This window comes from Podarcis pityusensis (genome assembly GCF_964106645.2).
Source record: "Podarcis pityusensis genome assembly, chromosome: W".
Taxonomy (NCBI): Eukaryota; Metazoa; Chordata; class Lepidosauria; order Squamata; family Lacertidae; genus Podarcis; species Podarcis pityusensis.
This window is the reverse complement of record NC_138045.1, coordinates 32,886,730-32,958,818: the sequence shown is the minus strand read 5'-3', so window position 1 is coordinate 32,958,818 and position 72,089 is coordinate 32,886,730. Positions and strand designations below refer to the sequence as shown.

Genomic DNA, 72,089 nt, shown 5'->3' with positions numbered 1-72,089 from the left:
GAACAAAGGGTTGAGACTCTCGGATATGACACAGAATCTCCCCCCTCCCTACACTCTGAGCTGTTTAACCCTGTAAGCTCAGGTTCTCCTCACACAGGGGACCCAACACGTGGTGCATAAAGGCTTGAAAGCAGGCACTGCCCCCTTGTAATCCAAACGGCATGACAAGATATTCAAATGCCCCCAGGGGGGTGAACATAGTCGTCTTCCATTTGTCTCCCTCTTTCACTCTAATCAGATTGTATGCCCCCCCCCCCCCTGAGGTCCAGCTTGGTAAAAAATTTCCCCTGCCTAACAAGCGTCAGAACATCGGCAATTCTGGGCATGGGAAAGGCTATGGGTTCCGTCATGGAATTGATGATCTGATAATCTGCGACCAAGCAGGGTTGATTAGTCCCCTTCTTGTCCACAAAGAATACTGGGCTTCCCCCTACGGCCTTGGATTCCCTTATAAAACCCCTCTTTAAGTTCTTGTCAATAAACTGCCTCAACTCTTGCATCTCTTGGTCGGACATCGAATACAGCTTACCCACCGGCAGCTTGGCCCCTGGGACCAGGTTACTCTGGCAGTCATAGGGCCTGGGGGGGGGCAGCTTGTCAGCCTCTCTCTTGCTGAACACCTCCTTCAAAACCGCATATTGTGATGGAACGCGCCCCTTCTCCTCCAGAGTCACCCCAGCAACCCTGGCCATAGTCATTCTTGGTTTCTTCCCCCCCAGGCCATGTTCCAAGCAGTGAGCCAACCCAAAGGTGAGGGATCGTTGATGCCACGACACCACTGGGTCATGGAGTGCCAACCAACTCATTCCCAGTATAATGGGGGGTCCCGCCAGTGTGGCCACGTGAAAGGCAATGGTTTCCGTGTGCCTAGAAACCCTCATCCTCATCGGGGGTGTCTGCTGTGTCACTCCCCCCCCCCCAGTAGCTCTCTGCCATCAATGGTGGTCACTTGCAAGGGGAAATCTAGTGGCAACAGGTGTAGCTGGTGCTACAGAGCGAAGTCTCTGCTGAAAAAATTACACGACGCGCCCGAATCCAACAACGCTTGGATTTCTACTGGGTGCCCATTAGGAAGCTCCAGGACCACTTGAACTGCTATGCCTGCCTTGGGAGGGTCTGGTGGGGGCTCTTCTACTGGTCGCCTGCCTGGCTGCTGCCCCTGTTGGTCTGCAACCAGGCTCTTTCGTTTACCTGCACCTGAGCCTTCTCTCCCTCCTCCTCTTTGCCTGCTGCCCCCATCATGCCTTGCCAGGCTTTTTTCTAGGGACAGGCCTTCACGAAATGTCCAGGACGCTGACAGATGAAACATTTTTTGGCAGTTTTCCAGTCCCTCCCCTCTTTCTTCCTGAGCTCACCGGCGTTTGAAAACTTGCACGCGCGGGCTCCATCGATTTCCATTGGCTCGGCTGGCGGCAGACTGTGGGAAGTCCCTGTTGGCATCTCAGGAGTGCAGCCGCCATGGAAACGCTCCCCTCTGGCTTCCTGCCTTTCCTGAGCGTGCACCTCCTGCCGTACCCCAATGGCCAATGCCGCTTTAGTTAACTCATCCATGGAACGCAGGCGGGGGGCTCTGGATAATTCATCTTTTACCTTGGGATTCAAACTTGCCTCAAACAGAGCTTGCAGGGGCTCAGTGTCTAGGTCCCAGCCTAGCTTGTGCACTAGCATCGCGAAACGCGACCAGTAGCTCCTGACGGTCAGGCAAGATCCCTCACTGGTCTTTTCAAAAGCTTTATTATTGGTGCAAAAACCTTTACAATGCAGAACACCTCTATCCCATGTCTTGTTCACTCACTAATCCATCTGCCCTTCCCCCTCTCACCTCTGAGCCGATGGCAGTTCCCTGACACCACCAGACCAAAGGCTTTATATATATCCAATGACATGAGAGTGAGAGGCAAATCTTCCTTTTTCGCTAAATACACCATGCCCATCACCTTCCTGACTGCCTCCACCAAATACTTCTGGGGGCATAAACCCAAATTGCTCTTTCCCCACCAATTGTACGATACATTTTTTTAGCCTTATTGCCATAACTTTAGCAAATATTCTATAATCCATATTAGTAATAGATATTGGCCTATACAAATCCGGCAGGGTTTGATCTTTCCCTGGTTTGGGAATCAATACCAACCTTGACTCCAACCAGGTTGGTGGGGTTGAAGCTCCATTCAAAATTCTTTGGTACAGTACAGTCATATGTGGCACCAATATATTCTTATAATGCTTATAGAACACCACATTGAACCCATCCGGTCCTGGTGCCGATTGCACATTCATAGAGTCGATTGCTGATCTAACTTCCTCCTCTGATATATCCTTATCCAATTCCCTTCTATTTTCTTCATTTAATTCTGGGAGTTCCAATCCTTCACAAAATTGATCCACCTCTTCGTCCTTAATTCCTTTATTTGCATACAATCTATTCTAGAAACCTAAAAAGGTCTCCAATATCTTCTTAGGGTCTGTTTCCAATTCCCCTTTATTAGCTCTAATAGCTCTAATATTTTTCCTTACCTGATAATTCTTAATTTTATTTGCCAATATTTTCCCTCCTTTCCCTTCAAATTCATAATATTTTTGTTTACTGTACCATATCTTTAATGTAGTTCTATTTATATCTAGAACTTTCAACTCTTCTCTCTTTTGGTCTAATTTTTCCTTATCCTTTTGCTTAGAAATCCTAAATTTCTCCTCCAGTATCCTGATCTCCTCTTCTACTTGCCTAATCCTTCTATCTTTCCCTTTTTTTAACATTGACAACTTCTGAATACATTCTCCCCTAATGACTGCCTTCATTGCTTCCCATTTTGTTGTTAATGGGGTATCTGGGTCTTTATTTTCCTCAAAATACCTCTCTAACGCTATTTTAATTTTAACCGTACTCCGCTCATCAGCTATCGACCAAGGGTTAAACCTCCAAGAATAGGACCTATTAAATATGACCTATTTGAAGGAACGCAGATATGGGGGCATGGTCAGTGATCTTAATCATTTAGATATCCATTCCCTTCACCCATTCCCTAGCCTCTTGCGATATTAAGATACCATCCAGTCTTGAGAATGTTCCATATGGGCTAGAATAAAATGAATATGAGTGATCCTTGGGGAACAACTCCATCCATAGTTCCAATAATCCAAACTTTCCGGGCTTCCGGGGTGGCGCCATCGATAATGGCTGCTTCTCTCTAATTCGGAGAGAACTGGCTCTACGGAATCTGGGTCCTGCCGCTACGGCGCAGCGGGGACCCCAAAAAAAAATCACAGGCGGGTGAAGCCTGCGACCGTGGGACTCAGCGGGCACCGTTTGCACCCCCCCAATTGCTAAAGGAGCTCGGCAATGGGCTCCGGAGCGGAGCGGGGGTGGTGTGGTGCTGTGAGCAAACTGCTTCTTCCGTGGAGCGAAGCCGCGAAGCTGTTACCAGAGAGCGCTGCCTTTTTCATGGGATAATCGGACTTTGAAAACAACTACCCGTGAGTAGGATCAAATTGGATCTAAAAGAAAAAAGTTAATTTGGCACGGAGCGGGGAAGGTACAACCAGGAAGTCTGCCTTCCTTGTATTGTAAATAGATCAAAGCAAAGAGACTCTAAAGCGGAAACACAGAAAGTTACTTGAAAAAGAGCTAAATCCTAACATCTTGAAAGTGGTTCCCCATCCGGATTGCAGGAGAGGAGGGGGGAAAAAGACTGAGCTGAATTTCCCTGAAATAAAGAAGGGGAAAGGAAGGAAAAATTTACTGTTTAAGACTTGGAACGGACTGCCTTGAGATAAGGGTTGCATAGTGGAAAGTCTATTTCTGACAGCCAATTCTGCAAAAGGGATACAGTGTTTCTGGACTTCTTTTGGCTTGAAAGTAACTGTTTAAGTGCATTGAGACTGTGGTTTTTTAAAGTAAATTGGGGGACTTATAAAGACTATCTTTGTTTTTAAAAGTTGCAAGTTCTGGCTGTTACTGTGTCCCCCTAGAGGAAGTTGGACATTGTTACAACAACAGTTACAACAACAGTTGGTTTAGAGGAAAATTCCATTCTATTCCAAAACAACTGTTTGACTGTGGGAGCGACCTTGAATTTCTATGAGACTGTTATGGCAGATGATAAAGGGAAGTTAGAGACGCAGGAAAAAACTACTAGGTCTGGCAGACATTATCGGATAGACACTGCGCTGCCGCGAAGGGGCTCAACATCTGGAGCATCTGGAGCATCAGGGGCCGCACTCCCACAGGCTAAACCAAAAGTTATGTCGTCGGAAGAAGTTTTGGCACAGGCACTGGCAAAAATTAATGAATCTTTGGAAAGCTTAAGTAAACAGGTAACTGAGACAAATAGACAAGTAGCTGAGACAAATAGACAAGTAGCTGAGACAAATAGACGAGTTGTGGAAGCATCAAACAAAATTGATTTAAACACTGCAAGTATTAATACCTTGGGGCAGAAGGTGAATGCCAACACAGAGACCATCGAAAAACTACTACAGGAATCTGCCTCGATTCGAAAGACAGCAGAGGAAGCAAAAGATATTGCAACTGTTACTCAAGAGAAAATTCCACCAGTATATAAGAAATTGGAGGACCATGATGTGACATTTTCTATGACTGAACTGAAAGATAGACAAAGAAATTTAAGAATCAGGGCTGTTCCAGAACGGGAGAAAGATAACTTGGCTGACTTTCTTACACAGGAATTTACAGATTTTTGGCAACTGGACCCGGGGAAGGAAGAATTTAAGATAGTGAATGCATTTAGGCTTGGAAGAAGACAAGGTAAGGACAAGGTGAGAGACTGTTTGATTACCTTTCGAACAAAAGAAGAGAGAGATAAAATTCTGAATCTGCACTATCAAAAAACCTTGGAAATTGACGATTCAAGTTTGGTGATCTTTAAGGACATCCCAAAGCATCTGTTGGACTTAAGGTCCAATTACGGAGACCTAGTGACTTTGTTGAAAAGAAATAGAATTCTTTTCAGGTGGGAATTCCCTCAAGGCCTGTCCTTCAAACACAAAGGAAGAAAGATAAAAATAAAATCAGTTGAGGAAAAAGACAGGTTCTTGAAAGACCACGAGGAAGACCTACTGAAAGAAGGGGAATCTGAAGAAGAACCAAAAGGTATATTAGATATATCAAATCTATCCTTTGGACTGCACGGTCCAGAAAAAGTGATACTACCCACAGAACAAGAACTGACACTCGGAGCAGTTGGAGGTAAAGTGAAGTATCTTGGCTCTGCAACTATTAAGCTGGAATTGTAACGGTTTGAATTCTCCTCGGAGGAGAAAAAGTGTGTTTCATTTATTAAAAAAAGAACAATTGGACTTGATTTGTCTACAAGAAACACATATAACAAGGGCACATAGGAAGTTATTGATTAATAAAAGATTGGGACAGGAGTTTGTTTCATCTGACAAAGTTAAAAAAAGAGGAGTTGTGATTTATGTAAAGGAGAGATTTTCACCGAAACTTATCTTTAAAGATGACCAAGGAAGATTTGTGGCAGTTGAAATCCAGGTACAAGGAGAGAAATTTTTGATTGTGGGAATTTATGCACCGAATGAGGGGAAATCTGGATTTTATAAAAAGTTGCATGAGACTTTACTGGATTATTTGGATTGCAATTTGATTTTGATGGGGAACATGAATGGAGTAGTATCTACAAATATGGACAAGGCACAAAGACAGGTAGTTACCAAGGATGGTAGATTACCGAAAACATTCTTTGAGATGACAGACAATATGGACTTAGTGGACATTTGGAGGGTAAAGAACCCCCTGGGAAGAGAGGGAACCTTCTTTTCTGAAGCCAAGATGACATGGACTAGAATTGACCAAATATGGATAACTAGAGGAATGGCACCAAAGATAAAGAAAGTAGAAATCTGCCCAAAAACCTGCTCCGACCACAACGCTGTAAGGATGGAGATGAAACAAATAACAACCGGATCCTTTAGATGGAGGATGAATGACACCTTATTTAGAGATGAAGAAGTCTATAAAAAGGCCCAAAAAACTTTGAGAGATTACTTTGAAATAAACATGAACACCAATGTAGAAAATGGGACGCAAGCAAAGCTGTCATGAGAGGGTTTTTGATACAACAGAATGCAATAAAGAAGAGAAGTCAAAATGAAAAGAAAGACAAAATTTTGGAGAAAATAAAAGAAGGCGAGAAGAAATTGAGAGCAAAACCAAAGTCCCAGGAGATTTTGAGAGAAATAAAATTATATCAAGTACAATATATGGAAATGATGAATCAGGAAATAGAATGGAAAATCAAACAAATGAGACAAAAAACATTTGAATCAGCTAACAAATGTGGGAAATTGTTGGCCTGGCAAATGAAAAAAAGACAAAAATTAGATACCATTACAAATTTAGAAGTGGAAGGAAAGAGTATACATAACCCAATTGAGATCAGAAATTGCTTCCAGAGGTACTTTAAACAATTATACACACAAGGGCCACAGAAGGAAATGGACATAGACCAATTTTTGAAGACAAATGGCCTACAAAAAATCTCTCAAGAAAGTAAATTAATGCTGAACTATAAAATATCTGAACAGGAAGTAGAAGGTGCCATACAAAACATGCAACTGGGCAAATCTCCAGGACCGGATGGGCTGACTTCCAGATACTATAGATCTCTGAAAGAGTGGTTATTGCAACCTTTGAAGGAAGTCTGCAATGAAATATTGGAAGGGAAAAGGGCGCCAGAGTCGTGGAAAGAGGCGTATATTACACTTATACCGAAAACAGAGACTGAAAAGACCCAGCTTAAGAACTACCGCCCTATATCGTTACTTAATGTGGATTACAAATTTTTTGCAGACATTTTGGCCAAGAGATTGAAAAAAGTATTGATGGAAGAGATTCATAAAGACCAAGCGGGCTTTCTCCCGGGAAGACACTTGTCCGATAATTTGAGGAATATAATTGATATTTTGGAAAAACTAGAAGTGAACATAAATACTAAAGCAGTTTTGATATTTGTGGACACGGAGAAAGCTTTTGATAATATCTCTTGGAGTTTTATGAAGAAGAACCTACAGGGGATGGGGGTAGGCCAAGGTTTTGAAAACGGTATAGGTACAATATATTCTGAACAAAAGGCCAAATTAATTGTAAATAATGTGGTCACGGAAGAATTTAAGATAGAAAAAGGGACATGACAGGGGTTCCCAATTTCCCCATTGCTTTTTATATCGGTCCTGGAGGTTCTGCTAAACATGATTAGAAAGGACCGGTTGGTTAAAGGTATACAGGTCGGAGCTAAACAGTACAAACTGAGAGCATTTGCAGATGACTTAGTATTGACGTTACAGGAGCCAGAATCTAGCACTAAAAGAGTTTTAGAATTAATTCAAGAATTTGGTCAGGTGGCAAGCTTTAAATTGAACAAGCTAAAAACTAAGGTTTTAGAGAAAAAATTAACACCGATTGAAAGAGAGAGGTTTCAGAATGAGACAGGATTGACTGTGGTAAAGAAAGTGAAATACCTGGGGATTAATATGACAGCCAAAAATGGGAACTTATTTAAAGATAATTATGAAAAATGTTGGACTGAAGTGAAAAAAGATTTAGAAATCTGGTCAAATTTGAAACTTTCACTGCTGGGCCGTATTGCTGCGATAAAGATGAATGTATTGCCTAGAATGTTGTTTTTGTTTCAGACACTACAAATTGTGGATAAGATGGACTGTTTCAAGAAGTGGCAGAGAGATATTTCCAGATTTGTCTGGCAGGGCAAGAAGCCCAGAATAAAATTTAAGATATTAACTGATGCCAAGGAAAGAGGTGGATTTGCCCTGCCAGACTTTAAACTTTACTATGAATCAGCAGCTTTTTGCTGGCTGAAAGAATGGCTACTTCTTGAAAACACAGACATTTTGGATTTAGAAGGTTTTAACAATGTATTTGGATGGTGTGATGGGACGATGAGCTGCTTGTGTGTAAAATCCAAGTCCCTCAGAGTTTGGTCAAGTTTGCAAACCTCTGTCTGTAACGGAGCCCCTTAAACATGGCTCCGTCAGTCGCTGGCAGATTCCGACAGTGGTTGCTTTCGGAATCGCTTCCAACATAAAAGCTCCTTAACGGAAACACGTCTTCTGGACTCTCTGCGTGACAGTTTCCGGCGAGGAGTGGGTGTCCCTACAGGAGGTCCTGAAACCTCCCCACTGTTTTCGCTGGAAGTGTCTCTGAGCCATCCCTCCAGCTCACTTTCCCTCAGCTCACCTCCTCTCCCCCTACTGGTTCCCTCTTCAGCTGCTGAGTCTCTCCCAACCTGTGTGAGCCCTTTCACCTCCCTTCCTTCCGATGGCAGTTCCCTGACATCCACCTCCCCTCCAGGGCCCCCTTCACCCCCTCCCGCCCCCTCCTCTACGGGCGGTGAGGAGGCAAAACCCCGGAATGAACTTCCTTCATCTTCCGATGTCTCGAACACTTCTCTCCACCTGTTGCGGTTCCTGGTCTCGAAGTACTCCTCCTCCTCAGAGTCCATCTCCCCTTCCCCTTCCGAGTCCGGGAATCCTTCCAACTCCTCCTCCTCATCGGTGGTCCCAAAGTATTCCCTCCGGAACCTCTCCACAGGCTGAGGTTTCCTTGGGAACCTTTGATGGAACGTTTCTATCAATACCTCGTCATTGATATCTTCTGCCATTACCCAAGTGTTTTCTGACTCCGGTTCTCCTTCCCACGCTACCAAATACTCCACCTGATCCCCCTTCCACCTGGCGTCGAGGATTTCTGCCACATGGCTGCTGCATTCCCTTTCTTCTATGACCGGTCCCCGAGTGGCCATCCCTTCTCGTCCCCCCTCATACGGTGACAGTAACGACCTGTGAAATACTGGGTGCAGTTTCATGTGGTTGGGTAACCGGAGCCTGAAAGCCACTGGGTTGACCTGTTGAATGACCTCAAAGGGACCCAATCTCCTGGGTCTTAATTTCTTACAACCTCCTTTGAACGGCAACCCTTGGGTTGACAGCCACACCCTATCTCCCACCCTTATGGTTTCACCTTCCCTTCGGTTCTTGTCTGCCTGCCTCTTGTATTCTTCCTTCGCCCTTTCTAAGTTGAGTTGGAGCTGACGATGGATTGCTTCCATTTCTTCTACAAAATGCTCGGCTGCCGGGACGCTCCATCTCTCCCCTTCTCCCCCTGGGAAAGCCCTGGGATGACACCCATAATTAGCCAAGAAGGGGCTCATCCCTGTGGACACATTCTCGGCATTGTTGTAGGCAAATTCCGCCAGCGCCAACTTTTCTACCCAGTCATTCTCTCTGTCATTGACATAACACCTCAGGTATTGCTGGAGGACACCGTTTGCTCTTTCCGCCTGCCCGTTGGTTTCAGGGTGCCGGGCAGTCGAAAAGTTGACCTCCACCTGCAGTAAGCTCATGAGCTTCCTCCGGAACCTGGAAGTAAATTGTTTTCCTCGGTCTGAGACCACCCTCAATGGCATTCCGTGCAACCTAAAAATGTGTTCTACAAATAACTTCGCTGTCTCTTCCGCCGTGACTGCATGCGAGCAGGCTACAAAGTGGCACATCTTTGTTAGTAGGTCTACCACCACCATGATGGCTGTTTTCCCCTTGGACTTCGGCAGATCAGTCATAAAATCTATCGACACTGCCTCCCAAGGTCGTTCTGGGGTTGGTAAGGGTTCTAATAGCCCCGCAGGCGCCCGCCTCTCCCCTTTGGCTCGCTGGCATTGCTCGCACCCTCTTACATACTCCCGTACATCTTCCCTCACCGTAGGCCACCAAAATTCCCTGGTGACCAACCACATGGTTTTGTGTTGTCCAAAATGCCCCGCCGTGGGGCTGTCGTGCAACTGCTTGAGTACCCTCCCCCTTAAGTCTCCTTCAGGGATATACAGTGCCCCTTTGTAATACAAAGCTCCATTTCTTTCCTCGAAACCCCCTGGTTCCTCTCCCTCACCCCTAAGACCTCTGAGCTTATTCTGGGCGTATTCATCATTCTCTGTTTCCTCTACCAGTTCTCTTTGCCCCACCAATGCCGCCCCACACACCCAGCGGTCCTCTGGGATGACATGTCTCTCTTCGGGTGCCCCCTCCCCTTCCAAATATTCAGGTTTGCGTGAGAGAGCGTCCGCCCTAACATTTTCTGGACCTGGCACATAACAAATCTCAAAGTGGAATTTGGAGAACTCCTGGGCCCATCTCACTTGCCGTTGGTTGAGCACTCGTGCCGTTCTCCAATACTCTAAGTTCTTGTGGTCCGTGCACACTTGCACCTTATGTTGTGCCCCAATTAATAAATGCCTCCATCTCCTGAACGCTTCATGAATGGCTAGTAGTTCTCGGTCATACACCGTGTAGTTCCTCTCAGATTTGTTCAGCTTTCGCGAAAAAAAGGCACACGGTCTCCACTCCGACTCCTCCTTGCCAGGCTGCAGAAGCACCGCCCCCACAGCCCGGTCTGATGCGTCCGTTTCCACTCGCATCGGTTTTTGTAAATCCACATGCAGGAGCTGTTCTTCCGAAGCGAACGCCCTTTTCAGCTCCTCAAAAGCTCGCTCCGCCTCCGCCGTCCAAACGAATTTCCTCTTACTGCTGAGACAGTCCGTAATGGGCGCCGTCAAGTGGGCAAAATTTCTGATGAACTTCCGATAGAAGTTTCCAAATCCAAGGAATCTTTGCACATCCTTCCTTGTTTTCGGTGTTTTCCATTCCAGTACCGCTTGGACCTTGCCAGGATCCATGGCCAATCCCTTGTCCGACAAGCGGTACCCCAGGAATTCCACCTCCTTGGCATGAAACTGACACTTCTCTAGCTTCACCCACAGCTGATTGGCTTGCAGTCTGCCCAACACTTCCCTGACGTCTTTTACATGCTGCTCCTCATTCTCTGAATATACTAACACGTCATCTAAGAAGGCCACACAATTCTTGTAAAGCAAAGGCCCCAGGACGTGGTTCATAAACGATTGAAAGCACGCGGAGCCTGCTTGTAAGCCGAAGGGCATAACTAAATATTCAAATGCCCCCAAAGGGGTGAACATGGTGGTTTTCCATTCATCCCCCTTCCTTATTCGTATCAGGTTGTACGCCCCCCTCAGGTCCAGTTTAGTAAAAATCTTTCCCTTCCTGACCCTTGTCAAAATGTCATCAATTCTGGGCATCGGGAAAGTCACTGGTTCTGACACTGCATTTAAGGCCCTGAAGTCCACTACAAGTCTAGGTTTGTCCGTGTTTTTTTTATCCACAAAAAACACTGGGCTGCCCCCCACCGCCCTGGACTCTCTGATGAACCCTCTCTTCAGGTTCTTGTCAATGAACTCTCTTAGCTCCTGCATCTCTCTGTCTGACATGGCGTACAGCTTGCCTACAGGGAGCTGTGCCCCAGGGAGTAAATTGATTTGACAGTCAAAGGGTCTATGCGGGGGTAGTTTGTCTGCCTCCCTCTCACTGAAGACGTTGCTCAGGTCGGCGTATTGTTGGGGAACCTTCCCCTTCTCTGTTACTTCCGTCCCTGCTAGAGTGGCTCTGGCCCCTCCTTGAGCCTCCCGCTCTTTGCAGTGTTCTAGACAATGTGCTGACCCAAAGGAGACCACTCTCTGATGCCAGCCCACTAGCGGATCATGTAACGCTAGCCAGCTCATCCCCAAAATAATGGGAGCTCCTCCCAAGGTAGCCACATTAAACGCTATTAGCTCAGTGTGTCTTGCTACCCTCATTATCATTGGGACGGTCTGCTGGCTGACTTCTCCTCCCAGCAGCTCCCTTCCATCGATCGTGGTCACCTGCAAAGGGTTACTTAAAGGGATAGTCTGTATCTGGTGCTCAGCAGCAAACTCCTTACTCATGAAATTGCAGGAGCTGCCTGAGTCCAATAGCGCCTTTATCTTTAGTGGGTGTCCGTTAGGCAGCTCTAGTAACACCTCTATCACTAGGGCGGGTTTAGGAGGTTCCGGCGTGGGCACTTTCACTGCTCTTTGGCCTGGCTGCTGTGCCCTGACGGTGGCAGCCAGGCGTTGGCTTTTACTTGCTCCGGTACCTTTTCCTCCCTCTCCCCAACAGCTCCCGCCATTCCTTGCCATTCCTTTCTTTGGGGGCAGACTCTGGCAAAATGACCTGGCTGTTGGCAGAGATAACATTTCTTGGCGCCCTTCCCCTCCTTCTTCCGCTCTTCACTGGGCTTTGAAACTGCGCGCGCGCGCGCTGTTCCAATTTCCATCGGCTCTCCCGGCGGGAACGGTGGCTCTGGAATCTCTGGAATGCGAAGCTCCCTCCAACGTTCCCCCTTCCCTTCCCGCCTCTCCAAGGCTCTCGCCTCTTGGCGCGCTCCTATGGTCAGCGCTGATTTGGTCAGCTGGTCCATAGACTCCGCCCTGGGCGCCCGGGAAAGTTTGTCTTTCACAGCCGAAGAAAGCCCTTCTTCAAAGAGCATTTGAATGGGTTCCGCCGATAGATCCCACCCCAATTTATGGATCAACATGGTAAACTCAGTCCAGTACTCACGAACAGATCGGCTCCCCTGTTTGCACACCATTAACTGTCTGCGTACCACTCCCTGCTCAATATCGCTGGAAAACATCAGATCCATGGCACGAAAAAACTTCCTCGTGTCCTTCAGGATGTCATTATTCGTTGCCATCAGGGGCCTCACCCAGTCTTTCGCCCCCTTTTCGAGATGCCCAATCACAAAAGCCACCCGCGATTCCTCGTCGGGAAAGTCATCAAACTGCAGATTAAGGGCATATTGCATCTCTGTCCTAAAGGCATGATAGTTCTTGGGCTCCCCCCCCCCCGAACTTCTGTACCAATCCTGGCAACTTTCTGGCGAGCGGGGTGGTTTTCCCCTTCTCTGCATCTTGAGCCCTCCTCTCCTCGAGCCTCGCCGTCTTCAGCGCTAGCTGGACCTCCAACGCCCGGTACCTTTCTTCCAGGCTTGGACCCGCTCCAGCTCCTGCTTCTCCGGTTCCGGCTGGGTTGCTCATGATGCCTTCTCCTGCACAAGCTGCTCACGGAGACTGTCGGAATGCTGTGATGGGACGATGAGCTGCTTGTGTGTAAAATCCAAGTCCCTCAGAGTTTGGTCAAGTTTGCAAACCTCTGTCTGTAACGGAGCCCCTTAAACATGGCTCCGTCAGTCGCTAGCAGATTCCGACAGTGGTTGCTTTCGGAATCGCTTCCAACATAAAAGCTCCTTAACGGAAACACGTCTTCTGGACTCTCTGCGTGACAGTTTCCGGCGAGGAGTGGGTGTCCCTACAGGAGGTCCTGAAACCTCCCCACTGTTTTCGCTGGAAGTGTCTCTGAGCCATCCCTCCAGCTCACTTTCCCTCAGCTCACCTCCTCTCCCCCTACTGGTTCCCTCTTCAGCTGCTGAGTCTCTCCCAACCTGTGTGAGCCCTTTCACCTCCCTTCCTTCCGATGGCAGTTCCCTGACAGTTCCCCTCCCCCTGTTTTTTTCCAGAAAAAATAGAAATTTTGGGAAAATTGAAAAAATGTTCAGTGTGGAGTAGTTTTACAAATTGCATGAAATGCAATGTATGTAAAAGTATTATGCTTGCAATGAAACAGGTAACCACCCCACTTTCCCTCAAAAGCAACAAAAAAAAGCAAGAAACCATCAACATAAAAAATAATCAGATTTGCCCCTTAGCACCAACAGCAAATGAAGTTAAGGTCCACCTCAATATTTAAGCTCCATAGAAGGTCTACCCTTTGAGTAGTGCTTAAAAAAGAAAAGAAACAGAAGACACAACATATACATGCAGTTTCTTCTATCTCATTGTCTGAACTACTGCTATCATTTCCATTTCTTCTTCCTCTTTGTCATTTTTCTCATGGACTTCTAAAAAACAGCTTTCAATTTTTTTGCATGCCAGGCCCAGAAGTGTTGCACTAAGGCTCAAACTCTGTTTGAAAGGAAAAGGAGTGTGTGGGGTTTTTTAAATTGAATTTGTTATTATATATTATAAACTGCATGATAGTAAGACAGCTTCTAAACAGTTAACAAAAATATACAACAGAACATTAAAATGATTGATAAAACACAGTTAAAAGCAGGTATTTAAGAGTATTCAAAAGATGATTAAAGTCAGCAGTGGTTAAAAGGAAGTAAATCGCATGCAGCTTCTATGTGTTCAGATGGGCTGTTTACAACAGCCCTAACGAAAATGTTTTGAGCAGTTGCCGGAAAGAGTACAGTGAGAGCACCTGCCTCATGGTGTCAGTGGGGGGGGAATTGAAAAATTGGGGGGGGGGGACCAAGCTTTTTTCTGTTTTTTCCCAAAGCCATTTTTTTCAAGAAAAAATGAAAAAAAAAGTGTAGAATATTCAAACTATATTAAACTATTTTTAAAAAAAAAATCCGGGGGAAAAGAGTTTTGGGGAAAAACAGAAAAAAACCTGGGGGTTTTTTTCCAATTTTTCCGGGGGGTTTTCCAGGCCTTCCCATCTCTAGGTATCAGGGTGGTTATAGGTTATCCCACTTTCAGGACGGTTTGCCCCTGCAAAAGTTTCAGGGAGCACAACTGGTGCAGGCCCCATAACTTCCTGCTGAAATCCTATAACATTTCATACCAGAAATGTGAGGGCTATTGTGTGGAGCAGTGGGCTGGGGCGTCTTTTCATTCAGCATCTGTTGCACAAGAGTTGCTCCTTCAGATAGCAATAGCACAATAACACTGCAGAACAACTAATAAAGCAGAATGATATTTGGACAGTCTGGTGCAACTCCACCATGAACGAGCTCTTATTGTGTCAGTGAAATGCTGCAAAATAGAACCCACACACCAGTCTGGAGGGAGAGCCCAGACGCTGCAATTGTCCAATCTATCGGCAGGAGGCGGGGAGTGGGGTGGAGGGGGTCTTTGCTTCTACCACCAAGGCACTTTCCTGCCCTCTCCAATTATTTCAGAGTCACTTTTGCAAAACATTTTCCATCTCCCACAGTTTGAACACAACACCACTCCCCGCCCCCGTGTTGTCTCATCAATTCACAGCACTGATCACTTGCACAGTACTAATATCTTCAAATGTTTTATCTTTTTTTTATTACAGTGGACACTCGGGTTGCAAACGTGATCTGTGCGGGAAGCACGTTCACAACCCGCAGCATCCACAACCCGCAGCACCGTGTCTGCGCACGCATGGGTCGCAATTCGGCACTTCTGCACATGCGCAAAGCGCAATTTAGTGCTTCTGCACAAGTGCTGAAACCCAGAAATAACCTGTTCCGGTACTTCCAGGTTCGGCGCGGTGCGCAACCTGAAGCGTCTGCAACCCGAGGTATGACTGTATTATTAGCATTAGCATTAGCATTAGCATTAGCATTAGCATTAGCATTTATATCCCAGCTTTCCCCCCCAAGGAGCTCAAAGTGCTGTACATGGTTTTCTCCCCTTCCTCATTCAATTCCCACGACAACCCTGTGAGGTGGGTTAGGCTGAGAGAGGCAGTGAATGGACCAAGGTCACATCCAGTGAGCTTCATGGCAGCCAGGTGGGGATTTGAACCCTGGTCTCTCCCAGGTCTTAGTCTGACACTCTTAATGACTACACCACACTGGTTCTTCCTTGTAGCCAGCCTCAGATTTCTCCATCCACACCCTGCTGGCCATTCAAATACAAATCACAAGACCTCAGCCCAGATCAAGCCACAGCACCCATCCCGTCAGAGTCCCATTGCTTGGAGCCACCCTCAAGCCTCCCATCACCAGGAGAAATCCATCTCTAGATAATTTATTAAATTATAGGTTGTCACTGGAAGAGGACAGAAGAGCCCAAACCCAGGAAAAACCCCAGGAGCAATCTATTCCACCTCCCTGCCCAGAGGTGAGGGCCTAAGGCACGCCCCCTATCGGTGACCCCGGGGGAGTTCCTAGTTGATGTGCATCAGCAGGACTCCCCCTACTGGTGGTTAACCCTTCCCGGACTTCAAGCGGATGGGCTGAAGCCAGATATAGTCGGTTAGGACCAATGCCTAAGCCAATACTGTTCATCACCTGTAACCAATAAAGTTGTGGCCTTATTTAGCCCATTAACCTTAATAATTGTGTCATGTGTCTTTATTTCCACTGGGGGGGGGCAGGAACTCGCCACGCAAGCAGGACATTTGCGGGGTGTGTGTGTTAGCAGTTCTCTCCCACTGTTGAGCCCCAGGCAACTAGTATTCACTCTGGAGGTGCCATCATGACTAGTAGCCACTGTTCACCTTACACCCCACGCATTTGCCTAACCCTCCTTTTACTGTTATATCACATTTATATTCTACCTTGGCCTCCCCTCTATTTTATCCTCAAAACTACCGGTATGCTGTGAGGTACACACTGGTGTTAAGTTCGTTATCATTTCAGGACAGACTGCTAAGAGAATTTTGCTCCCAATCTACTGTTAACTTTTTCCTAGTCTGACACTCTAACCATTGAGCTCTGCACGTGCTCAAAGCAGGCCTCGCTTCAGCCAGCTCCAGCCACAGTTCAACCTTCCTCCTCACCACCCACCCCCACCCCCGGGACCAAACAAAGCAACCGCTGGAAACATGTCCAAGTCGGGGAGATGTAGGTCGTGGGAAGCCATTTCCTCTCAGGGTTCATCCCCCGCCCCGCGAAAAGCAACAGCCCCCCCCTCACCTCCAGCTCTTTGAAGAAGATGCAGCTGCGTGCCCACTCCACGATGGCGAAGAGGGTCTGATCTGCCATCTTACACATGAGGCCAAAGGCGCTGAGCTTGGGAAAAAATCTTGGAGAAAATAAAGGATGGAGAAAAGAGACTGAGGACGAAACCGAATTCACAGGAGATCTTAAAAGAGATAAAGCTACATCAAGTACAATATATGAAACTGACAAATCAGGAAATAGAATGGAAGATTAAACAGATGAGACAAAAGACATTTGAATCAGCGAACAAGTGTGGGAAACTGCTGGCATGGCAAATGAAAAAAAGACAAAAACTTAATACTATTACGAATTTGGTAGTAGAGGGAAAGAACATACAGAACCCTGCGGAGATTAGAAAGTGTTTTCAGAAGTATTTTAAACAGTTATACACGCAGGAGACTCAGGAAGAAATAGATATTGATCGGTTTTTGAGAACAAATGGATTACAAAAAATCTCTCAAGAGAGTAAATCAATGCTAAATTGTATAATAACTGACCAAGAGGTGGAAGGAGCCATTCAGAATATGAAATTGGGCAAATCTCCAGGGCCAGATGGTTTGACTGCAAAGTACTATAAATCTTTGAAAGAATGGTTAATACAACCTTTGAAAGAAGTTTGCAATGAAATATTAGGGGGGGGGGGGGGAAAGGCACCCGAGTCGTGGAAAGAAGCTTATATTACACTTATACCGAAAACAGAAGCGGAAAAGACACAGCTTAAGAACTACCGTCCCATATCTCTACTTAATGTGGATTACAAAATTTTTGCGGAAATTATGGCTAAAAGACTGAAAAAGGTATTGGTGGAAGAAATTCATAAGGACCAAGCGGGCTTTCTCCCGGGGAGGCATTTGTCAGATAATACAAGGAATATAATTAGCATTTTAGAAAAATTACAAGTTAATATTAACACTAAAGCAGTTCTAATATTTGTGGATGCGGAGAAAGCCTTTGATAATATTTCTTGGAGTTTTATGAAGAAAATTTTACAGGGAATGGGGGTAGGCCAAGGTTTTGAAAACGGTATAGGTGCAATTTACTCAGAACAAAAAGCTAAGTTGATTGTTAACAACGTAGTTACAGAAGAGTTTAAGATTGAGAAAGGAACAAGACAGGGTTGCCCAATCTCCCCATTGCTTTTTATATCGGTCCTGGAGGTTTTGCTTAACATGATCAGGAAAGACCAATTGGTTAAAGGTATACAACTCGGAGCTAAACAGTATAAATTGAAAGCTTTTGCTGATGATTTGGTTTTGACATTACAGGAGCCAGAATCCAGTACCAAAAGAGTATTGCAATTAATTCAAGAATTTGGTCAAGTAGCAGGATTTAAGTTGAATAAGGTGAAAACCAAGGTGTTAGAGAAAAATCTTACAGAGATTGAGAAAGAGAGGTTTCAGAAGGAGACAGGATTAATATTGGTTAAGAAAGTGAAATATCTAGGGGTTCATATGACTGCTAAAAATGTGAATTTATTTAAAGATAATTATGAAAAATGCTGGATGGAAGTGAAAAAGGATTTGGAAATATGGTCAAAATTGAAGTTATCATTGTTGGGCTGAATTGCTGTGATAAAGATGAATGTACTGCCTAGGATGTTGTTTTTGTTTTAAACATTGCAAATTTTGGACAAGATGGACTGTTTCAAGAAATGGCAGAGAGATATTTCGAGATTTGTCTGGCAGGGCAAGAAGCCCAGAATAAAATTTAAGATTTTAACTGATGCTAAAGAAAGAGGTGGATTTGCCCTGCCAGATCTTAAACTTTATTATGAATCAGCCGCATTCTGCTGGCTGAAAGATTGGCTGCTTCTTGAAAACACGGACATTTTGGATCTAGAAGGTTTTAACAATGTCTTTGGATGGCATGCATATTTATGGTATGACAAGGTTAAAGCACATAAGGCCTTTAAGAACCATATTGTTAGGAAAGCATTGTTTAATGTCTGGGTGAGATATAAGGATTTGTTGGAAAGTAAAACACCAAGGTGGCTGTCACCAATAGAGGCTAAGGCTCTGAAAAAAAATCAATATGGAGACAAATTGGCCAAATTACTGTGAAATTTTAGAACAAGATGGAGATAGATTAAAGCTGCAGAGCTTTGACAAATTAAAAACTAAAGTTTGAGACTGGCTTCATTATTATCAAATAAGGGAGGCTTATAATTTAGATAAGAAGATTGGTTTCCAGGAGGAAAAATCAAAATTGGAAACAGAATTGTTAGATCCTAAAACTAAGAATTTATCAAGAATGTATAACTTGCTGTTGAAATGGAATACACAGGATGAAACGGTTAAATCTGTTATGATTAAATGGGCACAAGATTTTGGACATAACATTATGTTTGCTGACTGGGAACAGTTATGGACCACAGGTATGAAATTTACGGCTTGTAATGCCTTAAGAGAAAATATAATGAAAATGATTTACAGGTGGTACTTAACCCCAGCCAAGCTAGCAAAAATCTACCATTTGTCAGATAGTAAATGTTGGAAATGTAAAGAGACTGAGGGCACATTTTTTCACCTTTGGTGGACATGCCCAAGGATTAAGGCTTTCTGGGAAATGATATATAATGAATTGAAAAAGGTATTTAAATATACCTTTCTGAAGAAACCAGAGGCCTTTCTTCTGGGCATGGTCGGCCAATTGGTGTGAAGGGAGGATAGAACTTTTTTTATGTATGCTACAACAGCAGCAAGAATACTCATCGGAAAGTACTGGAAGACACAAGAATTACCCACCCGAGAAGAATGGCAGATGAAAGTGATGGACTACATGGAATTGGCTGAGATGACTGGCAGAATTCGAGACCAGGGAGAAGGGTCGATGGAAGAAGATTGGAAAAAAATTAAAATATACCTTCAAAAATATTGTAATATAAAAGACTGTTAGAAAGATGTTGGAAAAAGAAAATTAGGTCGTTTTGGTAGATATGATATAAAGGATTAAGCAAAAATGAGTTGATGAAATTGATGAAACAGAGGATGTTTAATTACATTATTTTAAATTAAAATACGTAAATGAAAATAAGGTTAGAAGGATTTGCTGGAAATACGATCTGAACTAGAATACAAAATTGGGAGGTGAGAGGAGGTCATGGAAATAAGTAAAGGGAAAAGGTTATGTAAAGGTTTAATCTGTTTTTGTTCTATTCTAACTCAATGCATTTTTATATTTTTTGTTTCGTCTTCTCTTTTATTCTATTTTATTGTTCACTTTTTTCTTGTTATTTCTCGCTTTGTTATGCTTAATTTTTTCTTTGTATTTTGTATTGTTTTTCTTTTTTCTTTTTGTAATTTTAAACTTGGAATAAATATCATTTAAAAATAAAAATAAAAATAAAAAAAGGCGCTGAACTTGTTGTGGAGGCCCTTGCTCTGCTCCTCCTGCAGGCAGGACAGGATGCAGGCCTTGACTTGCGCCTCGTCGGGCTCCTGCTCCAGCACCTTCATGATCACGTCGGGCATGTCGGCCCCAGTGGCTGGGGAGCCGCCGCTGGGGTAGACCTCTGGGTAGGGGTACGGCGGGGCTGCCTCGTTTGGATGCATCACGTATGGGTCCGGGAACTCGGACTTGATGGCCCAGCTGGCGAAGGGCGGGTAGTGGTAACCCGAGAGCAGCCTGTGACCCGAGGGCACCGGCATGGCCAGTGCGGGCATCCCATAGGAGCTGCACTCATAGTCGATGGGCGTCATGGCAGTGGAGCTGCTTATCCCGCTGCCACCGCCACCGCTGCCACTGCTGGAGCTGCTGCTGCTGGGCGGGGGTAGCCCCTTTGCCACCTCAGGCTGGTGGTGTTGGCTCAGGCCGTGCAGCAAGGCTGACAGCCCGCCGGACTCCTCCGCCGCCTGCACCGGGGAAACGATGGGCGGCTGGGCCGCCGTCTCCAGTTTGAAGCTGTTGGCGTGGATCAGCGCCTTCTTCTGCTGTTTCATGGCTCGGTCCTGCTTGTACACGGGCCTGAACCTGTTCCAGCCACCCCGCATGCGGTTGGCACGCACGGCTGGAGGGAGGAGGGAGGGAGGAGAAGAAGGGGCCAAGGGAGAGAAAGCGGGGAAAAGGCGTCAGACAAAATCCGGCCAGGAAGTCCCAGTGTTATGTATTGAAGTTCTCCCCTGGCCAACAGGGGTATTGTGTATATAGTTTTCACTCAGGTCCACATAAGTTAATTTAGGCGGGAAACCCTGGGCTGTTGTTGTTACAGTGTTGACAGCCGGCTGCCTATAAAAGCAGGCCGGCTGAGCTGTTTGCTGTTCAGTTCAGTTCCAGCTTACTTATAAAGAACTACTTGGAGAAATCTCTGTGTTGTCTGCTATGTCCACCCACTATTTAATACTGGCGACGGAGATGGGATCAGATGGACATCAGAGCACAGCCACATTTGGACACTCACTGAGCAAAATCACTGAACAGAACCCAATTCAGAGCTGACCATACTGGCTAGAGCACTGTGTTCCATCCATCGCCCACCACGTCGGCATCGGAACCATGGCTTCACTCGTGCCTCTACTGCCATTTGCCCCAGCCTCTGAATCATGGGACTCCTATCTTGCTCGGTTCGGCTGCTGCCTCCAAGCAAACGAGCTGACGGAAGGGTCAGAGGAGCGTAAGTGGGGCCTATTCCTCAGCCTCTGCGAGCCCGAGGTGTTCGAGACGGCCCAAGTTTTGGTCGCGCCACTAGCAGTCCAGGCAGCGCCATGGGACGTGCTAAAAGAGAAGCTAAAAAACACCTACGCCCCGAAGCCATCCAAAATTGCTGTCATAGTGGCATAGTGATTAGTTTACTAGGACCTGGGAGAGACCTGGGTTCAAATCCTCCCACTCGGCCTCGAAGCTCCCTGGGTGTGGCATTAGAGGCCAGCCCATAGAAACCAACTCCTAAGGGTCGAGGTCCCTTTGCCCACCCCCTAACAAAATATTTGAGGGGGACAGTCCCCCCCCCGGTTGATGGGCATTGCTACTCAAGTGATGTGATGTGTGTGCAGGAAGGGGCTTACCTGCCCTCCCACAATATTTCATACAAGTTTGCCCCCTGGACCAGTCACTGCTTGTCACCCTAGCCTACCTCACAGGGTTGTCGTTGGGATTAGATTGCGCCACTCTGGATGCTACATGGATGTCACATTGAGCTTCTCCGAGGAAAAGAGGAGATATAAATGCAAGTAATGAATGAAAAAATAGCATCCAACCAGGGAGTTGTGTTGGAATGTGTGCCCCTCCTTCTCTTTCGTTCCCTTTTTCATGCACCCATTTGCTCCACGCAGAATAATAGAAGAACATAAGAACGTGGGGCAGTTGCCTTTTGCCAAGTCAGAGACTCCTGGTCTATAGAGCTCGGAATTGTCTACACTGACTGGCAGCATCTCCTCATGAGTCTTCTCCCAGCCCTGGTTCCTGGAGATGTCCCTGGGGACTAAGCCTGGGACCTTCTGAACTATAGCCCTTCTCCCCCCTTCACGGCGACCCCTGGTGGATAAAGCCACGTGAAGGCCAGTCGCAAGGCATCGAAGGGTATGGGCACTCTGCATGCACTCAAAGGCACTGCAATGGCATTGCAAGAGAGTGTTGCGATGGGATTCAATCGGGAAGGGAGAACCCTGTACCTCTGCCACCTTAAGCTCCTTGGAGAACGAGGTGGGATATAAATGCAAACAAAGAAATATTTTGGACTACAACTCCCATCAACCACCATCAGCTGGGGCTGATGGGAATTGTAGCTCAGAAACCTCCAGGATGAGGCCCAAGGTTTCATCACACCTGCTCCGCCAAGGCACAGAACAGAAGAATCTGGCGGACACTGGTGGGGGTTCTAGCTAAGGGTCCATCTAACCCACCGGTATTGTCTGCTGTGCTGGCAGCAGCTCTCCGGCCAAGGGTCCTTTTAAGGGGGGGGGTGCCAGGGATTGAACCTGGAGCCTTTGGCATGCAAAGTGGGGGCACTTCAGCACCGAGCAGATCTCTCCCCCCCCCCCATGGCGCCTGCTATCAGAGGGGTTCCAGCCAGCCAGGTTCTGCACAATGGGCGTGCCCAAGGGACTCCAGTGAGTCGGGACCGTGGCCGAGACACTCGGTACTGCTCAGGATAGGAGGCTATTTCCTTGCAATGGTAGAAAAAACTGAGCACCTGCCGGAATAAATGTCCGGACTGCTGGAAGTTAAACAAGAAACAAATCTTAATATTATTTTTATTCCTTTCCCCTGGGATCTTTGGAAAGGGAAGTGTCCGCTAGGGTTAGAACTTTTTTACAACCTCATGTTCCTGTAGCTTAGTTAGATGAACTTTTGCCTAAAAACAAAGGAATGAACTGTCATTTCCAAACCTTTTGAAAAAAGGTCACCCTGAAATCAATACATCGATTTTTGTATATGTAACTGTATAATGTATTACGCATAGCATGTATACAGGAAAAATAGAGCTTGCAAATTTTCTAATACATGTACAATGTTTCATACATGGTTGTAATGGTTCTAGGGGTTGCTCGTGCGTAAGCCGGTGCAAACACCTGGCTGGATTGCCTGAGTGAACCTTTTCTGTCCGGACAGCCACTCACCCGTGACTGTCTCAATCGCTGGCAGAATCCGTTAGTGGGCGTTTCTTAAACTTCTTCCATCAAAGAAGCTCTTTGACGCCTAGTCTCCTCCTACTTTCTCTGCGCGAAAGCCTTCTGCGCAAGGAGGGCGTAGGCAGCGGAGGACCTCTACTCTCCCCGCTGGTCCCCGGCAAGGAGTCGTGGGACCGCCTCGCCGCTTCCCCCATCTGCCCCCCCTTCTCCACTGGTGCTACGCTGATTCTCTTCCCCAGAAGATGGGCTGCCTCTCCCAATCCCGGGACGCTCTCCGGAATCCCTCTGGATTTTGCTCTCTCCCTCCGGCACTGATGGCAGTTCCCTGACAATGGTTCATCACTTCTATTGCTGAGAATAAATTGAGGATCTTGTGCGACATTGTAATGATTATGATTATGATTATGATTATGATTATGATTATGATTATGATTATGATTATGATTATGATTATATTTATACCCTGCCCATCCAGCTGGGTTTCTCCAACCACAATTGTATATTGCCACAGAAAGAAATATTAAAAATTAAGAAGTTTAGTTGTTTGCCCAAAAATCTTTCCCTATAGACCAATATTTGGATTCTTCTTGAACATTCACCACAGTTTTAGGAAGTTCCAGGCAGCTGTAAAAGTTATAAACAGTTCCATGAAGTTTTTAAAAGTGCTGATAGTTATGAGTAGTAACTTTACATATACAGTGTTTCCAACTTTTCATTTCAGGGCAACCTTTTTCCATAACTGAGAATAATTAGTCCCTTTTTCAGTGTTTTTAAGCAAAAGTGCATCCCATTATGATACAGGAAATTGGTATACCCCTAGTGCCCAAACAAACACACAGACACGCCTTCTTGGCACTGCCTGCTTTCATCCACATGCCGTGGGATATGTGTAGAGGGTGCTTCTGAGCATGTACAAAGTATCTCCCGCACACATACACGAAAACCCTATCTCCACTGGCTTATCACACAGCTCACCCATAAGCATGTCTGAGTCTGTATGTGCAACTGGAGATGGTGAAGGGACAATCACCCTTAACAAAATTTGAAAATTACAATGGGTAGAGCAGGGAAAGGATTAGATTTTAATTATACTCTATAAGAAGAAGAAGAGAAGAGTTTGGATTTGATATCCTGCTTTATCACTACCCTAGGGAGTCTCAAAGCGGCTAACAATCTCTTTTTCCCTTCCTCCCCCACAACAAACACTCTGTGAGGTGAGTGAGGCTGAGAGACTTCAAAGAAGTGTGACTAGCCCAAGGTCACCCAGCAGCTGCATGTGGAGGAGTGGGGAAGCGAACCCGGTTCACCAGATTATGAGTCCACCGCTCTTAACCACTACACCACACTGGCTATATTGCTTAATGTAGGTGTCAGGGCTGCCTCAAGTCTCAGCTCACAAAAGACCAACGCCTTTCTTTTCTTATATACAAAAGTGTTTATTGCAGTTCATTGTTTGCTTCAGATCCGAGGCGCGCAGCCCTACGTCTGTTAGGCTTAGACCGCTGAAGTCCCTTCTGAATCCGTCCCTCCCCTGCACCAGTTTAAGAGGCTTGCGCTGCTCCACCTCTTTCTCTCTTTCCTTTTCCGCAGGGTCTTTCTGCCCGCTGGGGTTTCGCCCCTCCTGGATTCCTCCGATGCGGAATCAGACTGCTCTTGCCCCCTCCTGCGGGCTTTGGGACCTGGCCCCTCCTCCGGGCTCCCTGTACTTCCGCGCGCCTCTACATTTGAACTTGGCGCGCGCCCCCAACCCCTAACTTTCCTTTTGACAGCTACGCTACTCCCTTCACCACTCCCCTCCCCTTCCGGGAGGGTGGCTTGCTCCGACCTCCCTCCTTTCTCTACTGCCGGAGCCGCCTCCCCTGATACACTGGAACCTCCACCCCCTTCGCTGCACTCTGGCGGGGAGGCTGGTCCTGACGCCCAGCTGCCACTTTGGGATCCCCCGCTGGCCCCCTGCTCCTGACACGTCCCCCCTGGGGCTCCCCTGGCCTTGACCACCGGCGCCCCCTTCTGGGAATCCTCTGATTCGCTGGAAAGACTCATGGAATCTCTAGAGTCATTGTCATCCTCTTCCTCGCTGTCCTGGGATTCATCCCCATCGCTCTCCATCTCCTGCCTACCCTGTGCCTCTGTCCCTGAACCCCTGACATCCATCCCCCCCTCGAAGCCCCCCCTTCCCCCCTCCCGCTGCTCGGGCGCAGGTTCCGGGAGCTCCGTTGTAGCGGGGGTAGATGCTGGATACAGTTCATCGACGTCGATCTCCTCTGCTTCCAGTTCAGTGTATGCGTGCTCGAAACCGGGGTCCTCCCCCAACACATCCAAACCCTTCCCTCCCCCTGTTACTTCAGGCGATGCTGCTTGCCAAGGCCCCCTTCGCCACCCCACTTCTGGTTGATCGTCCCACCAATAAGAGCGGTCTGTGTCCACCCCCGAGCACGATCCCCTTGGAGGGCTCGATTCCGGTGTGGTCTCCTCTGCGGAGGAGAACCCCCGGAAGGTGCTGCCTGAAAGTGTGGGCGTAAAAAGCCAGTCGTCAAAATACTCCTCTGGCATGGGCCTGTGTGGGAAGAGTGCATGGAACTCGTCTTTAAGAAGAGGTTCCTCCAGAGCATAATCTGGCACCCAACTGTTGGCGCTGGCCGGGGTACCTTCCCTGGCGAGGAGGTATTCCACTCCCTCCTCCCCCCATCTCGAGTCCAGAATTTCCGTGACCTCGTTGAGTGTCGGGGTCCTCGGTGACTTCCCCCCCCCCCGGTGACTCTCTACGTGGGTCTGGTGCCGTCCCTGGCTGCTGAAATCTGTGTGGGGCCTTGTAGGGTGTAAGCACCGACCTATGAAAGACCGGGTGCATTCGGGAACCTTCTGGGAGGGTCAACCGAAAAGCTACGGGATTGATCCTGCCCTCAACTTGGTATGGCCCTAGCTGTTTGTGTCCTAGCTTCTTCTTAGCTAACGACTTGGCCGGCACCGCCTGGGCTGCTAACCATACCCAGTCCCCCACCTGGATGTCTTCTCCTGCCCTCCTGTGCCTGTCTGCCTGCACTTTGTAGGCGTGTTTAGCTAGTTCCAAGTGCCGTCGTAGCTCCTCGTGGACCTCCTGCAATTCTGCTGCTAAATGCTCAGCTCCCTGCGACTCCCCCTGCGTCGTTGTCTCCAACGCCGGGAAGGTTCTGGGATGTCGCCCATTGTTGGCGAAGAACGGTGTCACCCCCGTTGACGCGTGCTTCGTGTTGTTGTAGGCAAACTCGGCCATCGGTAAGTAGTCCACCCAAGTTGCAGGCTTTTGATTGGCGTAACATCGCAGGTACTGCTGCATGATGGCGTTGACCCTCTCCGCTTGGCCGTTGGTTTGCGGGTGTCTCGCCGACGCTAAGCTGATCTTGACATTCAGGATGCCCAGGAGCTTCTGCCAGAAACTGGAAATGAATTGGCGACCCCGGTCGGACAGGATGGACCGCGGTAAGCCGTGCACCCGGAACACGTGGTCTATGAACAGCTTGGCGGTCTGTTCCGCTGTTGCCACCTTCGCGCAAGGAATGAAGTGCGCCATCTTGGTGAACAGGTCTACAACCACAAGCACCGCCGTCTTGCCCCGCGAACTGGGCAGATCAGTAACAAAGTCCAGCGCCACCCGTTCCCACGGCTGTAGTGGCGTCTCCAGCGGTTCCAGCAATCCCGCTGGCTTCTTGTGCACTGGCTTGGACCTCTGACAAGTGTCACACCTGGCGCCGTAATCCGCGACCTCTCCCCGCATCTGGGGCCACCAAAAGTCTCTGGCTACTAAGTCCGCCGTCTTTTCTTTGCCGAAGTGACCCGCGCTGGGTGCGTCGTGTAACTGCTGTAAAACCTTCGCGCGGAGATCGTCTCCCGGCACGTAGAGAGCACCTTTGCGGGTCAGCAGGCCGTCGCGTATCTGGAATTCGCCGTCCTTTGCTGTCCCTCTTCGCACCTCCTCCATCTTGGATTGTGCGAACGGATCCGTCTGTAGCGCACGTCGTACCGCGTCCAGGTCCACGGCGGCGGAAGCGCACGCCCACGCTTGCGGTGCGAAAATGTGCCTGGCTGCCACTGGTGCCGCTTCCTCGAGATACTGCGGTTTCCTGGAGAGCGCATCCGCTATGACGTTGTTGTCTCCCGGGATATACTCTATCCGGAAATCGAAATCCGCAAAGAACTCCGCCCATCTCATGTGCCTCTGGCTCTGGAGCTTCGCCGTGCGCCAATACTCTAGGTTCTTGTGGTCCGTGCGGACCTGCACGGTGTGCTTGGCTCCGATAAGGAAGTGCCGCCACGCCTTGAAAGCCGCGTGGATGGCCAACAACTCCCTGTCCCAGATGGTGTAGTTCTGTTCCGACTTGCTGAGCTTCCGGGAATAGAAAGCGCAGGGCCTCCAGTTCCCTTGCGGATCTTCCTGCAAGAGGACGGCCCCCACTGCTCTGTCAGATGCGTCAGTCTCAACCCGCATGGGCCTGCCGGGATTCACGTGTAGCAGCTGGTCTTCGGACGCGAAGAGACTCTTAAGTCTCCTGAAGGACTGCTCCGCCTGGTCCGTCCAGGTGAACTTTTTCTTCTTGGAACTGAGGGTGTCCGTGATAGCTGCCGTCTCTTTCGCGAAACCCCTGATGAACTTGCGGTAAAAGTTGGCGAAGCCGACGAACCTCTGGACCTCCTTCCGATTGCGCGGGCTATTCCAGTCCAACACCGCGCGGACTTTGGCGCTGTCCATGGCTACTCCCTTGTCGGACAGCCGGTAGCCCAGGAAATCCACCTCCGTCACGTCGAACTGGCACTTCTCCAGTTTGGCGTAGAGTCTGTGCTCCCGTAGCCTCTGCAGGACCTCCTTTACGTCTCTCTCGTGAGTCTCCTGCGATTCTGAGAAGATCAGAATGTCGTCGAGGAAGCATACGCACTTCTTGTAGAGGAGTCCTGCTAGCACGTGGTGCATGAATGCTTGGAAACAGTGGGAGCCATTTTGGAGACCAAACGGCATAACTCTGTATTCATAGGTGCCCAGCGGCGTGAACATGGCCGTCTTCCACTCGTCACCTTCCCTCATGCGTATTAGATTGTATGCTCCGCGTAGATCCAACTTGGTGAAGATCCTCCCCTTCCTCACCGTCGCGAGCAGGTCGTCAATCTTGGGCATGGGGAAGGCCTTGGGCTTTGTCATCGAGTTGATGGCCCTATAGTCCACAATGAGCCCTTTTTGGGGCGTGTCCTTCTTCTTCACGAAAAACACAGGACTGCCCCCCACGGCCTTGGATTCTCGGATGAATCCCCGCTTCAAATTGTGATCTATGAACTCCCGGAGTTCCTGCATCTCATCTTCAGACATGGAATACAGCTTCGCAGTCGGCAGCGTCGCCCCTGGTAAGAGGTCAATTGCACAGTCGTAGGGCCGGTGGGGTGGTAATTGGTCAGCTTCCTTTTCGCAGAAGACCTCCAAAAACCCCTTGTACTTGTGGGGCACTGCCTGCACCATGCCTAGATGCAACTGTTGCCCTTCCTCCTGGCCCTCCTCCTCCTGGCCGGTCTGGATGCAATGTTGTGCGCAGTAGGACGAGCCAAAGGTGAGCTGCCGCTGGTACCACGCTAATGATGGGCTGTGTCTATCCAGCCAACTCATGCCTAACACTATAGGCGTGTCTGACAGTTGGGTGACATTGAAACTGATGACCTCGCGATGATTCCCAATTTTCAGCAGCATGGGTGGCGTCTGTTGTACCACTTGCCCACCCAGCAACTTTCTGCCATCTACCGTGACGACGTTCAGAGGCAGCGTGGCTGGTAGTAGCGCTATGCGATGCTGCTTGATGAACTGCATCCCCACGAAGTCTGCGTTGCTCCCTGAGTCAATCGTAATGGGGACTTCCAGGGTGAGTCCATTAGGTAGCTGGAGAGTAGCAGTGAGCTGCACCACTGGCTTGGGTGGTAAGGGGTCTGTAGGCTGCAAAAGCGCTGGGGACTGCTTCACTGACTTGCCTGGCGGAGCCCCAGCATCTCTGCTTCCAGCCAGGCATTCTCGTTTCCCTGAAACTGTTCTCCTTGGAACGCTTCCCCTGTTACCGTTGCTAAGGCTGCAGTGTGCTTCTGGAGCCTCTGGGGACACTCTTTAGCCATGTGCTGTGCACTGTCACAGATGTAACACTTCCTGGTCCCTCTAGGAGGCTTCGCCTTGACTGCTCCGGACGCTGAGGCTCCGGCAGCTGGCTGAGCCTTTGCAACACCCAGATCCATTGGTTCCTCCCCTCCCTTCAGCATAGGCGAGGGATTTGTACATCCCAGGTCCCTGGGAAGAAGAAAAGGAGGCGCTCTAGCTGGTGGGCGGACGTGACGCCCCTCCTCACTGTGCCAAGGGCGTTCTTCGTGGCGCACCCCTATCGTGAGTGCCCTCTGCACGACGTCTGCTAGGGTTTGAGGTCTGTCTCCCCTAGCCAGCTCATCTTTTACTGAGCCATGAAGCCCCTCCCAGAACAAGTCTCTCACTGCCAGGGAGTCCTTTTCCCAGCCCAGCACATTCAGCAATGCAAAAAAGCGAGAATGGTACTGACGCACTGTAGCCTTGCCCTGCCGCAATCCATGCATCTCCTGGCGCGCCACATCAACGTCAACGGTAGATTGGAAGCAAGCGTCCATGGCTTTGATAAATTCGTCAGAGTCCCTGCGGGCAAGACCATCTTCGCGCCACAAATTGCGTAACCAGGTTCTAGCTTCCCCATGCAAATGGGACACAATAAAGCCTACTTTCTCCTCCTCATCTTTGAAGTCTTTTCGAAGCAAATGCAGCGCGTATAGGACGTCTGCTCTGAAATTGGGATAATGCTTCAGGTTCCCATCGAAGTGGGCTACTAAATTGCCCCCCCCCCTCCGTCCGAGACCGATTCCCTCTGATCTGGACCACGGGAACCCCTGTTTGCACGCCTGATCCCACCTGGCTTGCAGATCCTGGCATCGCGCTTCTGCTTCGGCAACTGTCTTCTGAGAGACCCGTACTGCAACGGAGAGTTCAGCGACTGCGTTTTGCAGGGTCGTTATCTGCTCCTCAGTAGTCATGTCTGCCAAACTTCGTGAGCTTTGCAAAAAAAAATTTTTTGCAGTTATTGAGAAGGGACTTACTGTCAGGGCTGCCTCAAGTCTCAGCTCACAAAAGACCAACGCCTTTCTTTTCTTATATACAAAAGTGTTTATTGCAGTTCATTGTTTGCTTCAGATCCGAGGCGCGCAGCCCTACGTCTGTTAGGCTTAGACCGCTGAAGTCCCTTCTGAATCCGTCCCTCCCCTGCACCAGTTTAAGAGGCTTGCGCTGCTCCACCTCTTTCTCTCTTTCCTTTTCCGCAGGGTCTTTCTGCCCGCTGGGGTTTCGCCCCTCCTGGATTCCTCCGACGCGGAATCAGACTGCTCTTGCCCCCTCCTGCGGGCTTTGGGACCTGGCCCCTCCTCCGGGCTCCCTGTACTTCCGCGCGCCTCTACATTTGAACTTGGCGCGCGCCCCCAACCCCTAACTTTCCTTTTGACAGCTACGCTACTCCCTTCACTACTCCCCTCCCCTTCCGGGAGGGTGGCTTGCTCCGACCTTCCTCCTTTCTCTACTGCCGGAGCCGCCTCCCCTGATACACTGGAACCTCCACCCCCTTCGCTGCACTCTGGCGGGGAGGCTGGTCCTGACGCCCAGCTGCCACTTTGGGATCCCCCGCTGGCCCCCTGCTCCTGACACGTCCCCCCTGGGGCTCCCCTGGCCTTGACCACCGGCGCCCCCTTCTGGGAATCCTCTGATTCGCTGGAAAGACTCATGGAATCTCTAGAGTCATTGTCATCCTCTTCCTCGCTGTCCTGGGATTCATCCCCATCGCTCTCCATCTCCTGCCTACCCTGTGCCTCTGTCCCTGAACCCCTGACAGTAGGTTATCAATGGATCTATGGAACCCCTCAAAAAGATATGGGAACTATATATTTGCACACAAATATGGGGATATTTTTTGGGAAGGATGGGAATAAAATTTGGGAATCACAGTTCTTAAAATCTGCTTCCAGATTTCTTTGGGAAAACTCCTTGAAATTATTTCACAGATGGTATTGCACTCCTTTGCAAATGTCAAAAGTATTTCCTTCTTTATCACCTACTAGTTGGAGGGACTGCAATAAACTTTGTACATATTATCATTTACTGTAATTTGGTGCAAGATTTTTGGAATTTATTCTTGACATGAATGATAAATATTGCTAAAGAAACTATTATTCGTTGCCCAAAATTAATGTTACTGAATATTTTTGATGATACAAATGTAAATATATTGTCAAAAGAATTGGTCTTATATATGACCTTGGCAGCATGAATAAGACAGTTTGAGCATATAATGACAACTGTGGCTCAACTGGCTGCCACTTAGTTTTCAGGCCCAATTCAGTGCTGGTTTTGACCTATAAAGCCTTAAGTGGCTCAGGAGCACCACTCCTCAAGGACCGCTTCTATCCATAAGCTCTGAGGCCCTTTTTCATGTGGCCCCTCCACGAGAGATCCAGAGGGCGGCAAGATGAGAAGCGGCCTTTCCTGTGGTGGCTCCCCACTTGTGGGATACTCTCCCCATGGGGGGCTAGCCTGGTGCCATCTCTACATATCTTTAAGTGCCAGGCAAAAACATTCCTCTTCAGCCAGGCCTTTGGCTAATTTTATTATGTTTTTAGATATGCCTTCAGCCACCCAAAGTGGCTGGGGAAACCAAACCAGATGGGTGGGGTATAATTATCATCATCATCTGTGGCCTTTTAAACTGTGGGGGGACATTGTTTTTTAATTGTTACTAAGGGATGTATTTTTTGTGATTTTATATTGTACACTGCCCTGTGATCCTCGGATGAAGGGCAGTCTAGAAATGTAATTAATTAATAAATAAATATTAATAATAATAATTGCAACTCAGTGGAACACAGCCCAAAATGTTACACTGGACACTTTGTGCCACACACTCTGGAATACAGCTTTAATGGAGAGAAGCACACATATCTGAGATTTTGAAGACAAGTAGAACCTCCGGACACTTTATATGATTTGGCATTCCTTTATGACATAGGCAACAGAACCATCATTTTCAAGACAACCCTCATCGCAAGCCTGGCAACTATGCTGTCGAACAGCTTTGGCTGTCAGAAATTTCTTCCTGATGCTGAGTCTGAATGAATCTCCTTTCTTGTCGCTTGAAACCATGGGTTCGGGTCCTAACCTCCAGAGCAGGAGAAAACAAGCATGGTCCATTTTCCATGCGACAGCCCTTTATGTATTTGAAGATGGCTCTCATATGATCTCTCTGTGTGTTTATTTTTATCTTGTTTTTATTATTTGAAACCCCAATTGGTTCCCGGAGACACGTGTCCTTCCAGACCTAGACTACTATGCTGTGGAGCAGCCTCCCGCGGGACCAGCGCCCAGCCTCGCCTCCTCCTGACAGTAAGAGCTGTTCGACAGTGGAATTTGCTGCCAAGGAGTGTGGTGGAGTCTCCTTCTTTGGAGGTCTTTAAGCAGAGGCTTGACAACCATATGTCAGGAGTGCTCTGATGGTGTTTCCTGCTTGGCAGGGGGTTGGACTCGATGGCCCTTGTGGTCTCTTCCAACTCTATGATTCTATGATTCTATGATTCTATGATTCTATGATTCTTTCCACCCCATGGAGGAATTTGCTTTCACTTTATGTCGTTCAAAGCCGCTGCCCATCCTGCTCTCCAGGCTGCCACGCCGCTGCAAGCTACAGGCAGCCCTCAGCTCTCCAAGGCAGGAAGGTCCCCACGAACAAGACAGCAACCCGCAGCGGCAGCGGCAGCGGAAACAGAGCTGGAAAGTCGGGTTTTAAACTGGGAGTACCAGCAAATAGTGTGCATTGAATCGGTACTGCGGCTTTTTAATTGCTAGACTCTAAATGGGAAATATACCAATCTTCAGCTCACTCAGTGGAAACAGAGCTGGAAAGTCGGGTTTTAAAAGCAATATAAAAATAAATGCGGGTTTTTTCAGGACTTCTCCAGCAAAGCGCACCGAGCATCAGGAATTGGGCCTGGGCAATGAGACGTGGGGAGGGACTCCTGTCAGATTTAATTATCGCCCTATTGCTAGCCCTTTCTCAAAGAGTCAGCATTATGACGCAGGTGGGGCGGCGGGCACGAAACGCTCTTTGGACATAAGAGCGTCAGAAGAGGCTGCACAGGCATTTTGCCTCAAGAACATAAGAGGAGCCCAAGCGGGGAGGGGGGGCACCCAGCCCCGCATCCTGTTCTCACAGTGGCCACCCAGATACCCCCATGGGAAACATGCAAGCAGGATCTGAGCACGTCTGAAAGCATTGCTGCCATTGATAGCCTAATCATCCTGCATGAATTCGTCCAATCCTCTTTTAAAGCCTTCCAGGTACTGGGATACTGCCAGGGAGATAAAGTCCATCATGGCCCCCAAGCCGTCTGCCGGACGATCCCTCGACCTCCCGTAGGCACGCAGTATCAGCAATTAGCGACATGAGTTTCTAGAAAATATCTTGCCACATTCCAGAGCTCATGCACACTCTATCAGCAGATAATGCACAGCCAAAGTCGCACTCAGGAGAGCATTATTTACAAGTTTATTCAGCGTTGATCAGAACACAGAAAAACATGACTGCCTGCTTTAGTGTCTCCGACACAGAGAGAGAAACGAAAGCAACAGAAAACATAAACATCCTGTGAACAGGAAATACGCAGACTCTGTGACTCACAGCCCGCTCCCTTTTAAGGTGGAACGGAAATATCCTAACACCAGGTTGGTTACCATCACTGGCTCCTGAGGAACCACAAGAATACTGTCATCATTATCCGACTTTCCCAATGATAACGGCCTTAGGGGGCCTCCACTCAAATGGAACACTGAATTAATAGTAATAAGGATATTGTGGCTTGCAACTAAGCTTGACAGCATACACAGAAAAAGCACTCAGCTCCTTTACATTTTACATGGTCTCACTTCCAAGAGTCCTTGCAGGGTAAGGTCCCTGCCCTTCTTCTAGAGACCCACACGGGACCCATGGAAACCCAGCAGAAGGAGAAGGGGGGATTACTAGGGGACGGGGTGGATAGAGGGGAAAGAGGCTAAAGATATAAAGGAAGCAGATCTAGAAGATCTCAAAAAGTCTCTTTTAAACCACCTGGCACTGTTGTTTGGGTGGACGCTGTGTGTGGAGGCGCGCTCTTTTCAAAAACACATGTCCTGGCCAGGGAAGGTTTTGCCTTCTAGGCAAGAAATGCATGTATACCTATATGTTTTGCTTCCCCGCCCCCTCAGAGGTAGAAAAGCAACGGGGGTTAAGAGGGGGAACGAGGAAGAAAATGGCTGGTAGGAGTCAAGTCACCAGTCCTTCCACCCACTCCCGCCCACGTCAAGTCTCACGTCCCCACATCTTGTTTAGGCTGGAGCAGAAGCCCTCCTGGCCGCGGTTAGCTCAGAGGCAGCAGCATCCAGGACATAGGCTGGATGTCAGGATCCCTCCCCCACCCACTTGGCAGAAGGCACTTTCCCGTCAGCACCTACCTTCTGTGTTGCAAAGACTCACCCCCTCCCGCCCGCCCAAGACTATGCCAACTGGAGTCACCTTCGAGTTTCATGCCCACCACAAGGCACTTCTGGAACCGGCAATAGGGACAGCTCTTGCGTTGTGTCTTGTCGATCTTGCAATTCTGGCTCTCCATACACGTGTAGTGCTTGTTATTCTGCACCGTTCTCTTGAAGAAGCCCTGAGGATAAGAAGAAGAAGAAGAAGAAGAAGAAGAAGAAGAAGAAGAAGAAGAAGAAGAAGAAGAAGAAGAAGAGTAGTAGTAGTAGTAGTTTGGATTTGATATCCCGCTTTATCACAATCTCCTTTTCCCATCCTCCCCCACAACAAACACTCTGTGAGGTGAGTGAGGCTGAGAGACTTCAGAGAAGTGTGACTAGCCCAAGGTCACCCAGCAGCTGCATGTGGAGGAGTGGGAAGCGAACCCGGTTCACCAGATTATGAGTCCACCATTCTTAACATCTTAACACCACATCTTATAATAATAATAATAATAATTTATTATTTGTACCCCGCCCATCTGGCTGCGTTTCCCCAGCCACTCTGGGCGGCTTCCATAGAAACCAAAAATACACTAAAATATCACACATTAAAAACTTCCCTGAACAGGGCTGCCTTAAGATGTCTTCTGAATGTCAGGTAGTTGTTTATCGCTTTGACATCTGATGGGAGGGCGTTCCACAGGGCGGGCGCCACTACCGAGAAGGCCCTCTGCCTGGTTCCCTGTAGCTTTGCTTCTCGCAATGAGGGAACCGCCAGAAGGCCCTCGGCGCTGGACCTCAGCGTCCGGGCAAAACGATGGGGGTGGAGACGCTCCTTCAGGTATACTGGGCCGAGGCCGTTTAGGGCTTTAAAGGTCAACACCAGCACTTTGAATTGTGCTCGGAAAGGTACCGGGAGCCAATGTAGGTCTTTCAAGACCGGTGTTATGTGGTCTCGGCGGCCGCCCCCAGTCACCAGTTTAGCTGCCGCATTCTGGATTAGTTGTAGTTTCCGAGTCACCTTCAAAGGTAGCCCCACATAGAGCGCATTGCAGTAGTCCAAGCGGGAGATAACTAGAGCATGCACCACTGTGGCGAGACAGTCCGTGGGCAGGTAGGGTCTCAGCCTGCGTACCAGGTGGAGTTGGTAGACAGCTGCCCTGGATACAGAATTGACCTGCGCCTCCATGGACAGCTGTGAGTCCAAAATGACTCCCAGGCTGCGCACCTGGTACTTCAGGGGCACAGTTACCCTATTCAGGACCAGCGAGTCCTCCACACCAGCCCGCCCCCTGTCCCCCAAAAACAGTACTTCTGTCTTGTCAGGATTCAACTTCAATCCATTAGCCGCCATCCATCCTCCAACTGCCTCCAGGCACTCACACAGGGCCTTCACTGGTTCTGATTTGAAAGAGGTAGAGCTGGGTATCATCTGCATATTGATGGACACCCAGTCCAAACCCCCTGATGATCTCTCCCAGCAGCTTCATATAGATGTTAAAAAGCATGGGGGAGAGGACGGAACCCTGAGGCACCCCACAAGTGAGAGCCCAGGGGTCTGAACACTCATCCCCCACCACCACTTTCTGAACACGGCCCAGGAGGAAGGAACGAAACCACTGTGCCCCCAGCTCCCAGCCCCTCTAGACGGTCCAGAAGGATGTTATGGTCGATTGTATCAAAGGCCGCTGAGAGATCCAGCAGAACTAGGAAACAACTCTCACCTTTGTCCCTAGCTCGCCGGAGATCATCAACCAGCGCGACCAAGGCAGTTTCAGTCCCATGATGAGGCCTGAATCCCGATTGGAAGGGATCCAAACGGTCCGCATCCTCCAGGCGTGCCTGGAGTTGTTCAGCAACCACGCACTCAATCACCTTGCCCAAGAATGGAAGATTTGAGACTGGGCAATAGTTGGCCATACTGGCCGGGTCTAAAGATGGTTTTTTAAGAAGCGGTTTAATGACCGCCTCTTTCAGCGGATCTGGGAATGTTCCCTCACAGAGGGAAGCATTCACCACCCCGCAGAGCCCATCGCCCAGCCCTTCCCGGCTTGCTTTTATTAGCCAGGATGGGCAAGGATCAAGGAGACAGGTGGTTGGTTTCACGCCTCCAAGCAGCCTGTCCACATCCTGGGGGGTAACGGATTGAAATTGATTCCATGCAACTTGACCAGACAGGGCTCTAGCACTCTCCTGCCCCAGCCCTGCTCCCACGGTGGTGTCTAGCTCCTTCCGAATATGAGTGATTTTATCTGCAAAAAACTTTGCAAAATCGTTGCAGGAGATCTTGGGGTCTTTACATGGCCCCGGTGGTAAAGGTGGTTCCATTAAATTGCGGACCACCTGAAAGAGTCTCCTGCTACTATTTTCTGCAGATGCAATAGAGGCGGTGAAGAAAGTCTTCGCCGTCGCTATCGCCACTTGGTAGGCTCGACGTTGAGCTCTAACCTGTGTCCGGTCAGATTCGGAGTGAGTTTTCTGCCACCGACGCTCTAGCCATCTCAGCGATTGTTTCATCACCCTCAGCTCCGAAGAAAACCACGGGGCTGTCCGGGCTCCATGCAATCAGAGAGGGAGCTTCAGAGCCAGACAGTCGATAGCCCTGGTTAACCCCGCATTCCAGCGGACCACCAGGGAATCAGCTGAAAGGCCATCAACATGGGATAAAGCATCCCCTACCACTCTCTGGAAGCCAGTTGGATCCATTAAGTGGTGGGGACGGACCATCCGAATTGGTCCCACCTCCCTGCAGAGGGGAAGGGTTGCGGAGAAGTCCAGTTGCACCAGGAAGTGATCTGACCATAGCACTTCTTTTGTTGCACTTTTACTTAGTGTCAGATCACCCACGTCACTAGAGGTGAACACCAGGTTTAAGGCATGTCCATGACTATGGGTTGGGCCAAACTTATTCAGGGACAGCCCCATGGAGGCCATGCTTTCCTCGAAGTCCCAAGCGGCCCCTTGTAAGGTCGTGTCGGCATGGATGTTAAAATCCCCTAGGACAACCAAACTAGGTGTCTCCAGGAGAACATCCGCCACGACCTGAAGCAGCTCGGACAGGGAATCCTTGGTGCAGCGGGGAGGTCGGTACACCAAAAGGAATCCTGTACTTCCCCTATTGCCCAACTTCCAGAACATGCACTCAGAGAACTGGGTCTTCCCAGTAGGACGCCTGATGCAAGCTAATGACTTCCTAAATATCACTGCAACCCCCCTCCCCGCCCACATGACCTGGGTTGCTGTGCGTAAGAGAAACCTGGTGGGCAAGCAGCAGCTAGGACAGGCCCATCTGCTTCCTCCAACCAGGTCTGTCACACATGCCAGGTCAAATCCTCCATCCACAATCAGGTTGTGGATGGCAGTGGTTTTATTCATCATTGACCTGGCATTACACAGCAACACCTTCAGGTCATGTGGGTTTCCCCTGTTGATTCCAGTATTCATCCGGTCAAGGCCAGACCCGGAGGCAGGGATAGTCCTCAAACAACGACTAAACCTGCCTCCTCGGTAATGACATGGTCTGGTCTTAGCGTAACTCCGCCTCCTGCCCATGATCACTGAGATCGGATGTCCCAGTGCTTCCCCCCCGTGGAACTTGTCCCAGCCATCGTGTTGGCTGGGGCCCCACTCCCAGGCAGCCCTGATCCCGCCCCTTAAAAACAAAACACAAACTATACAGAACCAATAAAACAACAAAAACAGAACAATTATACTAAAATTAATCCCCAACCAAATATCCATCCCACTCACCCACCCCCAACAAAGGAAAAAAGGAAAAAAATAAAAATTTAAATTGCCACCGACTGCTTGAGGACATTTTAAAACACATTAACCACTTGGAACAGGGAAGCAATGGCAGAGCACTTCCCACACTTCCCCAAAAGTTTGTTCCGATGAAGGGCCTGGGCCACCCCCCCTGGGCCAGTTGGAAAAAGCCTTGGAAGGGAGCAGGCCCTGCAGTCCTCCCCACAGCCAATGGTCCAAGGCCTCACCGCAGCAGGAGTCCCTTTATAGCTGGGAGAGTGAGGGCCTGGGCCAGTTGGAAAGGGCCCTGGAAGGGAGCAGGCCCTGCAGTCTTCACCACAGCCGATGATCTTAATAAAATGTGCGGGGAAAGTGTGAGAAGTTCAAGGAGTCTGGAAGTGCGAAGAATTCCCCAGAAACAGGGATGACAGGTGGGTCCCACACTCCTTGCCTTGAAGACCCCACCCTGCCCAAAGCAGCTATCACTTGGGAGGAGAATTCAAAAATGCTCTCCGAGTATGCCCAGTGGAACTCTTTATGGGATCACCTCTCCTGGTATGCCCCGCAGAGATCCTTAAGGTCCATGAATCACTGGTCAACAACAAATTTGTTGTCTGCATTTTTTCAGATGATTTAGGACGAATCTGATGCGCTGAATCCAAAAATCACATTGGTTTTGCTCAATCAGGTTAAGTTTTTGAGCTATGGCCACATGCCGTTTTTTTGCGTTTTTGTTCACATATACGCTTGTGTGGAGCATTTTAGAAGAAGTTGGTGGGGGTAAAATGCCATGTCGAATAATTGTTTTGATTGGAAATGATTATTTTAATGACAAGAAGTATTCAGGTCCGATAGTTCTGGGTGATTATGTCGAAAAGGGATCAGTTTGAAGTCATAAAACCTCGAAATCTTCCATAAATTGGTGCGGCAAAGCATAAAGTTGGGGAATCAAAACTAAGTTAATGGGGCAGCCGCCCCACGAAGTGTATAGGAAACTCCACCCGCGCATGCGCCAACTTATGACTAATTTGTACCTATTTTTGTTTGGAATTCCCATGGTTTGGAGGGAGCCGACAAACCATGTCACTGACTGCTACTTCTGCGCTGTTGATGTGACTGGGATCAACAGAAAGAACTGGAGCAGCCTCAAGTATCCTGATCTTCAATCAGCACGTTGTCCTGTAGCTTATTGTGATGAAATTCCAGTGCCTATCTTCGGAGAACTTCCTGACATTAGTGACGAAGATGCCTCCAGTGTTGAAGGACATGAAGAAGAAGAAGTGGTTCTTGAAGATGATGCTCCACATCCATTTTCCCAAAAGGAGTTGAATGATCTAGTTCGCGACCTCAGCTTGTCAAAGGACTCTGCTGAACTGTTGGCATCCAGATTGAAGGGAAAAAAACTCCTCTCTGACAGTGCTCGCATCAGCTTCTTCCGCAACAGGCATCAAGAGTACCTCCGTTTTTTCTCAGAAGAGAAGGACTTGGTGTACTGTGCAGATATTGCGCAGCTTCTGCTTAAGCTTGGAGTGCCACAGTACGGACCCAAAGATTGGAGACTGTTCATTGACAGTAGCAAGCGATCACTGAAATGTGTTCTGCTACACAATGGCAACCAGTTTGCCTCTATACCCCTGGCTCACTAGAGTACACTGAAGGGGAACTATGAAGCGGTGAAGTATGTGCTGGAGAAAATTGGTTATGATCAGCATAAGTGGTTTATTTGTGTTGACCTGAAGATGGTGAACTTTTTGTTGGGACAACAGTCTGGCTTCACCAAGTACCTGTTAGGATAGATTTATTGCTTTACTCTTGTCGTCCAGCACACTTCCCCCTGCGTGCCTCTGCAGGTCGTAAAGCAATTAGCAGAATTGCACAGCGTCCGTGTCGGAAGGGCAGTAAAAGACGTCCCACACGTTTCTTCTTTCCTAGTAGCACTTTATTTGCTCAAAAGTAGCATATTTACAGTTCATAGACACCATCTGAATCAAGTTGCATTTTGCGTCTCTCTCTCAGCTTGCAGCTGCGGAACTAAGCTGCTTTCACTTTTCACTCAGCTCACAGCATTCCAAGCTGTTTTCGTCACGTCCTGGCTTACTTCCCTTGTAAGCGCCTCCTCTCAGCCTCGAGACACAGAAGGTTAACCCTTCACTACACCCAACACCCCCTCTTGTCTCGCGCCTGAGGGGAGAATCGACCCTTGGTCGTCCCAAACCCAGACCTTCACAAAACTCCCCATGTCTTTGGAAGGTGAGTGGTTTCGTGAACCCATCAGCTAGGTTCTTGGCAGAGGGACAGTACTTCAGCGCAACTAATCCCTCCTGAACACTTTGGCACTCATTCCGAAAGCGAATGTCTAGGTGTTTCGTTCTGGCCTTGAACTGACCTGACTCTGCCAAACGCAGGCATGGTTGGTTGTCCTCGAAAACACGTATCGGCAGACAATCCACTTCGCAGAGTTCCTGCACCAAACAAGCATAGAACTCTACTTCTCTGCACATCTCTGAAAGAGCACTAAACTCAGCCTCAGTGGATGAGAGCGCTATCAGACTTTGCTTCTTGGACCTCCATCCAACTACTGAGTTCCCAAACTTCACCACTAGGCCAGACACAGACTTGCGATCCTCAAGATTAGCCCAATCCGAGTCCACAAAGCAAGTCAGTTTCACTTCTCCTTGTGCTGGCAACCTAAGACAAAAATCTTTGGTCTCCTGCAAATACCTCAGAACTCTCTTGATGCCACTCCAGGCTTGCACACTAGGGTTTGATGCCTCCCTGCTGAGCAGATTGGCAGCAAACGCTATATCAGGTCTGCTCCATTGGGACAAGTACAACAAACTCCCTAGAGCTGACTGAAACACTTCAGTGTTTTCGAACGCAGCGCGTTCTACTTGCTGGCTGTCCTTCACAAAACTAGTCTCCATAGGACTTCTCACTCCTGCACAATCACTCATCCTCATTTTCTGAAGCAACTGCTCAATTTTACCTCTCTGGCTGAGCAAAAAACTTCCATCCTGTGCACGCTCAACATTGACACCTAGATAGGTTTTGACAGCACCAAGCTGTTTAAGCTTGAATCGTTTACCTAGCTCTTTGGCAAACTTCTCCGCCTGTTCATCTGTTTCTGAGACGAAAAGCACGTCATCAACCCAAATCAGCACCAGTTCCTGTGAGTCTCCTGATCCTCTCAAATAAAAGCAACTATCAGCAACACTTCTCCTGAAACCTAGCTTCTCCAAAGCTTCATTCAGGCACATGTTCCAGTTTCTAGCAGATTGACGTAATCCATAGATGGATTTGTGCAATCTCCACACAACATCCTGCTTTGAGTTCTCAAACCCCGGAGGAGGAATCATGTACAGCTCCTCCTGGAGATCTGAGTTAAGGTAGGCAACATCCACATCAAAGTGGTTTACCTTCCAGCCTCTCTGTGGCGCACAAGCTAAAAGCGTTCTCAGAGTCTCCGCTCGTGACGTTGGCGAATACACCTCCGTGAAGTGTATTCCCTTCCTCTGAGTAAATCCTCGAGCAACTAACCTGGCTTTATACTGCGGCTCTCCAGCGTCAGTGGGTTTCAAGCGGTAAACCCACCTGGAACTCACAGCCTGCTTCCCCGGTGGCAACTCTGTGAGTGAGAACACACCTAGATCTTTCATGGACTTCATCTCTTTGTCCATTGCCCTGTGCCACTTGCCTGCTTCTTCCTCAGATAAACTCTGAATATCCTCGAAGGATTCAGGTTCACATCTTGCAGAACCTACCCAGACGCCTGAAGCGTCGTACCGATCAGGAGGCCTCTTTGTCCTCGCTGATCTTCTCAGTGTGACTCCTGGTGACCCTGCTGCTTCACTGGGTCCAGCTAAATCATCCTCAACTTCAGTGTCTTCCCCCTCTGACCTGCTGCGCCTCTTGGGCCTTACAGCTGGTCCAGCAGGTGAAGAAGGCTCACTCTTTGGCTCAAACTTGACACTTGCCTGAGGAGGTGTTCTAGGTTCCCCCCTCTGAGGGATCCTGAGCTGTCCCTGCCTTGGACTCTGTCCCTCTGGACCGTGGTCCCCAGCAACAAGTTCCTCCTCCTCCTCGTCTGAGTCATAGAACTGCTGTGGAATCACGTCTGGATTAGCGTGCAGATGTTTCCAACCAGCTTGCTCACAGAACTCAGCGCTATTGCTGATAACCAACCTCGACTGGTCTCCACTTGGGTATGCAAACCTCCAGGCCTTTGAGCCAGGCTCATACCCTACAAAGATCATCCTTTTAGATCTTGGCTCACCTTTCTTGCGTAGAGCCTTTGGAATAAGCACCCAAGCCTCACAACCAAACACACGAAGGTAGTGCACCTTGGGCTTCTCTCCATGAAGTAAGAAATACGGTGTATTTCCTACACTAGAGTTGTACACTCTGTTCTCGGTATGGACCACATAGTGCCAGGCCTGAGACCAATATTTCTGGGGTAGCCCTGCGTCCCACAGGATCGCAGACACAGCTTCCTGCACCGTCCTGTTTTTTCTCTCTGCGACCCCATTCTGTTGCGGAGAGTAAGGAGCGGTCAGTCTGTGGCTAATCCCCTTCTCCCTAAAGAAATCCTGTAAAGCAGAACCAGTGAATTCAGCACCTCTGTCACTTTGAAAACCACGAACTTTGGTGGAAAAGGTTACCTCAACTGCGGTGATCCAATCTCTGATCATTTTAGCCGCCTCCCCTTTCGTTTTCAGAGAGAAGGTCCAAGCAGACCTCGAAAAATCATCAATCAAAAGCAAAAAATACTTCGAACCTCCCAGTGACTCAACAGACATGGGTCCACACAAATCTGCATGAATTAATTCAAAGGGTTCTGTGGTCTGCCTCTCTGACTTTGGATATGAGCATGTCACAACTTTCGCCTGTTTACATGCATTGCAATCTAGAAATTTGTCACAAACATTAAATTTGCACCCTTGTGTCAGCTCTGGTGCTTTCTGGAGAAATTTCCAATTTAAATGAGCGAAGCGTCTGTGCCAAATATGTAAACAACCATTGTGGGGCGCTACATTCACACATTGGCCCTTCGCATCTTCGGTGTCATCCTCTCCTGTGGAAAAAGGCACATTAACAGCAAACAAATTATCTTTAGACTGCACTGTGTACACGTGTTTCCCATCCTTGGAAAATTCACATTTGTCACCTGCAAAAGAAATTTGAAAATTATCAATCAATAGATCATGCACACTTAACAAACAGTTAGTTAAACCGGGCACTGCATAAGCTTTGACTTCATGCTTAAGAAAAGGACAGAAGAACAGTCCTGATTCCGTTAGCCTTTTTCTGCTCCCATCTGCAAACTTAACAAACTTCTCAGTTTTTACTGTCCTGCAATTCCTCAAAAGATCAGGAGATGGCACTTGCGAATTTGAGGCACCAGAGTCTATTATTATAGTGAGAAAGTCTTGTTGTTTACATTCCTGGGTCGCCAGGGCAACAATCTCCTCACTACCCCCCTCCTTGGGGCTTCTGCAGATGTCCTCTCTGGTTGTCACGGCAACAGACTCCCCCCGGCAGGAAGACTTGCCCACGACCTTCACAGCTTCCGTAGATGCAACTCTCTCAGTTGCCATGGAGACTGGACTTGTCTCGGCGTTCCCACACAACTCTGAAGCGCTTATCTCTACTTGCTGCAGGTGGCTGACCTTGAAGCCTCTAGCCCTTTTCAGCTTCCCAGGCTCCGACTCACGACGTAAACAACTCTTGGCAGCTTTTGGAGAAAGAGGCGTCTCTGAGCTTTCACTGCTCACTGCCCCCCCCCCACTGCTCACGGGGTCTCCAGGACGTTTTTCTGCACCCCCTCTGATGGGTAAAGGGCTCCCAACACTTGGCCCCTGTCCAGGCTTCTCACACAGACACGTTGCAGCATCCACACAGCTCCCAGGCTCAGCAAAAGCACAAGCAGCATTTCTAGCAACAACAGCAACAGCAACAGTCCCTTCGCCCCCCTGTGGGGGCTCACAGCTCCGCCCAGCTGTGTATCGGCACTCAAGAATGTGGCCGGCGCCATCTTGCCTCTCCCTTTCAGATGCAGCCACTTCTCGGCCCTTGCTTCCCACTCCAGCTCCACAAGCTTCTTGGAGTGCTAGCCAAGCGGCCTCTGGCCTTCTTGCACCCAGGACAACAGGCACCAGATGAGCATCCACACTTTCTGCCAAAAAAGCAAGCACACGCTTCTCCACTTCACTTTCCTCTGCAGCCCTTTCAGCCTCTGCTTTCCCAGCTGCATTCTGTGTGGGGTGAATTACATTCCACAGCTGCTCCCCAACCAGCAAAAGCTCCACTTGAAAGCTCCACTGCAGCCAATTTTGGCTAGTCAGTCTCTGACATGGCAGTTTAAGCTCAAAGCCATGCTCACAGGGCTGAGCCATTGCCCCCTTCTGTTGACTTTTCCCAAAAGTACTCACTCAGCCAAACTGGGAACTCCGGACGTCATGGCTCTTGGCTACCAGCCCTCTCCGATCTGCCTCTTTGAAGTCTCCGGCAGTCGATCAAACTGACGACCAGCAGATAAACCTTCAAAGCCCTTCGTCACACGCTTCACTTTGACCCATAACCATGTTAGGATAGATTTATTGCTTTACTCTTGTCGTCCAGCACACTTCCCCCTGCGTGCCTCTGCAGGTCGTAAAGCAATTAGCAGAATTGCACAGCGTCCGTGTCGGAAGGGCAGTAAAAGACGTCCCACACGTTTCTTCTTTCCTAGTGGCACTTTATTTGCTCAAAAGTAGCATATTTACAGTTCATAGACACCATCTGAATCAAGTTGCATTTTGCGTCTCTCTCTCAGCTTGCAGCTGCGGAACTAAGCTGCTTTCACTTTTCACTCAGCTCACAGCATTCCAAGCTGTTTTCGTCACGTCCTGGCTTACTTCCCTTGTAAGCGCCTCCTCTCAGCCTCGAGACACAGAAGGTTAACCCTTCACTACACCCAACAGTACCCATGTTTTCTGTGCATGTGGGATAGTAAGGACCATGCTCAGCATTACACGAAGAAGGACTGGCCTGTGCGGGAGGAATTGGTGCCTTGCAGAAAAAGGAACGTCATCAACGACCCTCTGGTGGACAGAGACAGAATACTCTTCCCACCGCTGCACATCAAGCTCGGCTTAATCAAGCAGTTCACCAAGGCTCTGGACAAGGATGGTGACTGCTTCACTTACTTGTGCCAGGTTTTTCCAGGATTGACCATGGAGAAGTTGAAAGCTGGCATCTTTTACGGTCCTCAGATCTGTCAGCTCATCAGAGATCCAGAGTTCGGAAACTCAATGAACGAAGTGGAACTGGAAGCGTGGAAGACATTTGTTCTGGTAGTGAAGAACTTTCTTGGCAACAATAAGGCCAGAAACTACGCAGAACTTGTCAACAACATGCTGACTGCTTTCAGAAACCTGGGCTGCAACATGAGCGTCAAGATGCACTACCTATTTTCACATATGGACCGGTTTCCTGAGAACCTGGGTTCAATGAGTGACAAGCAGGGGGAGAGATTCCATCAGGACATGAAAGAGATGGAGACCAGGTCTCAGGGTCGCTGGGACGCAGTCATGATGGCTGACTACTGTTGGACTCTGAAGAGAGACCTCCCTGCCGCTGAGCATTCCAGGAGTTCCAAGAAAGGGAAGTTCAAGCCCTGAAGTATAAAAAATGGTGAAGCAACATGCAATTTACGTGTACTTACCTTTATCGATGTTTCTATCAGGTAATCAATATATGTTGTTGGAAAAACATTTTTGGTCAGGGCGCAGCCTGACCCCCTCCGCTGGCAATCTGCACAGAATTTTGCTTAATGGTTGCCATCAATTTGATTTTAATTAATTTTTATAATGAAAGGTTTTTAGAATGTTGGATTATTTTGATTGTTGTTAGCCGCCCTGAGCCCAGCTTCGGCTGGGGAGGGCGGGGTATAAATAAAATTTATTATTATTATTATTATTATTATTATTATTGTTATTTTCTCTTAAAAACATATTTAGGATGATATGTGTTGACAAAAATCAGCTGATAATGCCACAAAAATGTAATCAATTTTGTCACAAGATCTGATTTTTTTCAAATCAACATAGCACAAAAACCTGACCTGATGGAGAGAAACGGATGCCATTTCCTGATTCAGCAGTGCAAAAATACCCTAAATCAATTGTAGAAATCTAGACAACATTCAAAAAGTAAAAAATTGTTGCCCGGTGTCATAGTTTAGGGGTCCTGGGCCCTAAGGAAGTCAGATTATCCTCCACCAGGGCCAGGGCCTTCTCAGTGATGGCTCCGACCTGGTGGAATGTTCTGTCCCATGAGACCAGGGCCCTGCAGGATTTAATTCCTTCCGCAGGGCCTGTAAGACAGAGCTATTCCACCTGGCTTTCAATTTGAACATAGCCTAATCTTTTAGTCCCCTTCCTTCCCTCCCCCTCCCCTTTTTATGAAGATTAGCTGCTCTGGGATCCCACAGCTCATTCTCCCCTGGTCTCCTCGCTGGCCCTAATAGGACTAACTCAGCCAGCTAGCCCTGGTGATCATCTAATGTTTGTTGGATGGATTTTCCCCCTCAATTGATTTTTGAATTCTGAATTTATTGTTATTCACGTTTTATACTGTATTTTAAGCTGTTTTTTGTTGCCTCAATTAAGTGTTTTAAATTTGTTGTTAGCCGCCCTGAGCCCGGTTTTCTGAACCGGGAAGGGTGGAGTATAAATAAAAAAATATTATTATTATTATAACTCTCACTTTAGTACAGTAAATATGCCAGACCTTCCAGAGCAGAGCCTATGATTCTGAGGAACTCACGGTGAACCCTACACAGATGAAGCTCGGGTGCAGGAGGGAGAAGACTGTACCACCTGAGGCCCTTTTTCGTTTGCCCCCTCCACTGGAGACCCGGAGAGCTGCAGTAGGAGAACGGGCCTTTTCAGTGGTGGCTCCCCGCTTGCTGAATGCTCTCCCCAGGGAGGCTCGGCTGTCGCCTCCAATACATATCTGTGGCGCCTGGCGAAAATGTTTTACTTCAGCCAGGCATTCAGCCAATTAACATTCTGTGTCCTTTTGGGACTTCCAGTTTATCCGCGGACATTGTGGAAGCGTGAAAAACCTCTCCGAGGTTTTTTGAGTGGCGTGGGGGCTTCGGGGGTGGCGCAAGGGCACTGTGCACCCCCAAACCTCAAGGGGAAGATGCTTGGGGGACAGGGGCACCCAGCGGCGTTATAGCTGCTCTCCTGTTTTCTCGGGTGGTTTTTTTTTAAAGCCCGGGAGCAGGTCGGAGCGGCAGATGCAAAAGGGAAGCACCCCCACCCCCACGCTGCGCTGTCTTTAGCTTCTATTGAAAGCGGTAAACTTCCAAAAAATAATTGGACTGAATCTAGAGCGTTTACTGGATGTTTTCATCCTGGAAAATTTGAAAGAGAACCTGGAGAAGATTCGGATGCTGTGGGATATAAATAGGGAGTCCATTCCAGCAGTGGAGAGAAAATGGCGCAGAGATAAAAAGTTGCAAGAAAAAAGAAGGAAGTGAAGGTTCCTGCTGAGTGAGTATAAAAGTGAAAGTCCTCTGCAACAATGTGCCGAGGCAAAGGATTAATTTGAAACAAAGGAATGAAAGAAGAGTCATATAGAGACTTTGTATTTCCTTTTTGGAGGGTGTATACGAGGGAGAGAGACTGCTCAAGAGGGAAAAGAATTAAAGTTTTAAAAGACTTAAGAAAATAGATTTAATTAAAGAGACAATTTAAGGTGGCAAAGAAGGCTTGAATCTAAGAATATTATCGACTATATCATGCCATCTGTTTTTGCAACTTATTTATGCTTACAGTGGTACATGCTACAAACATTTACTCCCCTTTTAATTTATATTTTACATCTATCTTAACAAAAGAAGAAGAAGAAGGGGGGGGGAGAAGCCCCCCATCTGATGTCTCCCTTTTTCTTACTTTCTTTTACTTTCTCCACAAGGATTAAGGATTAAGCCAACAAGAGGCTAAGAAAACTAAAAATAAATAAAATAAGAATCTAAATTTTGGCTTTTTATATTGTACTTGGACATAATCTGCTACGCTTTAATGGATTAAGCCAGCAAGTGGCTAAGAAGAGGGAAAATTAGAACTTGGAATTTAGTTTTTGGAACTGGGGAATTTTGGAATTTGGACTTGAAGTAGTGGCAAGTACGGAGATTTGAAACCACAAGGCTTGTTTTTTTCTTTTTTGGTTCTGTTTTGGTTTTTGTCGTGATGGATTAGGCCTGCAAGTGGCTGAAGGATATTGAGAAACTGAGTTAAGAAAGATAAGAAGATTAGAAGAACAGAAGAGGAGAACCCCCAAATAAAATTATAATTAAGATAATTTAACTGAATTCCCGAAGTATCTTAAGTCCCCCTTAATGTTATCAAATTTATTAATTTGATTGATTGTTAACGGCGCTTTAAACCCCTGAGATATTTAATGTAAATTGGTAACTAAGAGATAAAAGTGCATAGTCATTGAGGAAGGAAAAGACTGTGGGGGGGTCATCTAGAGGTATAATGTATTTTTGCAGGTTTAAAGTATATATGCACATAAAAATTAGATTGTATTGCCAACGAATAATTTGGTTATATATATATATTTAAGGTGCCAGATTGCGGAAGGTATCCACCCTAGGGGTCAAAATTGGGTATTACAGTATTAGAATTTTTATTATTATTATTATTATTTGATTGTATACAGAAGTATTGAAATTTATTTGTAACGTCAGGGGAAAATGGGAAAAAGATTGGGGGGACCCCAGGAGAAAGGATAATTTCTAGACAAGAAGAAATTAAAGATTTGGACATTTTGTGGTTGAAGATAAAGGAAGAGTTCAAACAAAATGAACAACATATGGAGAAAAAGTTAGGAGAGGTACAGGAAATATTGGATAAGAAAATAGAAGGGGTGATGGGGGAACTTTCAAACAAAATTAAAGATCTGACAGTCAGATCGAAGACAATTGAAGAATCAACCAAAAGAATTCAAAAAGAAGTGAAGGAAAATAAGAGAGCGACGGAGAAGATGAAAGAGGAAATAGGAGATCTGAATAAAACCCAGGAGCAGGTCTGGGACAGTTTAGCTATGTTGGAGATGAGACAGAAACAACTGAATCTGAAATTTAGAAGAGTAGGTGAAGAAGTGAATAAAAATATAAAAATCAAAATGATTAAGGAATTGGCAAAATGGACGGACATGAAAGAAGAAGAGGTTGAATATACAATGGAAAATGCATTTAGAATAAAAGTAAGATCTTTAAAGGCTAAATCAAAAAAACTACCAGGAGATTGCCTAATGATATTTAATTCACTAGACATGAGAAACGCAATACTGAAAATGAGCTACCAAAAAACTGGTAATTGATGGTGGGCCTATTATCATCTTTAAAGAAATTCCCACTAGATTTTTACGCAAGAGAGATGGTTATAAGCAATTGGTAAGCTTGTTGAAAAGAAATGGAGTACAACATAGGTGGGAATTTCCAGAAGGGATTTCTTTTTATTATAAAGACAAAAGATTTAGGCTGACTGATATTCAAGATAAAAAAATCCTTCCAGTAGCACCTTTAAGACCAACTAAGTTAGTTCTTGGTATGAGCTTTCGTGTGCAAGCACACTTCTTCAGATACTTCAGATGGTATCTGAAGAAGTGTGCTTGCACACGAAAGCTCATACCAAGAACTAACTTAGTTGGTCTTAAAGGTGCTACTGGAAGGATTTTTTTATTTTGACTATGGCAGACCAACACGGCTACCTATCTGTAACTGATATTCAAGAAGTGAGGAAATTTATAAGGCGATATGAGAGAGAGTTAGGAAAGATAGAAGGAGACGGACCTGCGTACAAACCTGGAGGAAAGGAGATTGACTTAGAAGAAAGAAAGAAGAAGGAGAAGGAGAGAGAGAGGGAGGAAGAGGGGAAAGAGGAAGGGGAAGAAGAGGAAATAGAGGAAGAGGAAGAGGAGGAAGAGGAAGAAGGGGAGAATCTTAGGGACAAAACCACTCAAATTTGAATTTAACTTTAATTACAGTTGATTTAAATATATAAAAATGACTCTGAAATTAATAACATGGAATGTGAATGGATTAAACGAGAAATCTAAGAGAAATAAAGTTGAGAATGTTTTGAGGGGAAAAAATCTGGATGTAATTTGTTTACAAGAAACCCACGTAGCTAAAAAACATAAACATATTTTGAAAAATAAAAGGTTAGGCTTGGAATTTATTAATTCAGACATGAACAAGAAAAGAGGGGTGGTGTTATATGTCAAAGAGAAATGGGAACCTAAATTAATTTGTAAAGATGAAGAAGGGAGAGTAATGGGGGTACAAATTAATTAGCAAGGCGAAAAAATCAACGTGGTTCCAATATATGCTCCAAACACAAATAAAGTAGAATTTTATAGGAAGTTAGAAGAAAGTCTGATAAAATTGGCTGATCAGAAGATAATACTAATGGGAGATTGTAATGGGGTGGTGACACCAGAATTGGGCAGACTAATGAAGAAGAAAAAAGTTAAACAAGGTAAATTACCAAGGACATTTTTCAATCTTGTGGAAAATTTAGACTTAATAGATGTTTGGAGACTGAAACATCCAACCACAAAGCAATTTACTTTTTTTCGGAGCCACGTCAAAGTTCGGGAAGGATAGACCTAATTGTTAGGATATTTCCGTTCCACCTTAAACAGGGAGCAGGCTGTTGTTTGAGTCACAGTCTGCGTACTTCCGGCTCACAGGAAGTTTCTCTTTTGTATATAGCTTTTGTTCTCTCTCTGTGTCTCGACACGCAGACAGGCAGTCATGTTTTTCTTTGTTCTGTCCAACGCTGAATAAAATTGTAAATAATGCTCTCCTGAGTGCATCTTTCGTTGTGCGAACTCTGCAAAGGGCATGCACCAGTCCTTGGAATGTGGAAAGATGTTTCTGAGGCTTGTGTCACTAATTGACTGATACTGCGTTTCTACGGGAGGTTGATGGATCGTCCGGAGACGGTGTGGGGGCATGATGGCCTTTGTCTCCCTGGCAGTATCCCAACACTAATAAGGGTTTCAAGGGACTTAACTCCAAGAATATCGAAATGTGAAATATTGCCACGAACACTATCAGATCACAACTCTATAATTGTAGAGGTAAAAAGTAATGAGCAAAGCCCATACAGATGGAGGATGAATGAAAATCTTTTTGAAAATCCAGAAGTGACGGGAAAAGCCAAGGAGACTTTGAAAGAATACCTCAAATGGAATTTAAATAAAGAAACAAATCTGGACATTGTTTGGGATGCAAGCAAAGCTGTCATGAGAGGTTACCTGATCCAACAAAATAATTACAGGAGGAGGTTAAGAGAAAAGAAAAAAAAAGAAATTCTGGCTCACTTGGAAGAGTGTGAAAAGAAATTAACAATAAAACCCAAAGATGAACAGAACAAGCAAGTAATTAAAATGTTACAAACCCAATTTTCAATATTAGTAAATCAAGAAGTGGAATGGAAAATTAAACTAATGAGACAGAAATTTTTTGAATCAGCCAACAAAACAGGGAAACTTCTCACTTGGCAATTACGAAAAAGACAAAAACAGAGTGTTATAAATAAATTAAAAGTAGGAGAACATCATATAGAAGACCCGAAGGAAATAAAGAAAACCTTCCAGGAATTTTATGAAGAATTATATAAGAAAGATAATGAAGAAATAAGTAAAATAGGAAAGTACTTAGAAGATTACAAAGGGAAACAAATAACAGAGGAAGAAAGAGAGCAATTAAGTAAACCAATAACAACAGAAGAGATTCAGAATGCGATAAAAAAGACGAAAATAGGTAAAGCTCCAGGCCCAGATGGACTCTCTGCTAAATATAAAATCTTGATTAAACAAATAACCCCCATACTTTGTGAAGTCATGAATAATATCCTTCAAGGAGGGAACATCCCAAACACATGGAAGGAAGCATACATAACTCTGATCCCTAAACCAGAAACTGATAGACTAAACATCAAAAACTACAGGCCTATTTCATTGTTAAACAATGATTATAACATTTTTACAGAAATACTGGCAAACAGATGGAAAAGAAGTTTGAAGGATCTGATTCATAAGGATCAAGCTGGGTTTCTCCCTGATAGACAACTTAAAGGCAATGTGAGACATATTGTAAACATTATAGAATATCTGGAAATTAGAAACGAAATACCAGCAGCGTTAATATTTATTGACGCAGAAAAAGCATTTGACAGTGTGTCGTGGCAATTTTTGTTAAAGAGTATGGAAGCAATGGGGATAGAAGGTGCATTTATGAAGGGTATAAGAGCTATTTATTCCAATCAAACTGCAAAATTGATTGTTAATAATAACTTGACAGAATCATTTGATATTATGAAAGGAACGAGACAGGGATGTCCGCTATCTCCATTGCTGTTTATAATGGTTTTAGAGGTAATAGCAGACAGGGTGAGAAAAGCATCAGAAATACGTGGAATAAAAATTGGAACTAAGGAGTTTAAATTGAAGGCTTATGCGGACGATCTGGTACTATCTTTAGAGGAACCTCAAACCAGTGTTGGCAAAGTATTGGAAGAATTAGAGGAGTTTGTCAAATTATCAGGATTTAGATTAAATAAAATAAAGACTAAAATGATGGTTAAAAATCTGAAGAAGAATGCGATAGAGCGACTAGAACAGAAATGTGGAACTAAAGTAGTGAAAAAAGCAAAATACTTAGGGATCTGGTTAACAATGAAAAAGATTAATTTAATTAGTGACAATTAGACCTCAATATGGAAATAAATTAAAAGAGACCTGGATACATGGAACAGAATAAAGCTGTCCTGGACCGGGAGAATGGCAGCGATTAAAATGAATATTCTTCCGAAGATGTTATTTCTCTTTCAAACAATTCCTGTGATTAAAGGGTCATCTCAGTTCAAGGATTGGCAAAAAACCCTATCAAGATTTATTTCACAAGGAAAGAGACCAAGGATTAAATTTCAATTACTAACAGACCGGAATGAAAGACAAGGGTTTTCAGTACCAAACTTGAAATTATATTATGAGGCATCCTGTTTATGTTGGATTAAGGAATGGATCATCTTGAAAAACACAGGCTTGTTGGATTTGGAAGGGTACAACAACCGATTTGGATGGCATTCCTATTTGTGGCACAACAAGGTGAAAGTCCATAAAGGTTTCATGAATCATATTTTTAGAGGCGCCCTGTACGAAGTTTGGGGAAAAAATAAAAATCTATTAGAAAGAAACACACCCTGGTGGCTATCACCGATAGATATATTAACAACGAAAAAATTGAATATGGAAGGAAAGAGAATAACATATGAAGATATATTAGTAAAAACGGAGAGTGGATGGAAAATTAAGACATACGAGGAAATAAAAGATGGGTTAACAGGGTGGTTACAATATCATCAGATAAATGGTTTATGGAAGGAGGATAAAAAATTAGGATTTAGTGAGAAAAAAATCTAAATATCAAATAGAAATTTTGGAAGGAAGAACAAAACTTTTATCCAAGATGTACAACTTTTTGTTGGAATGGGATACCAAGGATGAGTTAATAAAAGAAGTGATGGTAAAGTGGGCAACTGATTTTGGTTACAACATATAATATGATAAATGGGTAAATTTATGGAATAAAGGGATGAATTTCACAGCGTGTGCCACTTTAAGGGAAAACCTGGAAAAAATGATGTACTGGTGGTACATAACCCCGGTCAAATTGGCGAAAATGTACAAAATGGGTAACAAAGCTTGTTGGAAATGCAAACGTAAGGATGGGGATCTCTATCATATGTGGTGGGTATGTGATGAAAAGAAAAAAAATTGGGATCTAATATATAATGAACTTAAGAAACTCCTTAGGTACACATTCCCAAAAAACCCGGAGGCATTTCTATTAGGGATAATAGGGGACGAAATGAAAAAAGAAGGATCATATATTATTTCAATATGCCACGGTAGCAGCCAGGGTTCTTGTAGCCCAAAAATGGAAGTCATCGGAGATCCCAACAGTTATGGAATGGCAAGCTAAATTTTTCGAATATACAGAATTAGCAAAAATGACATATAAAATCCGACACCAAAAAGGGGCAAAGTTTGTAGAAGAATGGAGTAAATTTGTAACATATATAGGAATTTTTTTGTAAAGGTTTAAGAACTACAGCGGGGTTAATATAATTCTTGTGGCGTGTATAGAAATGTAGAAGAAACTGTAAGAGAAGATGCATATTAAGAAAACCACGACTGGGGACTTCCGGTGGAGCGCGAGCTTGACACAAGCAAGGGATCTCTCTGGGAGAGAAACCCTGGCTATTTCGGCCATAAAAGGGTGTTTTTAGGGTGAAAAAAACCCCCTGTTAAGCCTCTGGAGGGTGTCCAGAGGTTCAGGTTCCCGGCAGTGCCTAAAAGCTGCTCGTCCGGCCGTCAGGTAGCCTCAGAAAAAGAGGTGAAGAGTGTGGCGGAACGGGATAGCAGGCTATCGGGAAGCCATTGCTACGGCTGAATAGCGAAGCCCCGAGCTTGCAAGGAACAGCGCTCCGCTCTTGAAACTAAGAAATTCGGACTTGAAACATCTAAAATTGGACTGAAAAGTATTACGGGAAGCTCTGAATTAAAAAAGGAGAAGATTCCGAGTTCAGCTGTCATTTGAAATCAGCACAGACGCAGCACCGTAAGCAGAGCCAGAAAGCGAAAGTGAGTTGCCGCTAGCGGCTATTGTTTCTGTTTCTCCCTAACTGTTAGAAACTGTTTGAAACTAAGTTAAAAGTTGAAAAGTAACTATTTTTGAGGACTGAAAGAGGTGAAATGTTATGGGGGAACAGAAGGTAGTGGATGGAATGAGATATTACAACTTGTTTTTCAGAATTTTTCTTTGTTAATGGTGTAATTTTGGACTGGAGGAATATTTGCTTCCTGTTTGGCCTCCTTCTCCTCGAACTGCTTTTCTACCTTATTTCCTATGGGATGTCCTGTTCGGAATTATAAATCACAATACTTCATCCTCTCAGACAGCTATATTCCTCTATAAACCTCTTGGATTATTAAACAGAAATTATACTGTTTAAGTATTGGTTATAACTAATTTTTGGAAACAAATTGAAACTATTGGCATCACAGTACACTCTTGTTATTTTTGTCTTCTTCTTTTTTGTAAAAACTATTTTTTCTGCCTTTTCGGGAACAACCACTTTTAGATATTCCAGTTGGATTACAAACTAAGCTTTTTGCATCACAATTTGGATTACAATTTGGATTACAATTTGGATTACAACTCAACTACCTTTATGTTTTATTTGAGGATTAGCCCGAGTGGGGGCAAGAAGTTTAGCAGTTAACTAAACTTTGGTACAGAAAATTGGTTACTCTACAACGTTCAGCTGTGGAAGTATTTCCTTTCATAAAGTCATTACTTTTATTAATCCCTCCATATTGCTCTAAAAACTTTGGATCAAAAAGAAATTGTATTTTGTTTTTTTAGGATTTTATATTGTGAAATTGTTCAAGCAACATTTGTTAACTTTGAACCAAATAATTAACAGGAGAAATTTATTTTGTTATTGGATATATTGGGATATTTGGGGAAGGAAATGTCATACCCGCCGAAAAAAGGGGCAGAGGGGGGGACGCCAACAGATAGGAGAACTTCAAAGCAAGAAACGGAGTTTAGAACGGAAATATTGAAAATGTTTGCAGAGATAAAACAAAGTGAGAAAAATCTGGAGACAAAACTAGAACAGGTGGATAATAAAATTGGAAAAATGGACAAAAAAATTGATGAGACAGTTAATGAACTGAAAGGGCAGATAAAAGAGGTATCTAAAAGAGTGGATGAGGGGTTGAAGAGGACAAAATTGGAAATGAGAGAGATGAAGTGGGAGGAAGAGAGGATGAAGAGTGAGATGGCGGAAATAAACAAAACACAGGAAGAAATAAAAGACTCGATTGCTATGAACGAACTAAGACAAAGGAAAGTGAACCTGAGGCTGAGATCAGTGCCGGAAACACAGAATGAAAATATAAGAGAGAGACTGACAACGGAAATTGCGCAGTGGTTGGAGATGCCAGAGGAAGATGTTGCCAAAACAGTACAAAATGCATTCAGAATGAAAGTAAGGACAAGTAAAGCAAAGAAATTTCCTGGAGACTGTTTGATTACATTTAAGGACAGAGAGATGAGAAATTTGATACTACAGAGAAACAGAGAGAAAAGGTTATATATAATAATAAATGCTGGAAATGTAAAGAAACTGAAGGTACATTTTTTCACCTTTGGTGGACGTGCCCAAGGATTAAGGCTTTCTGGGAAATGATATATAATGAACTGAAAAAGGTATTTAAATATACTTTCTTGAAGAAACCAGAGGCCTTTCTCCTGGGCATAGTCGACCAATCAGTGTTAAAGAAGGACAGAACTTTCTTTATGTATGCTACAACAGCAGCAAGAATACTTATTGCAAAGCATTGGAAGACACAAGATCTACTCACACTGGAGGAATGGCAGATGAAAATGATGGACTATATGGAATTGGCGGAAATGACTGGCAGAATCCGAGACCAGGGAGAAGAGTCGGTGGAAGAAGATTGGAAGAAATTTAAAGACTACTTACAGAAATATTGTAAAATTAATGAATGTTAGAATGATGACGGATTGAAGTTAAGCGGTTTCTAGCGGTAATGGTATAAAAGAATATGGAAAAATTGGTTTTTAATAGGTAAAAATTTAATGTTATAATATATTAAGATTAAAGATCAGGATTAAAAAGGAGGGAAAGGAATTGCTGGACTAACAAACTGAATTGGAATACAAAAGAGGGAGGTATGAGGAGGTCCGGGAAACAAGTAAATGTAAAAGAAGTGATGAAAAGATGGAATTGTTTTTAACTGTTTTTTCTTTTTTGTACTTTGTATTTTGTATCTTTCCTTTTTATTGTTAATTTTTTTATTGATGTGATCTTTTTCTTTTGAAATGTTAATAAATATCATTTAATATATATATATATATATATATATATATAGATGGGAATTACATAATCATCTTTAAAGATATACCAATAAGGCTGTTGAAACGAAAAGACCCATATAAACCACTGGTGCAGATTCTCAAGAAAAATAAGATTGATTTTAGATGGGAATTCCCAGAGGGAGTCTCGTTCTTCTACAAAGGCAAGAAAAGAAGATTGATAAGCCCAGAGGAAATAGGGAAATTTACGAGAAGGTACAAGGAACTACAGGTGGGAGAAGAAGAGGCCAAGGGAGCAGAAGGAGGAGCAGGATCCAAGGAGGAGTCTGAATCAGGAGAGGAAGAGGAACAGAATGGAAAGAAATCGGAGGAAGAAGAAGAGGAACAGGAAGAAGAAGAGGTAGACAGATTATAAGGAAACAAACTAAATTTATTTAATTGGAAGACACTATGGCGTTAAAATTATGGAATTGGAATAATAATGGGATGAATGATAAGAGGAAACGAAATAAAATTGAACAATTTTTTAAAAAGAAAAATTTGGACATTATATGTTTACAAGAAACTCATGTGGCAAAAAGACACAGGAAAATTCTGATCAACAAAAGACTTGGGAATGAATTCATATCCTCGGATAAAGAGAAAAAAAGGGGAGTTGTCTTATACATCAAAAACAAAATTGAATCTCATCAAATATTCAAAGATGAAGAAGGAAGAATTATAGCAGTCCAAATCAAATGGCAAGGCGAAAAATTAATAATTGTCGGGATCTATGCACCAAATGGAAATAAGACTGATTTCTATAAAGTATTGGAGGAAAAACTATTTGAATATATGGATCAGAAAATTATAATAATGGGAGACATGAATGGAGTGGTATCATTGGAAATGGACAGACTAAGGGATGTAAAGAACAAAGAAGGGAAACTGCCTAAGACATTTTTTACGATGACGAAGAAATGTAACCTGATCGATATTTGGAGACTTAGACACCCATTGGAGAAACAATTTACGTATTATTCAGAACCGAATCAGTCAATGTCAAGAATAGATCAAATATGGGTATCGAACGAACTGACTCCAAGAATCCAACAAATCGAAATACAAGCCAAAGTAATCTCAGATCATAATCCAATAAGAATGGAGTTAAAAGGTTTTGAAGAAAGAACTTTTAGATGGAGAATGAATGACAACTGGTTGGGTGATCAGAAGGTTGTTGAAAAAGCACAAAAGAAATTATCCGAATACTTTACGGACAATATTAGCAAAGGTACTAAGATGAACATAGTTTGGGACGCAAGCAAAGCAGTTATGAGAGGTTTTTTTATCCAGCAGAACTCATTGAAGAATAAAAACAAGGAAAAAAAGAAAAAAGAGATTCTAAGGCAGATTATGGACAGTGAGCAAAAATTGATCAAAAAACCAAACAATTTGAAAATAAAGCAGGAAATCAAGACTCTCCAAACTCAATTTGCAATGATAATAAATAAGGAAGTCAAATGGAACATTAAAAGGTTAAGGCAGAAAAACTTTGAGTTCGCTAATAAATCAGGAAAATGGCTTGCGTGGCAACTTAAAAAGAGAAAGGAGCAGAGCATAATCAACAAAATTAGAATAAACGGCGAAGAGACAGCTAATCTGAAAGAAATTAGGAAAGGATTCCTGGACTTTTACAGGCAATTATATAGAAATAAAGAAAGGAACAATATGAAAAAAATAGAAAGCTATCTAAGAGATAAAATGGTGCAGAAGATCCCGACAGATCAAAAAGACCAGCTGAATGCCCCAATAGAAAAAGAGGAAGTAAAAGAGGTGATAAAAGAGCTGAAGAGAGGGAAAGCTCCGGGACCTGATGGATTTACATCTAGTTATTATAAAGAAATGAAAGACGTGTTGATGATTCCTTTGATGGAAGCTATGAATAACATTTTAAAAGAAAGAGATATCCCAGAAAAGTGGAAAGAAGCATATATTACATTGATTCCCAAACAGGATTTGGATCTAACTCAAGTTAAAAATTATAGGCCTATCTCACTATTGAATACGGATTATAAGATATTTGCGGGAATATTAGCGAAGAGATTGAAAAGGATATTAACACGATTTATACATAAGGATCAAGCAGGTTTCCTACCAGGCAGACAAATGAAAGATAATATAAGAAATATAATTAATGTCTTAGAATATCTGACTGCTAGGAATGATAAACAGGCAATTTTAATGTTTGTGGACGCTGAGAAGGCCTTTGACAATGTTATATGGGAGTTTATGTTGAAAAATTTAGAATACATGGAGGTGGGGAGAGAGTTTTTCAATGGTATAAAGGCAATCTATACAGAACAGAGAGCAAAATTGATAGTTAACAATGTTATTACTGAAGATATAAAAATATCTAAAGGAACAAGACAAAGTTGCCCACTTTCGCCATTGTTATTTATAATGGTTCTGGAAGTCTTTTTAAATGCAATTAGACAAAATAAGCAAATAAAAGGGGTGACAGTAGGTCAAAATGAGTATAAAGTTAAAGCCTTTGCCAATGATCTGGTAATGACCATGGAAGAACCAATAGAAAGTGTAAAAGAGGTATTGGATGAGATGGAACAATTTGGAAAGGTAGCTGGATTTAGACTGAATAAGAGAAAGACCAAAATGATTGTAAAAAATATGGAACAAACTAAGATTGAAATAATGCAGCAACAAACAGAGATAGAGGTGGTGAAAAAGGTAAAATATTTGGGAATTTGGTTATCATCTAAGAACATTGATTTGTATCAAAATAACTATATTCCGGTTTGGAAGGGAATAAAGAAGGATCTGGAGGTGTGGGGTAGAATGAAACTATCCTTTTGGGGAAGAATATCCACGGTAAAGATGAGCGTACTGCCAAAGATGTTATTTTTATTTCAGACTATACCCATTATAAAGGGTATAGGAATTTTTAAAGAATGGCAAAGAGTGATTTCAAGGTATATCTGGCAGGGGAAGAAGCCAAGAATAAAATGTAAGTTATTAACAGATGTAAAAGAAAGAGGTGGCTTCGCCCTGCCAGATTTGAAATTATATTATGAAGCAGCTTGCCTATGTTGGTTCAAAGAATGGATAAAATTAGAAAACAAGGAATTATTAGATCTCGAAGGTTTTGATAACAGATTTGGTTGGCACGCGTATTTATGGTGTGACAAGAAGAAAGTTCATAAAGGCTTTGGAAACCACATCTTCAAGAGTTCTTTAATAGAAGTATGGGATAGATACAAAAATATATTGGAGCCAAAAGTTCCACATTGGTTGTCTCCGCTGGAGGTAATGAGCGTTAAGAAAATTAATATGATAGGTAAATGGAGTACATATGGTGAATTGGTAATTAAAGAAGGAGGAAAATGGAAACTGAAACCATTTGAACAAGTTAAAGATCATGTATATGATTGGTTGCATTATTTTCAAGTAAATGAAATGTTCAAAAAAGATCTGAAAGAAAAGGGGTATGTAGAAAAAGAATCTAATTTTCAAATAGATATAATAAACAATGAATATAAAACTCTGTCAAAAATGTATAAGATATTGTTGGAATGGCACACGAAAGATGAAGAGGTTAAATCGGTAATGATACAGTGGGCAAAAGATTTTGGATTCAATTTGATGAATGGGGGAAATTGTGGAAAGAGAATATAAAATTTACTGCATGTATGACATTGAAAGAAAATGTTATGAAAATGTTTTACAGATGGTACATCACACCTGTAAAGTTAGCAAAGATGTATAAGATGTGTAACAAATGTAAAGAGAAAGAAGGGACGTTTTTTCATGTGTGGTGGGAATGTAAGAAAGTGAAAAGCTTTTGGGAAATGATATATAATGAAATGAAAAAAATGTTAAGATATACTTTTGTAAAAAAAACGGAGGCTTTTTTTTTAGGGATTGTAGGAAAGGATATAAGAAGAAAAGACTGTAAACTCTTCCAATATGCAGTAACGGCAGCCAGAATCTTGTTGGCCCAGAAATGGAAGCAAGAGGAAATACCGACGATAGAAGAATGGAGACTGAAATTGACAGACTATGCGGAACTGGATAAATTAACTGGGAAAATCAGATACACCAAAGACCAAAAGTTCATCGAAGACTGGGGAAAGTTCGTAGATTATCTGTGGCGTGAACACAACGCTAGTGGGATTTCAAGAGGCACTGTAAAAATAGAGAAGTACTGCTAATATGAAATAGTGGGAGAAGGGAAGTATAATGGCAATACGAAAGAAGGGAATGTGTAACTAAAGTTATAAATACGGATGATTGTCAGAGACGCTGAAGGAAGTTCAAAAAAGAGACAATTGGTTGTATTTTGGATAAAAATGTATAATTGTATGGAAAATCAATAAAATTTATTATAAAAAAAAAACCGCGACTGGGAAGGAAGGAAGTCGAAGTGTGATTCTGCGCAATGTAAATAAGATGACATTAAGAATGATTGTAAAGACTGTTTTATTTTGTTTTTTGGAAAAAGTCAATAAAAAGCATTTTTTAAAAAATAAAAAATTCTGTGTCCTTTTAACTGTGTTTAGATAGCTAGCTTTGCTCCTTGTCTCAAAACCCAGTTCCCTCTGGTGCTCTTTGGGACACAAGGGGGGCAACTGGGAAAGCGGCAGGGTGGAATCGGGAGACCTGAATATGTGTGAGAGTGTATCCCACTACACATGTACCAAAGCATTATGATCATCAACTCTGCTCTGGGAAGGGTGACTGTAACCATTTTTGCATCCTTTATCACGGGTATCTGAAGGACTGTTCAAGGAACAGCAACACTGCAAAGGGGAAACCAACCTGGCTCCATCCGTGGGCCAGTCAGGAAGCAACTGCTCCAACACTTGCTTTCCTCTGCCTTCCTCCTTGTTTATTTCTTTTGTGCCATGTCTCTCTGGTGGCGAGTCTGTGGGCATAGACTGTTTTTGTCTTTACAGCTGATAGATACTTTGGGGCCCTTTGTAAGATGATAGTGATACTATTAGTAATCATAAATCCATTTAATTTCCCTCTGATTTCACAGTTAACGTTCTCTCTGTCTTTCAATCATTTTATTTGTGTGCTGCCTTTCCAAAGTTAAAACCATATTCAAGGCAGCTTACAACATGTAAAAAAACCCACACAATTACAAACATTCCAAAGTAGTCATAAACAATAAACAACAACAACAACAATCTCTAAACAATACCACAACCCAAGAGTCATGTCCCCATATGCATCTGATGAAGAAGCTTATACCATGTTAATTTTTTTGGTCTTAGCAGTTCAGGAAAATGGAAATCTGCTTCATACCTAGGCAGAACTTTGGTTCACCTGACTCAGAACTGCCTGTATGGACTGGCAGCAGAGCTCACGGGCAGGGGTCATTCCCAGCGCTACTTAGAAAAGCTGGAGATCGAACATGTGGCTTTTAAAATAAAATAATAGTTTCCACATTTGGATGTTTGCTTATTATAAAGTACCTGTTGTAAATTATCACAGTTTGGAACTACATGCAGAAGACCACACATCGCACCAGGAGTGAAATAATATCATATCATATCTGTCAGGGGTTCAGGAGCAGAGGCACAGGAAAGGGAGGAAATAGAGAGCGAGGGGGAGGAGTCCGAAGGAAATGTTAGCGATGACAGCGGTCCGAGGTCTCTGAGTCTTTCCAGCGAATCGGAAGATTCACAGAAAGGGGCTCCCATGGTCAGAGCAAGGGGGGTGCCTAGGGGGACACCCCAGGAAGAAGGGGCCAGAGGGGACTCAGAGAGCAGCAGTTGGAAATCAGGACCAGCGTCCACACCAGAGTGCAGTAGGGGGGAGGAGTCCCAGGCATCGGGATCAGGCGGCGCACTGCCAGTGGGAGGACATGAGTCAGGATTGGCCACGCCTCCATCGGGGAGCGAGGAAACGGTCGAGAGGAAGGTTGAAGGCTGGGCGCGCGTGCCAAGTTCAAATGTACAGGAGGGCGGCGCAGTTGGCAGCCCGGATAGGGAGCCAGGTCCCAAAGCCCGCCGAAAAGAGGGGGAGGAGTCAGGGGGGTCAACGTCAGCGTCAGAAGAATCCAGGAAGGAAGGGACCCCGGGGGGTAGCAGGACCCAGAGGAGAAAGGAGAGACGGAAGAGGTGGAGTAAGGCTAGAATCTTAAACTGGTGTACAGGGGGCGGAGACTCAGATGGAGCTTCGCCGATCTAACCCCTAGACGTAGAGCTGGGGCGCTGCGGCTTGAAAATGGAGACTGTACTTCAATAAAGACTTTTGTACATTACTGCCGGCTAGCGTTGGTCCTCTGTGAGCTGGGACCTGGAGCCAGCTCTGACAATATCATATCATATCATATCATATCCACATGAGGCAGCTCGGAAATGGAAGAGGGAGACGTTTGAGCAAAGCAGGGATGGAGCAACAGTGAGAGGAGGAGGGAAATGTGGCACAACCGGGGAGAGTTTCAGGGCTGAGCAGGGACAATAACCGGAGCACCCTGGACCCAAGCACTTGATAGCAAAGGGTACAACTCCCATCACCCCTAACCAGTCCGGTGGCCATGCTGACTGGGGCAGAGGAGAATTGGGAAGCCAGGGACCCCTTTGGGGACCACAGCTCCAATATAATTAGCATCTAATCAAGCTGTCCCATTCTGGCCCCCACCATCGCCACCTCCCTGACTCCTATCAAGGAGGGGCGACAAGCACCCAAAACTCTGAGGTCCAGCTCCGAGGGCCTTCTGGCAGTTCCCTCACTGCGAGAAGCGAAGCTACAGGGAACCAGGCAGAGGGCCTTCTCGGTAGTGGCGTCTGCCCTGTGGAACACCCTCCCATCAGGAGATCAGTAATTATATAACATTTAGGAAACATCTGAAGGCAACCCTGTATAGGGAAGCTCTATAAGGTGTAATGTTTTACTGTGTTTTACTATTTATATATATATATACTGAAAGCCACCCACAGAGTGGCTGGGGCAATCCAATTAAATGGGCGGGGTAAAAATAATTTTTTCTTATTATTATTCCAATTCCATCACATCACATCACCATCACCACCTCCACATAAGGAGAAGAATCACATTAAAGGTAAAGGTAAAGGTACCCCTGCCCGTACGGGCCAGTCGTGTCCGACTCTAGGGTTGTGCGCCCATCTCACTTAAGAGGTCGGGGGCCAGCGCTGTCCGGAGACACTTCCGGGTCACGTGGCCAGCGTGACGAAGCTGCTCTGGCGAGCCAGCACCAGCGCAGCACACGGAAACGCCGTTTACCTTCCCGCTATAAAGTGGTACCTATTTATCTACTTGCCCTTAGTAGTGCTTTCGAACTGCTAGGTGGGCAGGAGCTGGGACCGAAAGACGGGAGCTCACCCTGCCGCGGGGATTCGAACCGCCGACCATGTGATCGGCAAGCCCTAGGCACTGAGGTTTTACACACAGCGCCACCTTATATTGTGATTATTTTAAATAAAGCACATTTCCGCAAGTCATTTTGTCTTGTGAACTTCTGCACGCCGCCGATGACGTCACAGCCCCAGGCAATTAAATAAAAAGATCTTCAACTCAGAACAGGGTGGGCGGCTCAGCTCCAGGGATGAATCCCTAGAAGAGGTGGCCTCACCCTGGGGAAAGGGAGCCTCAAGAGCGCGCCTCTTCTCAGAATGCAAGATGGGCACGGTTCCTCAGTTGGCTCCACTGCCCAGGCCTCCTCGCTTCAGCCCCGGCACCTGTCTGCAGATACCCCATGCCCTGTCATATTCTGCCTCCTGGAATCTAACCTTCAGCCAGGATGTTAAACTGCAAGAACCACGGGGGGGGGGGGGGCAGTGCCGGCTTACCACACAATTGTTAATTCTGAATTTCAGATTGTTGTAAGCCGCCCTGGGACCTACTGGTGAAGAGTGAGCAATACATTTAATAATTCTAATTATAATTCTGAAGTGTAAGTGAAGGAATACACTTTTTCCAGCGAGAGACTGAGACAGGGTGGCAGATGTTTCTTAAGACTAGAGTTTCTCACAGGACCTAACTGGCAACCCACCCACCCCCGCAAGGCGCTTAGGGCATTATCAGTCCCCCAGGGAAAGCGCATCTCCCTTTCGCTGGTGATGAGGGTGGGGGTGGCCGGGCCTTCAAGCTGGAGCTGCCGATTCCCCCCCACACAGACACACACATGATGGGGGGCACCTCCGGAAGTTTGAAGAGACTCCATGGACCTCGCCCTTCCTTTGTGGGAGCCTCACGACAAATGTGACAGACATACCCCGAGACACATCCTGGTAAACTGAGGCTTCCGTCTTTGGGCCTCTCCCTCCCCCACCTTCCTTGATCCTACCATTAAGGTGGGAATCTCAAAAGCACCGTCTCAAAACAAGCAAGCAAGCAAGCAAAAACACCTTTAGAGACAGCAAGGGAGGACGGGGAACTGGAAAGAAACTAAACCGAACTGAACGAAGAAAAACAGAATAATGTCTTCCCTCACCCGGCAAATAAATAAATCCACAAAGCAGAAAAATGACCAAGAACAGACATTTTTATTTTATTATTATTATTATTATTATTATTATTATTATTATTAATAATAATAATACCCCGCCCATCTGGCTGAGTTTCCCCAGCCACTCTGGGAGGCTCCCAATGGAGTGTTAAAAACAATACAGCATTAAATATTAAAAACTTCCCTAAACAGGGCTGCCTTCAGATGTCTTTTAAAAATAAGATAGCTGCTTATTTCCTTGACATCTGATGGGAGGGCGTTCCACAGGGCGCGCGCCACTACCGAGAAGGCCCTCTGCCTGGTTCCCTGTAACCTCACTTTAAAGGGATGCCCTTGCTGGGTGTCATCATTTGGGGGGGGGTGGAGGGCAATATTTGCCTCATCCCCCCCCCCCATTTCTCCCTAACCCTTCTCGCACCCACCGCTTGCCAAGCGGCCCTTCCCAGCAGGGGCCCCCGCCGAGCACCGTCCTCTGGCGGCCTCCGGAGATCCTGTTTGGCGCAAACCCGTTCCTGGAGAGAAGGACGGAGCGGGCCAGCCGGGTCTGGTCCTGAGCACCACTAGGTCTTTTGCACAGAAGGGCCGAGTGCAGCGCTCCGGGGCTCCATTTGGTTCACCCCCTCGACTCCAGGGAAAGAGGCGCGCAGGGTCCTCGGGCGTCTTTCGCGCAGCCATATATTTTCCCGCGCCTAAATATATACAAGGCACTTTCTTGGAAAATAATTGCCATCACATCCACACCCCGACGTGCACATGCTGCTCACCGGAAAGCGTCCCCAGATCCCCAACCGCCAAACGCTCCCCTAGGTTCAGTTTTTTAATAATATTAACTGCTAAGACTTGCGGTTCCCCAAAAGACGAATCTCCTTCATTGAATCACCTTTTGAGAACTCCAGACCGGGATGCATTTTCCCGGACACATTTCCTGATCGAGTCGCCTGCAAACCAGTCGATTACGTTTATTCCGGAAGGATTTTATTCATTCTCAGATAAGATATCCAAAGAATTCCTACCGCGCATTTTTCGAAAAGAGTTTTAGGGACGAAAAGGCCGCGCAGGGGAAGCATTTGCCCCCCGCCCCCCCCGGAACAGACTTAGGGAACCTATCGCTCCTGAATGGGAGTGACATCAAATCGGCGTTACATGCGATTTTGGGCGCCGGATCACGGACTCCTTAAAACTCGCCATCCGTAAAATCGGGGTTCGAAGAGAAGTGATAAACATTCGCAGTCCTCCTGTGGCCTCTAAAATATCACAAATGATCGAAAACAAAAACCCCAAAGGAACTGAGGCCGTATTGTGGGTTCTACAGGGCGAGCGTTGTGGGGCTGCGCTACAGAGATGGGCCCGAGAAAATTAAGATGAGTGACGGCTTCTACAGGTCGAAATATGTACCGGGATTTTCAACAGAATATGGGAAAGGTTCTGGGGTTAATGAAATACTGTTCTGAAACGCTGGGTAATCCAGAGTTCGATGTGGATGGCTTGGTGCTTAAGAAAAATATATTTAACAATAATTTTGGAGCTATTTTAATCAATATAATGATTTGCATTTATGTTGCTAATATTAGTAGCATGGCTTAATTTTAATGATTATTTTTAATAATACTGAAGCAGTTATCACTATTTCATATAACCATGAAGCAGTGATAGCGATAATAATTCAAATTTTGTTTGCATCCTAATTATTTCCTTTTCAATCCTGTACTCACCGTTTTGCCCTGCAAATATTTGTAAACCCCATCCCTAGCCGAGAGATGAACCTCTTTTAAATACGCACGTCCAGCGTCATGTATTAAAATACGCCACCATAATTTTCTGCACTGACGGTTTTGCTCTGGGGTGTTTTAGGGCGCTGCAGTTAAGAAGCCCAGGGCGATAGCCAATTTTCAATGCGGCATTTATTATGATAATCCCATCCGGGGGTCATTATTCAGTCGGCGGGTGGAGCGGAGTTCATTGGGGAAGGGGGAGCCTGCATTTTTTTTAAAGAAGGGCATCCGACCCCACAAGCCCACGCTGCTGCCCTGAAACATTTTTGGGGGTCCAAATTTGGGGATCCCTGATCTCAAACCTCTTCCCTCTCTCCTTCCTAAGAAGAAGACCACTAAGCCCCTTTCTCGACTGCGGAAGGCAGTCCCGAGCGGGTCGCTGTCCCTCGACGGCCGGCCCTTACCTTGCAACTCTCGCAGGTGAGCAGTCCGTAATGGTAACCGGATACCTTGTCCTCGCAGACTGGGCAAAGCTCGTCCAGATCATCGTCGTAGGAGCAATCCATCATCTCCTCTGAAAGTAGGAGAGCCGGGCAGCGTCTGAGCCTTAATCGGCGGTGATGGTGGCGGCGGGTCCGGGACCTAAGGGCGGACTGGCAGCGGCACCGACCGACCGACCGATGGGCAGGGGAGGGCAGCCGCCTTTATAACTGGGCGGGGAGGCTGCGCTAGCCCAGTCTCTTCCACCGCCTCTTGAGGTGGGGGGGGGGGTGGGCGGGAGTAAGAAGCGCCCAGCCGAGGAAGGAGGGTGCTGGGGAGTGGAGAGTTAGGGCTCCATTTTACCCATGGGGTGGGGCGTCGGGAGTCAGAACCCCCACCCACCCGATGGGGGCAGTGCTCCCCCCCCACCGCGGCCTTTTGAGCAGATCTCCGCTTGCCCCACCTCCTGGCACAGCCCGAAGACGAAAAGTCCCATCCTCATCAGCCCAGCTGGAGACTGGCTTCCATGCACTTGAGGCCCCGACGGGGCGCACTGGCTACTCAGGAGCAACAGTGGAGGCGAAAGGGCTACATTGGCTCCCAGTACCTTTCCAAGCACAATTCAAAGTGCTGGTGCTGACCCTTAAAGCCCTAAACGGCCTCCGTCCAGTATATCTGAAGGAGTGTCTCAACCCCCATCGTTCTGCCTGGACACTGAGGTCCAGCGCCGAGGGTCTTCTGTTGGTTCCATCCCTGGTTTCCCACCCCCACTCCAGATTGGAGCGACCGAAACTCTGTGCTCCTCGGGAAAACATGGGGCGGGGGCATGGGGGGGTATTCAGCGGCCTTCTCCTCTTGGGGGGGAAAGTCTCCCTCCGGGTTTGTTTTCTCTCACCCTGGATGGTTGGGTGGGTGCACGCGTGTGTGACGTCGACCGGGCCTCCCCCGTGGCGCGCTTCGCTCCTCACGGTCAACCCGGGGAACTGGCCAGCAGCCCAAAGCGCGCAGACTGAGGCGCCGCGGAGATTCAGCCGGGCCGGTTCGCCTCGGCCAGGAGACTTCCTGGATTTCAGGGGAGTCCGGGACCGAGCAAAAGAGTGGGGGAGGGAGGAGGGAAAATTACCCCCCCCCCTTCCAAAATGTGTTTCGGATTGTTTTCAGGAAAAAACCAAACAAGACTCGGAAGCATCTTTTCTTTGCCTGTGTCGAAAGAGAACACGCGTCAGCCGGAGAACTTCATGCCGCTACCGCCGGTGAAAAGAAAACGGGGGTGGCGGTTTTTATTTGTTTTCCCCGCACCCAGCCTCATGTGCCGTTTTTCTTTTCTTCCACCCACTCAGCAAATCACGCTCCAAATTATTAGAGATTTGGGTAATTCGGAAGGCGGGGAGAAATATCAATCTTACTGTTATGCCATAACATTATATACTTTAAATATAATATATTACAATTCATAGCATGTTAATATAAATTAGAATGTATGATAATTATGTAATAATATATTGAGGGCCGAAGACATAAATATTAGAGTTGTTATACAATATTGTGTTATATAATTTATAGCACACTCTTTAAGATATAGTAATGTTAATACGATAAAATATTATAAAATATTTATATTATTATTATTAATTCAGGGGGTACATTAATATTATTTTTGTTATACTATGATTGTACACTATACATTTTATATAATATGTTGGGTGTAGTGAAGGGTTAACCTTCTGTGTCTCGAGGCTGAGAGGAGGCGCTTACAAGGGAAGTAAGCCAGGACGTGACGAAAGCAGCTTGGAATGCTGTGAGCTGAGTGAAAAGTGAAAGCAGCTTAGTTCCGCAGCTGCAAGCTGAGAGAGAAGGACGCAAAATGCAGCTTCAATCAGATGGAATGTTATGAATTGTAAATATGCTACTTCTGAGCAAATAAAGTGCTATTAGGAAAGAAGAAACGTGTGGGACCTATTTACTGACTGCCCTTTCATACACGGACGCTGTGCAATTCTGCTAATTGCTTTACGACCTGCAGAGGCATGCAAGGGGAAGTGTGCTGGACGACAAGAGTAAAGCAATAAATCTTACCTAACATGGTTATGGACATGGTTATGGGTCAACGTGAAGCGTGAGAAAGGGCTTTGAAGCTTTATCTGCTGATCGTCAGCTTGATCGACTGCCGGAGACTTCAAAGAGGCAGATCGGAGGAGGCTGACGGAGAGCCATGACGTCCGGAGTTCCCAGTTTGGCTGAGTGAGTACCCTTTGGGAAAAGCCAACAGAAGGGGGCAATGGCTCAGCCCTGTGAACATGGCTTTGAGTTTAAACTGCCATGTCAGAGACTGACTAGCCAAAATTGGCTGCAGTGGAGCTTTCAAGTGGAGCTTTTGCTGGTGGGGGAGCAGCTGTGGAATGTAATTCACCCCACACAGAATGCAGCTGGGAAAGCAGAGGCTAAGAGGGCTGCAGAGCAAAGAGAAGTGGAGAAGCGTGTGCTTGCTTTTTTGGCAGAAAGTGTGGATGCTCATCTGGTGCCTGTTGTCCTGGGTGCAAGAAGGCCAGAGGCCGCTTGGCTAGCACTCCAAGAAGCTTGTGGAGCTGGAGTGGGAAGCAAGGGCCGAGAAGTGGCTGCATCCGAAAGGGAGAGGCAAGATGGCGCCGGCCACCGATGCACAGCTGGGAGGAGCTGTGAGCCCCCACAGGGGGGCGAAGGGACTGTTGTTGTTGTTGCTAGCAATGCTGCTTGTGCTTTTGCTGAGCCTGGGAGCTGTGTGGATGCTGCAACGTGTCTGTGTGAGAAGCCTGGACAGGGGCCAAGTGTTGAGAGCCCTTTATCCATCAGAGGGGGTGCAGAAAAACGTTCTGAAGACCCCGTGAGCAGTGGGGGGGCAGTGAGCAGTGAAAGCTCAGAGACGCCTCTTTCTCCAAAAGCTGCCAAGAGTTGTTTACGTCGTGAGTCGGAGCCTGGGAAGCTGAAAAGGGCTAGAGGCTTCAAGGTCAGCCACCTGCAGCAAGTAGAGATAAGCGCTTCAGAGTTGTGTGGGAACGCCGAGACAAGTCCAGTCTCCATGGCAACTGAGAGAGTTGCATCTACGGAAGCTGTGAAGGTCGTGGGCAAGTCTTCCTGCCGGGGGGAGTCTGTTGCCGTGACAACCAGAGAGGACATCTGCAGAAGCCCCAAGGAGGGGGGTAGTGAGGAGATTGTTGCCCTGGCGACCCAGGAATGTAAACAACAAGACGTTCTCACTGTAATAATAGACTCTGGTGCCTCAAACTCGTTAGTGCCATCTGCTGATCTTTTGAGGAATTGCAGGACAGTAAAAACTGAGAAGTATGTTACGTTTGCAGGTGGAAGCAGAAAAAAGCTGACAGAGACAGGACTGTTCTTCTGTCCTTTCCTTAAGCATGAAGTCAAAGCTTATGCAGTGCCCGGTTTAACTAACTGTTTGTTAAGTGTGCATGATCTATTGATTGATAATTTTCAAATTTCTTTTGCAGGTGACAAATGTGAATTTTCCAAGGATGGGAAACACGTGTACACAGTGCAGTCTAAAGATAATTTGTTTGCTGTAAATGTGCCTTTTTCCACAGGAGAGGATGACACCGAAGATGCGAAGGGCCAATGTGTGAATGTAGCGCCCCACAATGGTTGTTTACATATTTGGCACAGACGCTTCGCTCATTTAAATTGGAAATTTCTCCAGAAAGCACCAGAGCTGACACAAGGGTGCAAATTTAATGTTTGTGACAAATTTCTAGATTGCAATGCATGTAAACAGGCGAAAGTTGTGACATGCTCATATCCAAAGTCAGAGAGGCAGACCACAGAACCCTTTGAATTAATTCATGCAGATTTGTGTGGACCCATGTCTGTTGAGTCACTGGGAGGTTCGAAGTATTCTTTGCTTTTGATTGATGATTTTTCGAGGTCTGCTTGGACCTTCTCTCTGAAAACGAAAGGGGAGGCGGCTAAAAT

At 46.0% G+C, this 72,089-nt stretch overlaps 1 protein-coding gene across 1 annotated transcript; it reads right to left on the bottom strand.

Moving 5' to 3' along the window:
* Window positions 1-14,450: 14,450 nt before the first annotated feature.
* LOC308467658 (steroidogenic factor 1-like) lies at window positions 14,451-68,344 on the bottom strand (the record flags this gene model as incomplete). The annotated part of the gene is made up of 5 exons (XM_080989383.1): window positions 68,111-68,344; window positions 34,797-34,938; window positions 19,988-20,633; window positions 16,601-16,691; window positions 14,451-14,477 (listed from the first exon to the last, which is right to left on the bottom strand). Exons 1-5 carry the CDS (start codon window positions 68,213-68,215, stop codon window positions 14,451-14,453), a joined length of 1,011 nt encoding a protein of 336 aa, XP_080845509.1. The 5' UTR covers window positions 68,216-68,344.
* Between the last annotated feature and the right edge of the window lie 3,745 nt (window positions 68,345-72,089).